Below are 63,694 nucleotides of genomic sequence, written 5' to 3' on the forward strand. Positions count from 1 at the left end.
GAAACCTATCAGCATACAAAAGTGGTTACCTAAGGAAACCCGCGGACCCATCGACTTTAATGGGGTCCATGTGGTTTCCGCACAAAAGATGAGGAGAGAAAAGTGTTGCTTGCAGGAGTTTTCTCTCCGCATATTTCATGTGGATAGGTGAACGGAATGATCTGAACGCAGATGTGACCGGGCCTAAGGCTTGGTTCACATATGCTGATGTGTTCTGTCCGTAAGAGTCCGCATGAGGACCCCTACGGACGGAACACAAGCACAACTGCAAGCGCTGTACAGTTCAAGCGCACGGGCCCCATAGACTATAATGCTTGCCGTGCACTGTGGGCAGAACGCGGCAAGCACCCAGACCCTATTATAGTCTATGGGGCCCGTGCGCTTGAACTGTACAGCGCTTGCAGTTGTGCTTGTGTTCCGTCTATAGGGGTCCTCATGCGGACTCTTACAGACGGAACACATCAGCATATGTGAACCAAGCCTAAGTGTCTGCACCTGAGACAGATTGATGGCTTCAGCTGTGAGGCAGTTTCCAAGCAGCAAAGTAATAAGTAGATGTTGAAAACCCCACGCTACAGGGGAACAAATGGGTGTATCTTTAGGGGGAGCAGTGGCAGCATTTGTTGCTACCAGGCCCCAGACCCTGAGAGGGGGGGGGGTCATAACTCCCTATAAAATATAGCACTATTCTAACTAGCACACGGTAAGTAGGCGCCCCATTACTTATTCTCCATTGGGGTTCAGAAGCTTTGAGCTACAATTCTGGGAACAACAATGATATTGATGATATTCTTGATATAAAAAAAGGAGATGTAAAAAAAATATAATCAAGTAGATTCTTATGGACTTCTGAAGTAAACAGATTTCTTTTATTGTAAGTCACTGTGATCAAATTGAAAAAATAGTCTCTTATGTGAACAAACTCTGACATTTATAAACTGCGGACATCACTGGAAATTGTATTTAGATATGATCTGCTATGGAAAAGGATTTACATGCTATTAAAGCTAAGGTTGTTGCAGACATTGCTAAAACCCTTTTGGCATTCTCTAATATAAAAGGTGATATATAAATATACACGTCGTTTACATTCTTAATAAAATTAGACATGAATTAAAGTATGTAATGATAAGAGAGGAAGTGAGTCTTCAACCTGAAGTGTCCCTCAGCATGAAAGGTCACGTCTATGAGCCAGCAGTGCGTCCTATTTTAGTAACCGCCTTGACTGTTGATCCCAATACTATTCTTGCAATGCACATTTGATACACGTTAGAGGGTGCACCCGGAGCCATGGCCTTAGGATGCAGTGAGATCTTTACTAATTCCTAATAACCACGACCAGGGATATATACTCTACAACCAGGGATATACACTCTATAGCCAGATCTGTGTCTCTAGCACTTGTTCAGCAACTGAGTTGACTATTAGAGTTTTCTTACAAATGAACAGATGAAGGGTTTGGAGCTGCTGTGCTTGTTTAGCTTGCAAAAGGTTATCAGAGCATTGACATTTAGCACAGAAAACCTTCCCAGGCTCAGTGCACAGTCAGCAGATTAGGTTCCTTCTCCCTGCATGTGGGGGTGGGAGGTCTGGTCCTTGAAAAGGTCAGAGACTACAGAGACGGGGCAAGCCCCACAGCTGCTGGGTCGCAGGCGATACTCGATATGTACCATGTTCAGCACACCTAGCCAGCAAACAGCTGTAAAACGTGCTCTGAGATACCATAACACAGTGTACCAGTAATAAAGAAATTACAGTAGGTAGGTTATAGAGAAGGTAGAAGAGTATAATACGAAGACGGCCATAGAGAAAGTAGAAGGTGTAATAATAGACATTTCATAGAGAACATACAAGATGTAATAATATACATGTCATAGAAAACAGATAAGATGTAATAATAGACCTGTGGTAGAGAAGGTAGAAGATGTAATAATAGGTGTGTGATAGACAAGTGCGGGCCTCCAGGTGTGATTCAACAGCACACCGGGCTTTCCTAGCCCTATTCATTCAATGTATGAGGCCGCGGAAGCATGGCCGCAAACCGGACAGGACTAAGACCTGTCTTCAGTTTTGCGGCCCAAACTGTCAGCCTGCAGATGACTGTGTAATACATGGTCATGTGCATGGGCCCTTAGTCTAAATTAAACTGACAGGAGAAAGACAAAGAAAACTAATAGTTTCCTGGTAGTCAATGCCATCAGCAAGATGTATAAGGTTAAAATAGGACATTTTATAATGTAGGAGGTTTGTGACTTGCTCTCATGTATGAATTAAACCATTCTAAACTTCATTGGAGTCACTTCACATTAGATCTCTCACAAACAGATCCCAGGTAAGTCAATATGTTTTAGTGGGTTTCTGGGCACCACCAGAGTGTATATATGTAGAGTCTACATGAGAGAAAACTTCAGTATGTTCCATTGCATGCTAAGGATGAGTTATCTCAGTTAATTCCACATTGCACATATAGATTATAGATTAGAATACCCATATATACTCGAGTATAAACTGACCCGAATATAAGCCGAGGCCCCTAATTTTGACACAAAAAACTGGGGAAACTTATTGCTGACCCGAGTATAAGCCGAGGGGGGCTTTTTCAGCACAAAAACTGTGCTGAAAAATTTGGCTTATACTCGAGTATATATGTAGTTTAACCAACAACAGAAGCTGTTGCTGTGGCCTCTTCACCACTTACCAAGCACAGCACCATTCATAGTATAGTGGCTGTTCTTGGTATTGCAGCTCATCCCCATTCATTTGAAAAGAACTGAGTTGCAACAAGGTCAGGCGACTAATGGACCTGATGTGTGTTTTATAATAGAAAGTGATATCTGAGGGTGGAAGATAAGATAATATTTAATGGTCCTATCCCTAGGATAAATCATCAATATGGTGGGGATCCAACACAAGGCACCCCCACCGATCAGCTTATTGAGGAGACCACAGAGCTCAGACAAATCGCTCACATCATCTTCCTTCTGCAGTACAGTCCTATTCATTTTATTCACTTGAGATACTACACTGTTTACAGCACTATGCCTGGTATACAGTACAGAGGCTGCAGTACTCAGTCCTCTATCCCCATCATTCAGCTGATTAGTGGGGGTGCCATTGATCCAATATAGATGACTTACCCCTATAACAATAAGTCATCAATCTAAAAATCTTGGAATACCCCTTTAAAACAACTTGGGGACAGTCAGTCTGTCAGTGGGTCTCTTGGAAATTGGAGGTACTTGTTTACAATTATCTATTGTCTATGTGTCTGTGTGCACACGTCATGTCTAGCTTTTTTTTTTTTTTTACATTAGCCACAGCAGTAATGTTTCTCAGCAGAGATTTACCATTTTAGTTACCAGGATTTTAAAGAAAAAAAATGATGCACCTGAAAATAAAAATGCAACCAGTATAAAAGATGAAGCTTGTTCTATGTTACCCATGTGGAACATGTCCTATTAGATTCTGCCTCTTTTTCATGCAAGTCATAAAAACCTTGATAAATGTGGTGCGCTGCAGGTTTCTCTATAGATAGAATTGAAGTAGAAAGTCCATAGAGGAAACCTCTGCGAACTTTTTGTGAAAAGCGCTGCAGGAAAAACCACGATGCAGTGCCACCACGTTTTTTTTTCTCGCAGTGCTTTATTGCTGCAAGACGCTACATGGGCCCTTAGCCCTTTAGTGTTTTTGGCTGTTGTGGAAACACAGCAGGAGAAAAATAATGGGGGTAATTTATCATTCCATCTATGCCAGAAAAACCATTGTAAAGGGAAGATATTGAGGTGTACATTTGGCACAAGGCGCTTTCTTGTACCAAACATATTCCTCCTGCACCGATCCACGTCTTCTGTGGGACAAGGATCAGGATGGACCAAGGTGGGGACACCTTGGTCTGGCTAATTTACTAATACATATGCCAGTTTCCTTGCATGAGTTATATTAGAAATTTACGTGGTGTAAATTTACATTCTGGTACTGGAACCTCGGACAGATTTATGAAAAAGCCACAATGATCTTTATCTGTATTTTATTATGTTTGACCTTACTTAGGGAGCGTTCACACTACCGTCGGTGTCCGACATGTAGTGTCCGCTCCTAGTGTCTGCTCAAAATCTGTCACGGACACTAGGAGCGGACACTAGATGTGTCCGTGACACCTGTCATTCACTTGAATGGGCATCGGGTGCGTTCTTTTGCACTCCGTGCCCGTCCTTCCCTGTCCGCAAGAGAAGATGTCCGACTTCTCAAGCGGACAGAGGAACCCTGCATGCAGGGTTCCAGAAGGTAACAGGCCCTGTTTACTTACTGATACTCGCTCTTGCTCACGGCTGCCTGGGAAACAGAGGGCTGTGAGCAGGAGCAGGGATCGATAAGTGAGGCCATGTGCCCGCGAACCCCAAAAATATTGCTAACATTATACTCTTGGGTCTTTTTATATCCCAGAATATAATGATCAGAAGGCCAGGGGAGATGAGTAACATAAAAAAACACTGCTACTTACCTCTCTTGGGCTTCGGCAATCTTCTGGCCTATTTAGTGAAGTCCCTGATGTCAGGTGGGCCAGGCCAGCATCATTATGCATAAAGCATCAGGGAGTGTCCTGGAGCCAGGGAAAGGAAAGTAACAGTGTTTTTTTTTTATCTTTGTATCCTCCCCTGGGTCTCTGAAAAGACCCCAGAGTATAATTGTTCTTGGTTGGTTCACTATGCAGCATAATAGGGTGTGCAGGAGCCACGATGGGGCATAATAGTGTGTGAAGGGGCTACTATGGGGCATAATACTGTGTGGACAAGGGCCACGGTGGGACATTATACTGTTTGGAGGGACAGCTATGGGACATTATACTGTCTGGAGGCCACTTTGGGACATTATAGTGTGTATAAATGGGGTATTGTACTGTGTGGGGGCCAGGAAAGGGGACGCTATACCATGAAGGGGGGACCCATGTCAAAAGTTTGCTAGGGAGCCCAGTTTTTACTGTTTACATCACTGTGACACTTATTTATATCTCATAGCAGAAGTTGTATAGGGGTGCAGAGGTAGCAGTTGTATCCAGGCTCTGGTGACTTTGGGGGGGCTCAATGTCCCTCTGTCACATAAGAAGACACCAATATTACAAGTAGCATATGGTTTTGAGAAACTTTTTGTACTCCCAGGAGTTTTAAGTGACACATCTGGGTAGCATGAAATTTGGGATAGCAGAGAACCAGCCTAAATGAATAGGAAAAATACTGCAAACTAACATAAGTGATGCGGATATATATGGCAGAACCCTGACCTAAGTGCTATTGAGTAGGGAGGAGAACTTGGTAAACTGCTTAAGCCATAAAACTATAATAATCAGTGATGTAAAAATGATTAGTAATTATAATAAGAGCCAAGGTCATGTCTATTGCAGCAATGTGGAAGGATGAGGTCACGCTCTGAAATGTCTGTACACAGGTCAAAATCTGACTTCTATTGAAATGCTTATCGTAAGTGATCTCAAAGCTTTGTGTAAGGAGTCTTGAGCTTTACACCACACTCTGATGTAGCCGCCTGCTCTCAGTTGGGGTTACAATGTAATTTCTTTTTTTAGTAATGCCTCAGCAGGGATACAATAACCTGTACACAGAATACAAGACTGCATAGTAACCTGGATAGAGACAAAGCAATTTATATCTTTACTATAGACTTATCACCATTGATCTGATGACATTGGACTTGTAACGTAATTCAGCATCTATGGAAGGATAGTCTGAGGACCTTTTGCCATCCATTGTCTTATTCTTAAATGTTATTGCCAGATAGACATGTATTGGGTCTGTCAGGCTGGAAAAACAGACAAAAATAAGACATGTCCTATTTTTTCTATTAACTCACCTTTTTGACTATAATGGACTTTAAAAAAAGAAAAAAACGTCCATGGAGCATAAATGTAAGAGTATGTTCACGAAGCAGAAAATGAAGAGGAATTTGAGGCGTATATATCCGACTCAAATTCCTCTTCACTTTCCTCCCCCTGGATCCCAATGGCAGAATGCCGATGTTGAGCTTCAGCATTCCATTGCGGATTTCCATCTCCAGCGATAGACTCTGTGGTCCACTTAATAGTCTCAAGCCATGGACTCCACATTTGAAACAGCAAAATGCTTATTTTTTTCAGCATCCTGCTGCCTCTGATGGAAGAAAAAGTCATGACTGAAGAAACTTCCATCATGTTTTTTTGTTTTTTTTTTTACATTAGAGTCAATGTGAATGGACGTCACTTGGAGGGGGCTACATCTGCATCCGTCACTCTATTGCCATTATTGTCGATTGCTTTCACCCTATGACGGACATTTATAATGGTAGTGTGAATTTTAGTTTTCTGGGGCTGGAAAGCCCCTTTAACAGGATTTAACAAAATTGGTGGCTTAATAAAGTAGTTGACAGGGATAACTTTTTTTTATATTAGGATGGAGAAGGTGAAAAAAAAACAAAATTAAAAGAAACAACCATACTCACCTGTCCGTAGTGCTCTGATATCTCCCACGGTGGTCTGGTCTTGCTGCTCTAGTGTTTACTTGCAGCAGAAGTCCTCGACGCACTGTGACGTCCAGTGTATCAGCGGCCTAAAGAAAGGACACAGGATGGCGCTACCAATCAGCGGTCACATTCAGTGGGGACATTGATTAGAAAAAAAACACCGGAGCAGTGGGGACAGGTGAGTATGTTTGAGTATGGTTTTTTTCCCCACCTCCTCCGGCCTAATATAAAAAAAAATAACCCCTTTAAGCTTTCCAAAGGTATGATGACCTCATGATAACATTGTCTATGTCAAAAAAACTGAAGAAACAAAATATTGTATTGCTGACAAGGTTAAAAAGAGTCAGGACTATTACGTCCAACCTATCATCCTAAAGTGTGTTAGAGTTTACATCCATGTTTCTATGCCATGTACTTTCATTAGACAGAACAATGAACAGACCCAGCTGACAATTTACATGGCCGTGTAGGAATTTACCTCAATAGGATTCCACATGACATAAAGTGGTAGTGACAGTTGTCTAACAATGCCATATTGTCACACGGCTCATTCTAGTCATGCTGGCAAATTCACTTGTTGACCACAATGCAATGGCTGTGACCACATATAGGGCACTGGAGTCAAATAAGTTAACTCATTGTGTCACTGGAACAATCCCAGACTGCTCATAAATTCTGGTGAAAATTATGGAATCATGACACACTTATGTCGGCATTTTTGCTCTTTTATCGGCTTTATATGATGTGATGCAGTTTATACACTTTTAGCTGATTGGAATGTCACAGAATCTGCAGTGACAGTATCTTCATGCAGATAAAACAGGAAGAATGAATGGGCAAGACTAATGTGACAGGACTATTTTAGGCTGCATCATATGGCCTCGGCCAGCTCCCTTGCCTGCTACGCCCAGCGTACACTTTACTTATTCCCCACAATGCATTATATAATTTACAAGCTGGTAATTCCCAGGTACATTGCTGACATTTTTAGCTTTTTCGATGATCTCTCTGAAGGGCAGTATTTGATAGGAGTCACCCCCCCACCGAGCTTTATTGAAGCACGGGTCTGCACATTTTATAAAATTCCTAGAATCACACCAGGTTCTCTACAATGATATAAGCTGCACAATGGCAGGCTTTACAGCAGACGCCTACACACTAAAATGTGCGCGGCTGGATTGATAAGGGTCCACGGCCACTTATTACCAACCCTACAAATAAAATAGTCAAAGCTACAATTTCTCTCAGCACCTTCTAGTGGTAAAAATATAAGATTTCTCCCATTCTGATACGAATATGATGATGGGTTTATGGCTTCAAATGGTCAAAGAGGAATTTCCACCTTAACATACCAATTCATGATAAGTACCCTACCCGTAGCACTGCGATGGAACAAACCAGACACTTTTGTTCTCCATTCAACCAGAATTTTATATTTTTCTACCCCTAGAACAAGAGGGACTGCTGGGTGGCATTAATAAATGCAGATGACCATACACTGTATGTGCTTATCATCCTGTACTTGGTCTTGGTACATGTTTAGGACATGGCAATGAATCCTGGCACACCCTTAGACTACAATCACACAATAGGGAATAACGGCAGCATTAATTTCAGTCTCAGTGAATGGGGACTATTCACATAACCATTATTTTGACTGCCCGTTGTAATGGACCACCAAAGTATAGGTCATGTTCTATTTTTTCCCATTTTCATGTATTCCTCCATACTCTGAAATGTATGGGGGATCCGTGAAAACTGTTGCACTTCAGGTGCAAGATGGCTGTGAAAAATGGCCGTTTTTCATGGCCCTTTTGCACCTCTTTTGAGTCTCTAGCCTTAGACAAGGGAAGTGATAACACCCCCACACACACACTACCACCCCACCCCCCCCAATAGGTACTGGAGGTCCAATGTCTAGGGTCACTACCCTCGCTAACTCCAAACTTACCATTAAAACTAGTCTCAGAAAGGCAGGAAGAAGAAAGATGTACCCAAGGTGTACGCACACAAAATTCATTAGGCTTAGCATTGATGAATAAATAGTGCACAGTGGGACTAGTGGTCAAATACATCACACAGGGCTCTTTGGGCAACTTTTTATTTGATGTAGCTGTCCAGTGGTTCTGCTCTACACTGATATTCATGTGCCACCTCGGCCACACATGACTGTACCGAACTCCCTTTGGTTTCCCTTTCACTACTGTCCCCACATCACTTAGGGCCCCTTCACACAGAGTAAACGCGCGTGTATTTTGGCAAAATACACGTGTAAAAATCAGACTCCCATTGACATCAATGGCATTTTTTTTTACACATGTAAAAAAACACATCAAAATACACATAAAAATACATGTCAAAATACACGTGTAAAATGTCATTGAAGTCAATGGGAGTCTTATTTTAATTTTACACGTGTATTTTGCCAAAATACACACGCGTTTACTCCATGTGAAGGGGCCCTTAAAGGGGTTTTCTCAAACTCTCAGATTTTTAGTAAAATGTAATGTGTGCCTAATTGTTGGTTCTTGTATCCCATAGCTTTTACCTTTCTTTACCCCCACAGCCCCTATGATTTTTTTTTGAAACTGAGATAATAAAATTAGCAGGCTATAACCCTAAAACCACATTACCCATGATACCTCGTAAATGAAGACACATCCTCTTTTTTTAGTATTATGGGATCGGTAAATGTGAAAGTTCTTCTGCGCATCCTCGTCCTGTAAACCACGAACTACAGAACTTATGCACTGGCAGCCAGATCAAAACAAAGGGTAGGCGGTGAAGGAACTTGGGGCAATTTTTTCAATAGGAATACATTATAGATAAAGTCAATTACACTTTTTTGTGGAATGTTTTACATAAAATTAATGATGGGGAACCCTCTCATCAACGTGTAACTTATTTTCGCTATTGCACAGGGAAGGGTTTGTTATCTATTTCTCTTAGGGCCCCTTCACACGGAGGATACGCTGGCTGATTCTGAACGTGTAAACGTTCCGAATCAGTGCCGTTTAAAACAGATCCCATTGCTTTCTATGGGAGCTGGCATACGGGCGCTCCCCATAGAAATGAATGGGCTGCTTTTTTCCCTATTGCTTTCAATGTGATACGTTCAGAACCAGCCAGCGTATACTCCGTGTGAAGGGGCCCGAACGCTAACATATTCCACCCATATTGGGCTCACAATCTAAACTCCCTAATTCTATGTTATTTAGGGAAATGTTCTACTTTATTCTGGGTTGACATCTGTGTTGGTGCCTCCGCAGGTTATCAGTTTTTGTGATTAGTTAAAAGATCATAAATACTAATTAGTAGAGATGAGCGAACACTAAAATGTTCGAGGTTCGAAATTCGATTCGAACAGCCGCTCACTGTTCGAGTGTTCGAATGGGTTTCGAACCCCATTATAGTCTATGGGGAACATAAACTCGTTAAGGGGGAAACCCAAATTCGTGTCTGGAGGGTCACCAAGTCCACTATGACACCCCAGGAAATGATACCAACACCCTGGAATGACACTGGGACAGCAGGGGAAGCATGTCTGGGGGCATAAAAGTCACTTTATTTCATGGAAATCCCTGTCAGTTTGCGATTTTCGCAAGCTAACTTTTCCCCATAGAAATGCATTGGCCAGTGCTGATTGGCCAGAGTACGGAACTCGACCAATCAGCGCTGGCTCTGCTGGAGGAGGCAGAGTCTAAGATAGCTCCACACCAGTCTCCATTCAGGTCCGACCTTAGACTCCGCCTCCTCCGGCAGAGCCAGCGCTGATTGGCCGAAGGCTGGCCAATGCATTCCTATGCGAATGCAGACTTAGCAGTGCTGAGTCAGTTTTGCTCAACTACACATCTGATGCACACTCGGCACTGCTACATCAGATGTAGCAATCTGATGTAGCAGAGCCGAGGGTGCACTAGAACCCCTGTGCAAACTCAGTTCACGCTAATAGAATGCATTGGCCAGCGCTGATTGGCCAATGCATTCTATTAGCCCGATGAAGTAGAGCTGAATGTGTGTGCTAAGCACACACATTCAGCACTGCTTCATCAAGCCAATACAATGCATTAGCCAGTGCTGATTGGCCAGAGTACGGAATTCGGCCAATCAGCGCTGGCCAATGCATTCTATTAGCCCGATGAAGTAGAGCTGAATGTGTGTGCTAAGCACACACATTCAGCACTGCTTCATCAAGCCAATACAATGCATTAGCCAGTGCTGATTGGCCAGAGTACGGAATTCGGCCAATCAGCGCTGGCTCTGCTGGAGGAGGCGGAGTCTAAGGTCGGACCTGAATGGAGACTGGTGTGGAGCGATCTTAGACTCCGCCTCCTCCAGCAGAGCCAGCGCTGATTGGCCGAATTCCGTACTCTGGCCAATCAGCACTGGCTAATGCATTGTATTGGCGTGATGAAGCAGTGCTGAATGTGTGTGCTTAGCACACACATTCAGCTCTACTTCATCGGGCTAATAGAATGCATTGGCCAGCGCTGATTGGCCGAATTCCGTACTCTGGCCAATCAGTGCTGGCCAATGCATTCTATTAGCTTGATGAAGCAGAGTGTGCACAAGGGTTCAAGCGCACCCTCGGCTCTGATGTAGCAGAGCCGAGGCTGCACAAGGGTTCAAGCGCACCCTCGGCTCTGATGTAGGAGAGCCGAGGGTGCACTTGAACCCTTGTGCAGCCTCGGCTCTGCTACATCAGAGCCGAGGGTGCGCTTGAACCCTTGTGCACACTCTGCTTCATCAAGCTAATAGAATGCATTGGCCAGCGCTGATTGGCCAATGTATTCTATTAGCCTGATGAAGTAGAGCTGAATGTGTGTGCTAAGCACACACATTCAGCTCTACTTCATCGGGCTAATAGAATGCATTGGCCAGCGCTGATTGGCCAGAGTACGGAACTCGACCAATCAGCGCTGGCTCTGCTGGAGGAGGCGGAGTCTAAGATCGCTCCACACCAGTCTCCATTCAGGTCCGACCTTAGACTCCGCCTCCTCCAGCAGAGCCAGCGCTGATTGGCCGAATTCCGTACTCTGGCCAATCAGCACTGGCTAATGCATTGTATTGGCGTGATGAAGCAGTGCTGAATGTGTGTGCTTAGCACACACATTCAGCTCTACTTCATCGGGCTAATAGAATGCATTGGCCAATCAGCGCTGGCCAATGCATTCTATTAGCGTGAACTGAGTTTGCACAGGGGTTCTAGTGCACCCTCGGCTCTGCTACATCAGATTGCTACATCTGATGTAGCAGTGCCGAGTGTGCATCAGATGTGTAGTTGAGCAAAACTGACTCAGCACTGCTAAGTCTCTGCATTCGCATAGGAATGCATTGGCCAGCCTTCGGCCAATCAGCGCTGGCTCTGCCGGAGGAGGCGGAGTCTAAGGTCGGACCTGAATGGAGACTGGTGTGGAGCGATCTTAGACTCCGCCTCCTCCAGCAGAGCCAGCGCTGATTGGTCGAGTTCCGTACTCTGGCCAATCAGCGCTGGCCAATGCATTCTATTAGCCCGATGAAGTAGAGCTGAATGTGTGTGCTTAGCACACACATTCAGCTCTACTTCATCAGGCTAATAGAATACATTGGCCAATCAGCGCTGGCCAATGCATTCTATTAGCTTGATGAAGCAGAGTGTGCACAAGGGTTCAAGCGCACCCTCGGCTCTGATGTAGCAGAGCTGAGGGTGCACAAGGGTTCAAGTGCACCCTCGGCTCTCCTACATCAGAGCCGAGGGTGCGCTTGAACCCTTGTGCAGCCTCGACTCTGCTACATCAGAGCCGAGGGTGCGCTTGAACCCTTGTGCACACTCTGCTTCATCAAGCTAATAGAATGCATTGGCCAGCACTGATTGGCCAGAGTACGGAATTCGGCCAATCAGCGCTGGCCAATGCATCCCTATGGGAAAAAGTTTATCTCACAAAAATCACAATTACACACCCGATAGAGCCCCAAAAAGTTATTTTTAATAACATTCCCCCCTAAATAAAGGTTATCCCTAGCTATCCCTGCCTGTACAGCTATCCCTGTCTCATAGTCACAAAGTTCACATTCTCATATGACCCGGATTTGAAATCCACTATTCGTCTAAAATGGAGGTCACCTGATTTCGGCAGCCAATGACTTTTTCCAATTTTTTTCAATGCCCCCAGTGTCGTAGTTCCTGTCCCACCTCCCCTGCGCTGTTATTGGTGCAAAAAAGGCGCCAGGGAAGGTGGGAGGGGAATCAAATTTTGGCGCACTTTACCACGTGGTGTTCGATTCGATTCGAACATGGCGAACACCCTGATATCCGATCGAACATGTGTTCGATAGAACACTGTTCGCTCATCTCTACTAATTAGACCTGGTAGTTTAATAAAAAAAAATACATTGATTTAATTGCATTTGGATCATTTCCACCAAATATCCGCTGTTTTGGGCAGAGACAAAAGTCAGACTTCTAGCACTTCTGCGGAGCACAGCTGGCCTATACTACATATTACTAGACATTGCCTGCTAAAATTTGGTGATGGAATAAGCAAGTGATATATTAATTCACTAGTTCACTGGAGCAAAGCGGTCTCAGTTTACATATGTATGATGTATGGAGTCGGGGATAGAAGACAATTTATTCAGGATCTTGGCCTAGGAGATGACTATAGTTCCAGTGTTATGGACTGACAAGAATTTCAGTGATGTCTACTGTGACATTACATGTGCAGGTGTTGTAAGTAAAGAATCAGTTCAGATATGACAAAATGCAATTATTAGCAAAGCTACAAAACACGGTGACATTTGACATTTTATGAAGTGGAACAGATCTTAGCAAAATGCAGAGATCTGAGACCGGAAAATAATTTTTTTACATTTAAATTAAGTTCAACATTCTGTGCCAATTCATTAATACTTATAGCAGTCACAGCACCATTTTACTGATATAGAGCTCAATATTCTCTGTATACATAGGGTTAAATGATACAATTCTGCCTGCCTGAAACTGCCAATACAGGGACTCTATCAGTGTATTGCACACAGCTTCATTAGGGTGCCTTCACATGGAGTTATGCTCTGTGCTTTTTGTCCATTTTACATGTGTAAAAATACACGTGTAAAATGTAGTTAGCCATGGAGTTCAATGGCTTTTTTTTTTTTTTAACAAAAAGACGCGCGTTATATGAAAAAAAAACATTGAACTCAATGGCTTACTACATTTTACACGTCTATTTTTACATGTGTAAAATGTAGCAAAATGCGTGGAGCGTTACTCCATGTGAAGGCACCCTAATGGAGTTCAAGGCATCAATGGTATGCAGTAGGCTCCTGAGCACCCTCTAGTGGTGGTGGTTTTTGAACAGATTTTTATTTGGTAAAACAGCCCTGGTTATTTTAAAGACATAGTGAGAAATTCAGCACAGAGTCCTGAATGTATCTAGATTAATAAATGGGATGGTGTTCATAAGTAGACTTTAAGGTTAAGGCCCCACATAGCGTCTTGCAGCAAAAAAAGGAAAAACAGCTGTGACAAAGCATCACGGTTTTTCCCACAGCACTTTTCACAGAAAGTCTGCAGAGATTTCATCTATGGACTTTCTGCTTCAATTATACTTCTAGGGAAACCGCTGGCATTTCCGTAGGTATAATTGACACACTGCATGTATTTTTCCACAAAGTGGGGATGGGGATTCTAGTGAATCCATCCACTTTGCTGTGCCTGTTAAAAAGCCACTTTTTTCAGCTTTTTCACCACATGGGGCCCCGGCCTAAAGCAGACTTACTTCTGGCTGTCTCTATTCATAAGCAGAGCCTTAACCATGGTATACGATAAGATAAGATAAAATAATCCTTTAATAGGCCCACATTGGGGAAATTTCAGCATGTTACAGCAGCATAGTAATACAGGTACAGGATAATACACAGTAATATAATACAGACGTAGGCAGTGGGGCACGCATATGCTGAGAAGAGAAGATATACTAGGAGTCCATGGCAGCTAAGGAAAAACGGAAGAGAAAGAGGAAAACCTCATGGTCATCGTCATAATCATTAGTTCTCTGTGCGGCGTGATCTTCGCTTGGTCTGATGTAGATTATACAGCCTGGTCGCGGTTGGAAGGAAGGACCTGTGATAGCGCTCCTTCTCACACTTTTGGTGAAGCAGACGGTCACTTACAGTGCTGCCAAGTCCCATCAGGGTCCCATACATGGGGTGGGATTTGTTCTCCCACATGGCGGTCACTACAGACAGTATCCTTCTGTCACCCACCACCTGTACTGGGTCCAAGGGGCTCCCCAAGACAGAGGTGGCCCTCCTGATCAGCCTGTCAAGTCTATTTCTGTCCCTGGTTGATATACTGCTCCCCCAGCAGGCCACACCGAAAAAGATGGCTGAAGCAACCACAGAGTTGAAGAAGGCCCTAAGAAGTGTCCCCTGGACTCCGAAGGCCCTCAGCCTCCTGAGCAGATAGAGTCTGCTGTGGCCCTTTCTGTGCAGCACCTCCAGGTGATCAGCCCAGTCTAGTTTATTGTTGAGTATCACGCCCAGATACTTATAGGTCCTGACTATCTCAATACATATTCCTTGGATCTCTACTGGGGTTGGAGCACCTCTCCATTTACAAAAGTCCACCACCATCTCCTTGGTCTTCCCAGCATTAATCCTGAGCTGGTTCTGCTGGCACCATTCAACAAACTCCCGGTTTAAGTCTCTGTATTCCCTATCGTCGCCATCAGTGATAAGGCCTACTATAGCAGAGTCATCGGAGTACTTCTGTAAGTAACAGCTGGATGAGTTGTGCCTAAAGTCAGCAGTGTACAGTGTGAAGAGAAATGGGGCAAGAACTGTACCTTGTGGTGCCCCCGTACTACAGATCACAGTGTCAGACACACAGTCCCGGGCTCTCACATACTGAGGGCGGTTTGTGAGGTAGTCTAGTATCTAGTTGGACAGGTGATGGTCCACTCCACCAAGGTTCAGCTTCTCCCTCAGCAGCCCTGGCTGAATGGTGTTGAACGCACTGGAGAAATCAAAGAACATTATTCTCACAGTGTTCCCGTGTTTCTCTAGGTGAGAAAGCGCTCTATGAAGAAGGTGGATGATGGCGTCATCTACCCCAATGCCCGACTGGTAGGCAAACTGAAGGGGGTCCAGAGCGGAGCTCACTAGGGGGCGTAGGTGTGTCAGGACCAGTCTCTCTAGGACCTTCATCAGGTGGAATGTCAGTGCTACAGGTCGGTAATCATTGTAGCCCATCGGGTTGGGTTTCTTTGGGACTGGTACCACGCAAGATGTTTTCCACATTCGAGGTACCACTCCCAGCTTTAGACTCACATTGTACATGTGCGTAATAATGCCACCTAGCTGGTCACTGCACATTTTAAGAATTCTTGCGCTTATACCATCAGGTCCTCCAGCTCTGTCTGCTTTAATCTTCTTCATTTCCTTACACACCAGAGACTCCTGCAGGATCAGATAATGTGATTTGCTAGCACTCCAATGGAAGATCTGCAATTGGGCCCATACCTACCTTGTGCCACTTCTAGTTTCATATTTTATATGGCAGAGGTCCAGTGGAGACTACTACCTCTGCTCCCTCAATAGCTACACACATGACCCTGTCTCTTGGGAAAGAGACTGGCAGGCTTCAGCTTATTAAAGAGAGTTCTCCCCATCTTGGAAAAGTATAGCATATCCACAGGATGTGCCATAAACATTGTACAGATGTGTCTTCCATCTCTGGGACCTGCACTTATCTTGAGAACAGGATAAGGAATTGCTGGAGATGTTGCAGATTTTTCACAGTTTTTTTTTTTTTTTCTTTTTGAGCCAAACACAGGAGTGGTTACAAAAGATAAGTATAATCCACTCCTGGTTTTGAGTAAAAAAAACCAAAAAACATGGGATTAAGATCCCATATTTTGTTTTTGTTTGTGTTCTTACTTAAAACCAGGAGTGGATTATATTTTGCTTTTGTAGCCAGTACGCTAGGTTCACACCTGTGTTTAGGGTTTCCATTATTCACGTCCGCTTGGAGAGCTGAAAAACAGAAACCCAATCTGCTTAAAAAGAGGGTAATTGCGGACCCCATAGACTATGACGTTTGCGGTGTTTCCATCCAAAAAATGCAGAGAAGAGGCCTGCTTGCAGGATTTCTCTCTCCATTTTTCCAGTGGAATAGGGGACAGAATCCACAGATGGGCAAAAAGTACAAAATCTAGCCTTAGATAGGAAAAACTTTATAAATGTTAAATAAATAAAAAATCATAGGTTCTACTACGCTGCACTCATACAAGACAAGGAAGCGGAGTTCTATGGTTATTTTTCTTATGTACCTCATGTTGTGGAGCTGCTCCAGTGTGACTAGAAAGTATACCTCTGCTGAATTTTCATAATTTGAGGAAGTGTGCTGCTTATTGAAGTCCTGGTACCTTAAGGGGGCATTAACATGGAGGTAGTTGGCGCGGATTCCTCCACAATAACTCTCGGCAGAATCAGCGCTGATAAAAAAAAAAGACTCCCATTGACTTCAATGGGTTCCGTTTTCCACGCGGTACACATTAAAATCAATGGGAGGCTTTTTAACTCATTGATTTCAATGTGTTCCGCGTGGAAACCGGTACCCATTGAAGTCAATGGGAATCTTTTTATCAGCACTGATTCTTCCGCGAGTTATCGTGGCAGAATCAGCGCCAACTTCCTCCGTGTGAATGCCCCCTTAGGCTGAGGTCCCACGTTGCAGAAATACAGCTTTTTTTGTTGTTGTAGATTTTGCTGCATTTTTTGAGCTGAAGCCAAGAATGGCTAGAAATGGAATGGGAAATCTTTAGGAAGTTCTTATACTGCAACATGGGGCCTCAGCCTTACTCACTGTGTAGTATTAGCCTAAACCTAACGTATGACCAAAGATCTCCCTTGGTCTAATACAGAAATGGATATACACTTCTATTCATATAGCCTGCCTGGTCAACTGCAGGGTAATGGCTCCTCTGTAATAATACCAAGTACTAATAAGACCGGACAGGCGGGTTTCCTGAAATGTTAATATATAAAGAAAAGTTCACCGACAACCATTAGTGTTATTTATCAGTGTATATTTCAGTCAGATACATTTTTATGCACAGATTACAGCCTGGGGAAACGTATGCTGACATTTACAACAATGGATAGCAGGTAAAGTATTCAGTGTAATATCCGGTTATATCCTCGGTTACAAAATGAGGATTTGTTAACTTAGAATTCTAAACCGAAGGAATAAAACTTGTTTTAATTCAGACGGAAGGACAATTAGAGTAGAACTGGCCATAAATATTGCATGTAGTGTAAGATGGATGATCCTTATGTCATCTAAGGTGTATGGGGTCTTGGTGATTCTCCCCCAGTGGAAATAAGGATCAGGATGGTGTATTGTATTTGCCTTATTCTTTTGCTTGCAGGTTGATAAGACATAGGCCAGGTATGACAATCCCCATGTTTCAGAAAGCGAGATAGCTGATGGCTTTACAAGTGTTCAGCCAACAACTATCTCATATATGGCCAGCTTAACTTAGTACACTTAGTTGCAGAAATTTATCCAACCAAAATCTATTCCCTACATCTGAATGGAGTTGTTGAAAAAGGGATCTACAGATTATATATTAATGTTTATTCTTAAAAACAAATAAAAATTCCCTTTGGGAACATACCTTGAAATTCTCTAAGCAAACATGTCTAAGGGTGAATAAATCCAACCTGGCAATGTTTGCATCAACAAAGGAGTTTAGGCTTTTGGGCACGAGCACCAAATATTTCTAAACTCTGAAATTCCAGGTAATGGGTTTAATACAATTAAGAAGTAAGTTATTGATATGTCCATGCACAGAGGGCATTCATAGTCACATCACACATACATGGAAAATGGATTTTGTCTTTTGTTTAAAAGGGAAGACCCCTGCAGTGAAGGCTTGAAGGTCAGAGTTCACAGGTTACATGTGCTCTGGGTGGTTCTGGAGACAGGTTATGAATTCAGTCACTGGTTTTTTCTCATAGCAGATCTGATATACAGCAGTGAAAAGTGGAAACCTAGAAGACAAACATAATGAGGTCAGAGATCCGGATAATAAATCCTGTTTTTCCAGGCGTGACTGAATAAGATAATGGAATTACACACATTAATAAAGTGATAAAACATTTTGTATATTATATTATTATTAATATATATATATATATATATATATATATATATATATATATATATATATATATATATATATATACACACACACACACACACACACACACACATACAAAACACACACATACATACACATATAAACACATGCACGCACTACACTACACTACACTACACTTTTTGGTAACAAAAGAAAAGGGGGGGCAACCTCTACACTGGCTGCACTGGTGTAAATTGTTATAAAGAAACCGAAAAAAAAAAAAAGGAATACTCATCTGTCCCTGGCGATATGCTCTGGTCAACTCATGTGACAGAGTTCACAGCACCGCAAGCTGTGAGGCTCACATGACCACTCCAATATGTCATCAGTGCCTACCTGGTGACTACTGATGCCACTGTTTGATCTGAATGGTCACGGCTTCCAGCAGCACGAAACCAGCATGCAACGGAAAGAGGACTGGGAGCAGACAATGGTGCACTGGAAGCAGGCTTTTTTTTTCTTTTACACCCACCCTGGGCACCACAGAGGTTGTTTCAAATCCTTGACAACCCCTTTAACAGGTACATTTAAGAATAAAAAGGTTTGTATATTGCATTAGCCTTCTTACTGACTTTTTCCAAGGAGCAAAAAAAAAACAAAAAAAAAAAACAAACCCTCTAAAACTAAGAAAAAAAATATAGCAAAAAAGATACCGGGGTAATTGCAATGTATTACAAAAATTCTACATTTTACATGTGTATACCATTTAGCCAATGTTAATGACAAAGCAGGCAATTTATTACAGAAAAGACAAAAAAATGCACTAAAAAGACTAATAAAGTGATTTCATAAAGGAAAGACACATTCAGTTCTTCATTACATTTACATTTTTTTTGCAGGAATCACAGTCTCAGCATGAAGAACACGGGGACTCTCAGCTTGGGAGACCTGATCTTGTGTCACACAGGCCTTAGATGTCACACAATGAGGAATGTTTCTGTCGGCGTTGAGCCTGATACACTAGATGACTCATTTACAGAGTTTTGTTAATAAGCTCAGGGTAGGAGAGATTCAATGGCAGGAACACTCGAGTGCACACGGCTAGCACAAACATATAGGCAGCTGCACTGATACATTCACAGCAGCAAATTAACACCCACCATAGCTCAAACAATAGACCATAGAAGATATAAATTTCGATCCCTGCTGTTACCAAATTTAAAATCAGTCAGCAGACGTCTCCATACCCCTGAGAAGAAACCGGGAGCGTGCTGTGCCCACTATTGATGTGGTAACTTGTGAGTGACAGCGGCTGATTTACTTTTCATTGTGTCTATTATGTCTGGTAATGTGCGGCATTGCTATAAAACCATTCAGACGGCACATATACAACAATTATTGTTATTACAGCCAGGAAATTCTATGCAGATGTGTGCGGGGAGGTATGCGTTAGGGACTGACGGATTACCACAACCGATAGGATTAGATAATAACTATGAACGAAGGGTTGTACATGCAACAACCGATAGGATTATATAATAACTATGGACGAAGGGTTGTACATGCAACAACTGATAGGATTATATAATAACTATGGACGAAGGGTTGTACATGCAACTGTGCAACTATGTGGCCATCCAGATATCAGATTTGCTTACTTTTACATAATACAAATGGTTTGGAAAAATGTATTTGATGCTTCTCTGCACACTGGTTCAGAATATTTGGCTATAGGCTATGTACTGGCTATTCTTACGTCTACAAAAAATGGCCAGGCACAGAAAAAAACTATACTAAGTTTGTTCACACTACAATTTTTTAGTCCACCGCTCCCATCTGTCATGGGATGAGAGCAACAGCCATTATAAGAGCTCCGTCCTCAGTTGTCTGACTTCATTCACCCCAATGTAAAAAACATGGCTGACGTTTCTTTCATCATGTTTTTCTACTTTTCTGATGGAAGAAAAAATAAATCTGCATGCAGGACTTTCTTCCCTTACAAAAATGAACAAACATGACGTAAGAAAGTGTCAGTCATGTGGTTTCCATTATAGGCAATGGGAAAGGACAGACCGATGACGAATGACAGCAACAGACTCATAACGGCAGCCCAATGGATGTTAGTGGACACGGCTTCTTTACAAAAATGCAAAATGGAAAGCAATTTTCCCCACTATATTTTCAATATATTTTTTTTCTTCCATGTTCGATTGTTGGGCATCGGAGCACAGGGACCTCAGAAGTTACAAAACCTGGGGCACCCTGCTCACTTCATAAACACAATCTCAGCATTGAAACCTTTTGCATTCAACTTTTGGGGAATATGTCTGCAAATAGGATACAGCCGTAAACACACCAAAAAAAACACTGCAAAACAAAACACATACCCCTCAAGATTGTTCCACTTTACAGATAGAAATTAGGTAATGTGCCAAGCGCACTTCTGTCACAACATCATGTAGACAAAACACCACATTGGGTAAGACCGTCTGTCTTGTACTTACTTCTCTACCATGTTTTTGCTCTTGAGGATGTGGTTGAGCTCGGCGGAGGTCTGTGGTCCTTGGAGTTTTTGTCCATTAAGCATTTCGTTCTCCAGCTGCTCTATAGACTGGAATAGAAAAAGTAAGGCCTTAGGACTTTACTGCTTGAAGGCAAGGATTTCCATACTACGGCCACATAGGCTATACACAGTGTTACGTTATAGATATTCCAGTTGTCAAATAGTGCCAGAACGGTTAACATCCACATAGGTTTGCCAATATCATGGTGTCTGATAAAGATATACTCAAAGCCACAAACACAAACCAAGGAATAATGACAGGGGAGAATCTTCGGATACTAGTACTGCCACACATCCAGCCACTAATATACAATACACTTGTCCAAGCCTGAATTTACCTATAAGCCCATAAGGCGGCTTTGTGGAAGGCAAAAATTATACAGTCCTATGAAAAAGTTTGGGCACCCCTATTAATCTTAATCATTTTTAGTTCTAAATATTTTGGTGTTTGCAACAGCCATTTCAGTTTGATATATCTAATAACTGATGGACACAGTAATATTTCAGGATTGAAATGAGGTTTATTGTACTAACAGAAAATGCGCAATATGCATTAAACCAAAATTTGACCGGTGCAAAAATATGGGCACCTCAACAGAAAAGTGACATTAATATTTAGTACATCCTCCTTTTGCAAAGATAACAGCCTCTAGTCGCTTCCTGTAGCTTTTAATCAGTTCCTGGATCCTGGATAAAGGTATTTTGGACCATTTCTTTCTACAAAACAATTCAAGTTCAGTTAAGTTTGATGGTCGCCGAACATGGACAGCCCGCTCTCAAATGATCTGAAAACAAAGATTGTTCAACATAGTTGTTCAGGGGAAGGATACAAAACGTTGTCTCAGAGATTTAACCTGTCAGTTTCCACTGTGAGGAACATAGTAAGGAAATGGAAGACCACAGGGACAGTTCTTGTTAAGCCCAGAAGTGGCAGGCCAAGAAAAATATCAGAAAGGCAGAGAAGAATGGTGAGAACAGTCAAGGACAATCCACAGACCACCTCCAAAGAGCTGCAGCATCATCTTGCTGCAGATGGTGTCACTGTGCATCGGTCAACTATACAGCGCACTTTGCACAAATATAAGCTGTATGGGAGAGTGATGAGAAAGAAGCCGTTTCTGCACGTACGCCACAAATAGAGTTGCCTGAGGTATGAAAAAGCACATTTGGAGAAGCCAACTTCATTTTGGAAACAAAGATTGAGTTGTTTGGTTATAAAAAAAGGCGTTATGCATGGTGTCCAAAAAGAAACAGCATTCCAAGAAAAACACTTGCTACCCACTGTAAAATTTGGTGGAGTTTCCATCATGCTTTGGGGCTGTGTGGCCAATGCCGGCACCGGGAATCTTGTTAAAGTTGAGGGTCGCATGGATTCCACTCAGTATCAGCAGATTATTGAGAATAATGTTCAAGAATCAGTGACGAAGTTGAAGTTACGCCGGGGATGGATATTTCAGCAAGACAATGATCCAAAACACCGCTCCAAATCCTCAGGCATTCATGCAGAGGAACAATTACAATGTTCTGGAATGGCCATCCCAGTCCCCAGACCTGAATATCATTGAACATCTGTGGGATGATTTGAAGCGGGCTGTCCATGCTCGGCGACCATCTAACTTAACTGAACTTGAATTGTTTGTCCAAAATACCTTTATCCAGGATCCAGGAACTGATTAAAAGCTACAGGAAGCGACTAGAGGCTGTTATCTTTGCAAAAGGAGGAATATTAAATATTAATGTCACTTTTCTGTTGAGGTGCCCATACTTTTGCACCGGTCAAATTTTGGTTTAATGCATATTGCACATTTTCTGTTAGTACAATAAACCTCATTTCAATCCTGAAATATTACTGTGTCCATCAGTTATTAGATATATCAAACTGAAATGGCTGTTGCAAATACCAAAATATTTAGAACTAAAAATGATTAAGATTAATAGGGGTGCCCAAACTTTTTCATAGGACTGTACATATGTAAAGGAGTCACAGTGCTGTGGGAATGACAGGAGGACACCCAATGAAGGACAAGGGGTTGACTACTAAGGGCACTAGATGATGTATTTATGATGTATGATGCTTTAATGTGCAAGTACAACCAAAACAGTAGATAATTGTAGATAAATATGAAAAGACATGTATAATTAAAGAGTCATAAACTTGTAGGTACAAGCCAGTCCACATCTGCCGCGGTCTGAGATAGAAATCCTGTATGGCACGCGTTTCTTACATAATCTACTCCTGCACTAATCTCAGTTACTCTCATTAAATTCTATATAGGAGTCAGGAGACGCACAAACATATATCTCCCACCATGTCCTCCTGTAGCCAGCTGGATTGTATAGAAGGACTAAACCTGTACCAAAATGTGTGTTAACAATACAAGGATTTAAAGGGGTTTTTTCAGCCCCAGATGGAGTTTTCACACTGATGTGATCCTTGGGGGTCCTACACCTGAACCCTGCACAGATCAGCTCTTCAGCTGTAACTTACATTACCTTATACCTATCAGCATGGTTTACCTGTATAGCTGCCATAAAGGACAACTAATAAGGACCGATTATTACCTACATATTACAGGTAACCATAGTGTTCGGATGGAAGTACATATTGACGCCCCTGACTTTGAGATCATTTGTAAACTGTATTAATTTTAATATGTAATCATATTGTATAAAAATGGTAAAATCATTATGTAAAGTAGTAAAGATGGAGCAATGTAACATGCAAGATTGTACTACATTAAATAATCCATAGGTGGAGCCATGTGCTTTATAACATATAGCCCATGTAATAGATAGGCATTTCTTTTGATCAATATGCTGACATAGAAGTCCCGGCAGCTCCATACATCTCTGTACAATACTCAGTGTTAGGGATGTTTTCCCCAGAAGCATTGGTAACTCACAGCCGTTGATATTGCTAATGCAGATATGCCACATGTGAATACAGCTTAGCAATTGGAGACACAGGCTATAAGTAAAAATATACTGGATACAAGACTCCTAGAAGCTGTCTAGAATGATTTAAAGAATGAAGGAAGAAGTAGAGATTTTATGATTTATTTGAACTTTAGTCTTATTTCCTGGCAAGAAACACAATTGCACAACATTGTACAAAGTGTAGAAATGAAGTGAAACATACTTAGGATACAATTTTAGATACAGAATCAAATAGCAAAGTTCATGGCTATCACCAGAATATGGGTTACGCTTAGTCCACTTACGGTAGGGACTGACTTCATGTGTCTGCTTCACTTCAGATGGAATGTATACTAAGAAAATGTTTGCTTTTTTGTGATTTTCATTTTTATAAATTGACTTTTATAGAGGTTTCATGAAACTATAATAAAAATTACTACTGAAATTGTCAAATTGTTCTGTTTTCGCTCTAGTTTCTGAGCCTCATTGCAGGCGATCCTAACACTTTCTATTCTGTAGAGATTACTTTAGTATGCATCACATTATCAACATAGGCAGGATTACAAAAGGAGGTTAAAGGGATTTCCCGGGTCTAACACCTGACACATGGGCACAGCAGCTGACACACAGAGAACGGAGCAGGAAGCAGACAGCTCTGTTCTCTGTGTAGTGGCCAGAACTGGTACTGCATTTATTTGAATGGGAGTTAAAGCTGCAGCGATACAGTTCCACATTATACCCCATTAACATGAATAACGTAGAATCCAGTTCTGACAATAGATAATGGAAACAGCTCTACTCCTCCCTGAACAGTAACCTATAGAAGGATGTTCACGGCTGCATTAAAATCAATCAATGTAAGTAGGGCCATTCACATGGGCAATTTTTTAGTCGTTTTCACAGATACCTCAATAAACTCAAATTATGAGGGATCTGTTAAAATGGATTCCCCACAGATGCAAAATGACCATGAAAAAAAAAAAAGTTCCTTTTTGTTCCATTTTGCAGAGTTATTGTCTGAATAGAGGCCTAGATTAAATTTCAGTATGACAGGGTCAAATTCAGAACTATACATGAAGAGGCATCTATAGGAGGAATATATATGCATTTACCTTGCCAGTACGGGCAAATGCTTCACCAACTTTTCTGTTCCTGCCTCCGTAACATGTGGTGATGAGATCGGCCACGCCGCAGCTCTCCAGGAAGGTGGCAGATGTAACCGGTCCAGCACAAAACAATTTGGAGAAGGCGATCATCTCCATCAACCCGAGGCGGATGACGGCAGCTTTCGTGTTATCTCCAAAGCCAAGTCCATCACAGAAGCCAGCTCCAACAGCAACAATGTTCTGCCAAGAGAGTCATACAATTGTCAGTCATGTATCCAATATCTGTGGACACCTCAACTATAGTTTACATAGAACGATATGTACGAGGATGTGGGATGTTCGTTTCCATAAGCAACTCTCTAAGAGACATGTAGATTGAGCCATCTATGGGCACAGTGATATGCACTGAGGTCTATGCTAAGACAACCCCTTAAAGGGAACCTGTAAGCTTGTTATAAACTCAATAATCCCAGTACCTTGTAGAGGAGATTGTACAGTTTCCAAATAAGTCTCTTTTACTCAGTTTGAGCCCAATTTTCATGTAAACTGTGGTTTTATCCATATGCAAATGAGGGTTAAACAAATTTAAGCTTTGGTCTCCGCTATAGATTTCAAGGCAGAGAATCTTTACCTTCTTTTGCATAGGAATAAAATAGTGAGTTACATGAAAATGGGTCTCCAAAGCCGGATAACAGCGGCATATCTGGAAACTGTAGAACCACCTTCCAGGATAGGATACATAGCAGCTACTATGCGGCCCAAGAAGTAAAGGGGCTGATTTCCACAGGGATCTAGGGTATAACTAGTGAGAACTATGGATTATAGAAGGGGATGTGGAAAACTGAATGGGTCTCCATTATTTTTCTGGAAAAGAAAGAGGAAAATTACATATCTATAAATGAGGCACTCAACAACTTTCCTCTTTTTTGGTATAGTACATAGCATACATGAGATGAACCCCATATTTTTATATGTGCTGTCCGCTATGAGTTTTGTTTAGAGTCCATTACTTTACTGTGACATCATAATGCCTGTATTATTATTACTTTTTTCATGTGTCATATCATAATGTACAGTTTCTGTATATGTGCATTATCCTTGTGCTATTATGTCATTTTATGTATTATTCCTGTACTGTGACATCACTGTGTATATTATCTCTGTACTGTGACATCACTGTGTGTATTATATCTGTACTGTGACATCACTGTGTATATTATCCCTGTACTGTGACATCACTCTATACATTATCCTGTACTGTGACATCACTGTGTGTATTATCTCTGTACTGTGACATCACTGTGTATATTATCCTGTACTGTGACATCACTGTGTGTATTATCCCTGTACTGTGACATCACTGTGTATATTATCCCTTTACTATGACATCACTGTGTATATTATCCCTGTACTGTGACATCACTGTGTATATTATCCCTGTACTGTGACATCACTGTGTATATTGCAATCATGGACCAAGCTCTTCAGAAGAGAAGTACACAGGCAGCGCTTATCCAAATGAAACTTTTAATAAACACCAGCACAACGCGTTTCGGGCTCCTCAGGCCCTTTCTCAAGTGCAAAAATTTTCCTTCCTCTATGAACGAGAGGACTCTCGTTCATAGAGGAAGGAAAAAAAATTTTTGCACTTGAGAAAGGGCCTGAGGAGCCCGAAACGCGTTGTGCTGGTGTTTATTAAAAGTTTCATTTGGATAAGCGCTGCCTGTGTACTTCTCTTCTGAAGAGCTTGGTCCATGATTGCTGTATTCCCCACGTCTTTTTGACGTCACTTCAGCTGCTATCCTTCCTAAAGTGGTTTATGTGCATATAGGTTGTTGTGAATACACAACCTAATAAGGTGAGAGGCCATCTTTTCACCTATGCAACATCTTTATTCCTTCATTTGAAATACTACACTAGGGTCGGCTCGGCGCCCTGTTCTTTTTTCTTTTCTTTCATCACTGTGTATATTATCCCTGTACTGTGACATCACTGTGTATATTATCCCTGTACTGTGACATCACTCTATACATTATCCTGTACTGTAAAATCACTATATGTGTTGGCCCTGTGTGTAGAGGAGTCCAAAATATTCCTACACTTTAAGTTCTAAACTTTCTGCTTACGGTGGCCATGGTAGAGTGGGGCCCATACAAGTTGTGCTATAGGGCCACATAGTTACTGGTGACACCAGTTCAGAATGATAAACATCAGTTACACATGGTACAATATAAAAGACACAACATGGATAAAAGCAGAATACAATGTACAATTATCAATGGCAAGACATTGCAGTAACAGGAGTGTGAAAAACAATAAAAACTGTTCTACAATATCGGCAGCTTGAAATTGGTTATCTTGGCTTAGTTTACTGAATGCAGCCTATTAATTCATGTCTGTCCTGATCCATATACAGCTGTTCACTGTCCCAACCAATCCATTGCTCAGCGGAGCAGAATGTTCTTACATTATTGTAATAAGCCTGATCGCAGCAGATGGAAGGCAGGACACTAAAGCTATAGACGCAGGAATCCCCTCTAATGAAATCACATTAAATAAAACACAAATTAAACTATAATTAAATTCTTCACACTTATTGAGCATTTACAAAACTTCTAATCTGGCCTTTTATTTCACATTGAATGAAGTCTGCACCGCTTGACTGCAGCTGTATATAGAGACAACCTGGATGCTGTCAGTCTGGTCTAGCTGTCCACCCTCCTAAAAAGATCAACATTTTATATATAAAGGAGATACACGTCTAAGATCTACAAGGCCTTTATTATGCCATACACATTGCTAGATGGGTCAGCAGCTATATACTGTATATAAACATATATATTGTGTAGTTATACGCATATCTGAGCTTGCAACACCCTCTGCAGATTAGGTATATGGGAGAACATGATTGTTAGAGACTTTCGACAAGGAACAACGGCTTTTGTCATTATCTCCCCGTTTCTGATTCCTTAAGAGGACAATTTAAAGAGATTGTACATCACATGTATAGCCTTCATATACACCTAGTAAAAATGTTGCTATTCAGATCAGTGGAGGTAGATAAGACAAGTAAGATTTTGCTCTCTGTTCAGTCCTTTGAGGTGGCATGAGAGCTATATTCCTCTGTACTGAACGAAACGGCCCCATTAGGAGGAGATTAGCAAGTAATAAGGCTGGTTCTGTAACACCCATAGGGGAGAGTATGGGAATTAAGGAGGACAACATGAATGCCCAGTCTGCCCTTTCCTATTTGTGTCTTGACTGGTTTGCTTGCACTTCTACATATTAGATGTTAGAAGAATCCAAAAAAGTTGACATCAAAAATGTAAAATGTAAGTTTTAAAAAAAAATTAGTAATCCCTTAACTCACCATGAGCTCCAGCCTCGATACTCCCGTGTTCCCTGAATCACTATTTTGACCGACTAGACTGAAGTCAGTTGTTTGTACAAAAGGACATACCAGAACAATGCATGATGGGGAGAAGTTTAACAAACCTAATAGATATTCAATGTGTATAGAATATTGCATGACGGTGGTATCCTTGTAAGTATGCTAAGACGTTTGCTGAATTTCTTTTAGAATTTTTTTATCACTTATTTTATTTGGCCACTTTGATCTGTGCAATTTACAGCTGTGTACTGGAAAAAGTAATAATGGTTTAATATTAAAGGGGTGTTCTGGGCTAAAAGATAGACCTCTACAAATTTGATATTTGTGACCTGACACCCATCCAACGCTTCCACCTGACAGCTGTTCTCAGCAGCTGATCCACAGAGAATGGAGCAGGAAGCAAACAGCGCTGTTCTCTGTATAGTGCTGGAACTGAGTCACTGCAACTTAGATCTCCCATTTAAATGAATGAGAGCTGGCCTACAGTACTTGAACTGGCCACTACACAGAGTTGGAGAACAGAGCCATCAGCTTATTTGCCCATTCTATGTGTATCAGCTACTATGAACAACTGGGTGTATTGATATGATTTATCTGAAAATATCCTCAATATTTCTAGCCTGGCAAACCCCTTTATGCTCTGTGCATTCTCAGGTTAGGAATACAGTACATGGTCCTACTCAGTGATTCCTGGATTTCTGTATATGGGTGGGTATATTGAGGTAGCCGGCCATCACTCAGTAGTACCATCCACTGGTTCCTAAGCCATACACAAACCTATATATCAATCTGCTCAGCTCCTCCTGCTCTATAACATACTACCTACAGACTGGATAGCATTTTCAATTTGTCAGGTTCCCTTTAAGCCTGTGTTAATTTTTTCATCATGTGACAACTGGATATATGTGTAGAGTGCCTATGTATATGTGTAGAGTGCCTATGTATATGTGTAGAGTGCCTATAGGCCTCTGAGACAGAAGGGTAGTACACTGTGTAGTAGTAGTATATATATATATATATATATATATATATATATATACACACACACAGATTATATATATTTTGGAGCACACGGTAACCTTGAATCTATATAAGTTATTTCTACATTCTTTACACCATTCTAATCCTCTTATATTTGAGGCTTTGTGTTGCTCACTGCCATGTTACCAGCAACGAAACACAGCATTGTAAATTCAATAGCAGATTCTAACAAATGCCTATTCCGGCTGGGAATAAAGATCTCAGGTGAGAATAAAGTTACATTAACCGCTTGTTTAAACATTAACTAAATAAAGCACCATTGAAACTCAAAGCCTGGCAGTAACAGGGCAAGCAGCAAGCACAAAGCCAAAGTCAATAGTTCTCGTTTGCATAATAGTAAGTAAACAGCCTTGTTTGTGACCAGAATCATTATCATTAAATGGCCACCAAGCTTGCCAACCGTCTGGCGTTAGCTCGGGCACTGACGCTTCAAGAAGCTTTTTCCAGATTCAGATCTGTTACAGTCTTGGAAATATATGCTAGGTAATGGCGAAAAATACCGCTTTGTGGTATATACACGAGTATACAGAAGAGGTTTCTTTGCTAACATTCTATGCCATACCGGTAGATCTGCAGTTATAGATTGTGAAATGGGAGAAGCGCCATGTTTATGCAAAGAAAGCATGAAGGAATTGTCATTACGCTCAATGGGAATTCACAACACCCCTTTTTTCTCAATGAGTTTCTGTAATTGATCTGTGCCAAAAGCTGGGCACCTGTTTTACATAGTTATAGGGGGAGAGTCCCAAGCAGGAGCCCCACTCTTTGCTAACTACACTGCTTCTTAGGATAGGTCATCAATATCAGATCAGTGGGGGCTGATACCCAGCAATCCCACTCATCAGCTGTTCCCGGCAGCTGATACACAGAGAATGGAGCAGGAAGCAGACAGGTCTACTTGTAACTGATCCAAGTCACTGCAACTTACATTAGGTCCTGTTCATGTAAAGCTGCAACACCCTGATCTGGACACTACACACAGAACAGAGCGGTCTGCTTCTTGACGGCAATTGATCAGTGAGGGTATTTGTCCCTTCACTCCCATAAGTCATCTTTTGATTTTGGGATCTTGTACACCCTCCACCCATTAAATATACTTTGTGACCCCCGAACAGAAACCTAATCTGCATAAAAAAGTGGGTACTTTAAGAAACCCATGGACCCCCTAGACTATAATGGAGTCCATGTGGTTTCCGCACGAAAAATGCAGAGAGGAAAGTGTTGCTTGCAGCACTTTTCTTTCCGCATTTTTCATGCATAGAGGGCAACGGAATGAACCGAATGCAGATGTGAACAGGGCCTGATACAACAGTCTATTATAAATTATCTTCGTACAATCATTTGCTTACCTTTAGGGCTCCACATATTTCTACTGTATCTGCTTCTTCCACTACGGTGATACGGAAATTTGGAGTCTGAAACAACTCTTTTAGGGTTTTGCCTTGCTCCTTATTTTTACAACCTGCAGGAAAACAGGACATAGCAAAATGGTTAGAGAGTCTTAAAATATTCTTACATCAAGAATGGTGTAGTGGTGGCTATACACTACAGTTTAGGAGGTGGAGGACCTAGCACTGAACTGCTTCTTGTCACATAGTCAGAGAATTTACTGACATCTGCCACAAGGCGAAGATCAAGGCTTACAGATCTTTAAGCTTCCATTGTTGTTACCCAGCTACTTTGGCCACAAGTCTCATCACTGAATCATAGATCACTGTGTCACCCTAAGACTCCTTCATGGAAGTGAATGGAGTTGCACTGTGACCCCGAGGGTGCTGTGACTTCCAGCAGTGCTCAATCTTTATGCAATTCAGTCACAGCACCTTTCAGGTCACAGTGTGACACCATTTACTTACACTGGTGAAGGATTCACAGGACGACAGGGCAATCTTTGGTTACATGAAGGTAGTTGCAGCCAAAGTTGCTGTGTAGCCCTGGCCTAATAGTTGTATACTTCCACAATGAGCGCCCACTAGTGGTGGCAGAATTTTATCTTTCTATGCCAAGTTGTATGTGTGAAAAACATAGCGCCCACCCTTATCATATTAGAACAATTACAATGGACATTAAAGGCATTTTAGGGAACTTTTACTGTATATTGATGTTCCTCATCGATCAGCTGATTAAATGGGGCTGTGCCACTCAGGTACCAGGTACAGTAACTTACGCTTAGTTCCATTCAGTTGAATGGCTGCTGTAGCTAGTCACCATCACCATACAATACATGGATCTTTGTCAGCTTCTAGATCGCACCCCCTCCCAATTAAATATTAGTTACTTGTCCTAAAGTTAGGTCATAAGTATTAAAGTGCCAGAAAACACCTTTAAATAATAATAATAATAATAATAATGATGATGATTAGTATATTTAGTGGAATGGTCTTTCTGAATTCATTCGGCATTTTCCTATGGGACCCCATTATTGTATAGGCCACAGGGATCATGAAATATCTTACCAATTGTAGTCTCACAAAATTTTCCATCAGCGACTTCATTGGCAATGTTGGCGCCCATTAGCACGCTCATCTGAATGCCGAGCCTCTCGCGAATGATGTCTGATATCAAGCGAAGTCCTTCAGGTCCTTCATCTACACCCTGGAATGAGGAGATGTCATTTTAAAGTCAGTCATGTAGATATATCTATCATATATGAATATTTATATACTTACACTTAGGCCTGGTTCACATCTGCATTCGGTATTTCATTTGGGGGGACTCTGCTTGGGGACCCCCTGAATGGAATACTGAACACACCAAAAAACTATTAGATAAGAAACCACACGGACCCCATAGACTATAATGGGGTGCATGTGTTTTTCGTACGAATCATGTACAGAGAAAAGTAGTTCAAGGAGCACTGTTAGGGAGCGTTCACACTACCGTCGGTGTCCGACATGTAGTGTCCGCTCCTAGTTTCCGCTCAAAATCTGTCACGGACACTAGGAGCGGACACTAGATGTGTCCGTGACACCTGTCATTCACTTGAATGGGCATCGGGTGCGTTCTTTTGCACTCCGTGCCCGTCCTTCCCTGTCCGCAAGAGAAGATGTCCGACTTCTCAAGCGGACAGAAAAACCCTGCATGCAGGGTTCTTCTGTCCGCTTGAGAAGTCGGACAGCTTCTCTTGCGGACAGGAAAGGACGGGCACGGAGTGCAAAAGAACGCACCCGATGCCCATTCAAGTGAATGACAGGTGTCACGGACACATCTAGTGTCCGCTCCTAGTGTCCGTGACAGATTTTGAGCGGACACTAGGAGCGGACACTACATGTCGGACACCGACGGTAGTGTGAACGCCCCCTTACTCTACATGATTCATGCGGACACCGCACAGAAAACACACGGACCCCATTATAGTCTATGGGGTTCGTGTGGTTTCCTTGCTAACTGCTTTTTAATTCGTTCGGTATTCCATTCAGGGAGGGGTCGCTTAAGCGGACTCCCCTAACGGTATACCAAATGCAGGTGTGAACGAAGCCTTACTCTACTATGCAAAATACTATAAATTCTTATTGTGCAGTTTATCAATATATTGCATTATATTAGCCCAGTTATCACAATGTACAAGTAGCCCCGGAGATTTACAGTAAATGATAAATTCAGTTATTATATTTGGCTATCTCTAGTTTATTATACTGGAGGTGACCCTGATATGTACTATCTTGTTGCCTTTGTATCCTGCTGATGTACTTGGTGTTTTGTACTTTTACTACTGTACATTGCCCTGTATTATTCCTTTTACTGACTGCTGTACATACCCAGTAATGGTGGTTTCTGTCTTTTTACCTGACACTACTGAATATGACAAAGACTAGTCTTCTCCATCGTACTTCACCTATACTAATACACAAGCCCATTATCTGAGGTTATAAATTAGGAAGGAAATGGAACAGAGATTTGTGGTAAAATACAGGTGGGAACAGAAGGCTAGATAAAAAAAAAAAGCCATAAAAACAATGATAATCACTCACACCTTTATGAGCGACACTCCAAATGCTTCTTTCTTTACTTGAGTTTTCAGTTGTTCACATAGTTTACCAATAAATTGATGGGGGACAACAAAAATGAGTATATCTGCCCCCTTTGCTGCCTCCAGCAAGTCCGGCACGGCCACCTAGTGAATGAAACACATAGATGAGAAATTATAGGTAGCATGTAAAAAAAATAAATTATAATATATATAATTTTTATTAATATATAATAAACAAAAAAATATATAATCACAGAAAGGGTTTATAAAAGGTTCACACAATTAATTTACAAGAACAATCTACATTCCATGCATATAAATGAGGCTTTTGCAACCCTTGTTTTGACATTTTTTTTTTAAAGTTTTTTTTATTGCCATGGAAAGAACTTTCTGTTACAAAATGTGAGGGTTAAGCTAATACTTGTAGAAGTGTCTGCACCGTAGCAGATCAGCACAACAAATCAGAGCAGAAATCCTACAATACAAAGCAAATTGTTTATCTGCCATAAAGTATTTATCACCTAAGCAAGTGATGGCACCTCCCGGTGATCATAGCAATCTGACCACAGTGACCCCTACAAATCATGAGATCAGCTTCATTGCAAACTGCGGATCCTGCTGGTGCTGTGCAGGTATTATAGTGTTCTGCGGAGCACCCAGACCCCTTTATTTTACTAGCTGCTGGAGGTTTCTGCTCAGTGAAAGGCCACTATTTGCTTAGATGGGAAACCATTTTAATTGTTAAAATTGCTGGAAGTTGCATAAAAGCCTAGGTAATACATGTTCATGGGTCCCAAGCCAATTCGTTCTCCACACTCACACATCCAGTGTGAGCACAACTAAGAGTGAAGAACTCATGTATGAAAAGTGTGAAGTCTCCTTATTCACACTTGCATATTTAGGTCATTATTTTGCATTTGTATGTGTAAGCCATGAATAGAAGTAGAACAAGAATTAGAATAGAGTCAATAGTAATGAAAAGTTCTGCAGCACTTCCATGCTGATGCAAATGCTGATGCAAAATGTGAATGAGACCTCAAGATGGAACCAGCAAGGCTTCCCTCAACTGGTACCCAGCAAATGGCAGAAAAAGTTAAGGATTAAAATGCTTGGCGTAAGAACATTGTAGAACTTTTCATTATTTTTGTAGTCAGAATGGTATATATAAATTATACATAAATAATAATAATAACAATAACAATAATAATAATAATATTATGCTCCTAGGGGTCTGCTGGTGTTTACTTCCTGGAGTCTATTGACAAACAGGAAATGAGCTGTCAGCCAATCACCGCAGGAGGCGGATCACCACTGCGTCTAGTGATAGGTCGGTTGTTTTCTGTGTCAAGAGGAACCAGAAAGCAGAGACTGGCCGGGGACCTGGGCAACATCAGAATGCGGTTGGCAATGAATCAGAAAGGGGAGCGTAACTTCTGTAGGTTCTTATGCTTTCTTTAAAAAAAAACAAAAAAACATTCACAGACGGTACAACCACTTTATATGGTCACTAATTTTTCAACAACCTTTGCAAAACTCAATGGAAGAGACAATAAGAAATTTTTAAATAATAATAATAATGTATATGAAGTCAACAATTCTGCAGCATTTCACACTTCTCAAAGAAAAGTGCTTCTTTCTGCCCTTATCAAGCAGTTTCCCTGCTCCTCCTACTCTCTGCTACAATGACTTAAATTCTGAAAATCTCTGCTGTATCCATCGTGACATCTTGCCAACTGCAGGTCCCATGACTCATAATACATGTCCATAGAAGTCTAGGGAGAATGGAAGGTGGAAAAGTTAGCAGAGGAAGTGAGATATAACACTAGAAATCGATATAATATGATGCTAGAGCTAAATAGGTGCTATCACAACCAAAGTACTTTATTCACATTTCAGTGCAATATATGTACTGCATGGCCATTGAGCGGATTCACAGTAGGAGAGAGACAGTTGGGAATACTCTCCTCTATTCACCGTGTGTAGTATATGGAAGCTACTTTACACCCAAAGTCTTCTAAAGGTTAGGTACACTTGATGATTACTCTTAGGGCCGGTTCACACATGCTGATGTGTTCCGTCCGGAATGATTCCGCATGAGGACCCTCCTGGACGGAATACAAGCGCAACAGCAAGCGCTTTGCAGTTCAAGCGCACGGGCCCCATAGACTATAATGGGGTCCGTGGGCTTGCCGCGCACGAACGATTCGTGTGGGCAGTGTGCGGCAAGCCCACGGACCCCATTATAGTCTATGGGGTCCGTGCGCTTGAACTGCAAAGCGCTTGCAGTTGCGCTTGTATTCCGTCCGTAGGGGTCCTCATGCGGACCCTTACGTACAGAACACATCAGCATATGTGAACCGGGCATTAAGTGTATACAATGACTAAAGAAAGTCTGCCAAATTAAGCCAGACCCCAATCACTTGCTCCAGATTTGCATACCTATATAAAGTTGATGATTATCTCTGCATTGCTTAATTTTTTTTTTTTTCTTAATAGGTTTTATTAATAAATGAATCATAACCTTATTTGCATTTTATTCCATATTTAAATTCAAAGACCAAAAGGTTCACGGAAACTGATGTAAGGCAAATGAACTCTGCTACGTCTTCAAGAACGTTTTTATATGCCCTTCGGATATGCAAAACTCAGAACAGGACTAGAATTAAGCAACGGCCCATGGTTCCAGATCTGCGAGATCAGAGACCATTAATTTCAGCTCCTGGCACTTTATAGGGCTCAGTGTTAACATTATATAACTGTGTGTTGGCAATGGATTTCAAGGCAGAATAACAGAGGAACTGTACAACACAGATCTAAGAGGGTCCCAGAATTTTAGTTGCAGGATCGTGAGCGTTTTACCTATAGATTTAATAGGGGGGAGAGAAAAATGTAAAAAGTAAAATGCATCAAAAACCCATTTATTAGCTGTGTTTTGCTACATGGGATACATGACCTTTAACATGGTTATAGACTTAAGATGAAAGATGTTCAATGTTTCCATGACAGCAGCGATTCTGAGAATTCCTACAAAGTTTGACATCGTATAGTTACACATCAGATACAGTGTTGATGGGTTTCTGATTATTACTTAAAGGGGTTGTCACACAAAAGCAAGTTATCCCCTCTCCATATCTGGCTATCTCTGTTGCTTCCATTGAAATGAATGGTTCCTGTTGCTCCATTCATAATGTGAGATGACAGTCCTCTCTTCTTGGCCACTGATCTGAAAGTTATCCTCTATCCTATGGATGTCCAACATACCAACATTTGGCAGGTTAGCAACTAGGGCAGATGGAATGGAGTATGAGCGTATGATCTGACTACACAGGGTTTGTTTGTAGTCTCTAACCATGGAGACATATACTTTTGCACAGAACAAAAATGATAGATCGAGCACTTGAGCAGGATTGCATATAGATCAGTACTTTTCCTTTCTGTGACTGCAACCAATTTAGGAAAGGGCGAAGAGTCAATCTGTTTATCATGGGGCATATGCAATTCCATCATGGAGTCTGGGCAGCTTCCTTTCTGACAGAGCCTGGTCGTGTACTTCATGGAGCATGGTCACTCTTGACATATGGTAAGACATTAAATTACACTGTGCAAGGTGACCTTGCCAATGACAGGATGTAGATAAATCATTTCAATGATGACAAGGGTTAAACAAGTTGAGCGTTCCATTATATGCCATTTAGTTAAGAACTAGAAGTCCGGAATTGAACAAATAAGTGGCCAGTTTGACCTTTTTTATGCAAAATCTTTTCTGCTTGCCCAGTTTCCTGGACACAGGGTAAAAAAAAAATAAAGTCCTAGGAATATTATTTTTGCAACAGTTTTTTATTTTTGAAGGCTACGGCTACCCGGCGACTTTGCCCGAGACTGAATCTTTTTGCTATTAGAACTTACAGTCACAGCAGCCTCCGGGTTGCAAAGTAACTCCATTAATATTAGTGAAGGATTGCAGGGTGATCCAGACGGCCAAAGTCACTGCACCACCCTATCCTAAGTAATCATGCACACGATCATGTGCACTCTGCAGGTCAATGAAAGCAGAACAGATAACACACAGATTGGTATGTGGAAGTCATCTGTGGTTTTCACTGACTCATCCATTCTGTTGGATGGGCTGAGCTTCAAATGTGGACAGGTATAGGACCTGCTCTTAAATGCGACCTGGACACAAAACCGCAAAAACTACAGCTGTGTATATGGACCCATTGAAATGTATGGGCCCGTACTTTTATCCACAATTGCCTTACGAGGCCTTAAAGGGATTCAATCATTAAAATGACCTTGTTTCTCACTAAGATGTAGGAACAGCTTTAAGAAAGGCTATTCGTCTCCTACCTTTAGATGTCTTCTCCATGCCGCTGTTCAGTAGAAATCCCAGTTTTCTTCTATATGTAAATGAGTTCTCTCGCAGCACTGGGGGTGGTCCCCAGCACTCAAACAGTACTGGGGGCGTCCCCAATGCTGTGAGAGAACTCTCCAGTGCCGCCTCTATCTTCGCCTGGAACGCCCTCTCCCTGAATCTTCTTCTGGCGCTGGCTTCAAACTTCTAGGCTTGCACAGTCGGCTCTGCCGTCGGGCCTCGGGCAGGGCTGACTGCGCATGCATTTACCCTGATTATTGTGTAAGCAGCCACAAGAAAATGGCCGCAGGCACGCGCAGTCAGCTCTGCCTGAGGCCCAACTGCAGAGCTGACTGTGCAAGCCTAGAAGTTTGAAGCCAGCGCTGGAAGAAGATGCAGGGAGAAGGCGTTCCAGGCGAAGAGAGGCGGCACTGGAGAGTTCTCTCACAGCATTGGGGACGCCCCCAGTGCTGCGAGAGAACTCATTTGCATACAGAAGAAAACTGGGATTTCTACTAAACAGTGGCGCGGAGAAGACATCTAAAGGTAAGAGAAGAATAGCCTTTCTTAAGCCTATTCCTATGTCTTAAGGAGAAAAAAAAAATGTGATTTTAATGATTGAATCCCTTTATTCACTTAGATCTACTATCCCCCCCCCCCCCCCTTCCCGATTTATTTATGCCTTTTGTGATTTCTATATATTAGCGCTGGTATCTATTGCGATACACAAAGGGTTGGCTACTGCGTTTTCTGTTCTATAGTATACGCTGTATTTTAATTTTATGTGCTTTTTAATACATACAGCATAGCACACTCTGCAAGTTTTCTGCAGATTACAGGCTACTAGCTATGGCGGCCCATAGTCTGTAAATGGACTATTGTCATAAAAGTGCTATTAGTATTAGAGACATGGCGGCAAATGTGTAAATGTCATGAATTCTGCATGTTTTATTACCAATAGGGAGCGACATATCAAGTAAAGTAAAAGTACAATGTACATGATAAATATGTGGTCTGTCCACCTGCTCAGCTCATGTTTATAGACAAAGAAAGTTCTTAGTCTTTCTGCATACAGTCAACACAACAGACAAAGCCAAATCTAATATTTCCTGTTAGCCTGGGAACGCTTATGATGCCAGCCAGGTTTTGGGTAACGTTTCTGTTATTTTCCATTCTGCTTTACCAACACAAATGTATCACTGGGGCCGCTCCTGTGTCTCAATGATTCGGGCTGTCAGCAAATCACACTGAACAGGCTATAATTCTGGCTGAGTCAAGGCAGAGCTGCGCGTGTAAAAATAGCACGAAACCCTGACAAGTCCATACACAGGGCTCAAAATGTGCAGTGTAATTACATTAAAGGAGAATGCATATACAGCAAAATTCCTTTAATCCAGTATCAATGGGATCTGAGCAGCGCCAGATTATCAAATATTCTGAATTATAGAGAAATATATAAAACCCGCTGGTCAAGAAGAAAATACAAAATCTGCAATTAAAAGGGAGCCTTCACACGGAGTAAACGCGTGTGTATTTTTGCAAAATACACGTTTAAAAATAAGACTCCCATTGACTTCAATGACATTTTACAGGCGTATTTTTACACGTGTAAAAAATATCATTGAAGTCAATGGGAGTCTTATTTTTACACGTGTATTTTGCATAAATACATGCGGGTTTACTCCGTGTGAAGGCTCCCTTAACCTTTGTTTAATCAGTGGAATTTACAAATCGATGATATCTCAGCTCAGTTTTCTAGTCTTGTGCATAAAAGTTAATGAATATCGTTGTATATCAAGTGGTTGTCCAGGATTAACAATTTTATGGCCTCTCCGTAGGAGAAGTCATAAACATCTGATCATGGGTGGACAACACGTGGTCTGATGAGATATATGGGACCCATTTTCGGTGCCCATACTATGCACGAAACAGGCCAGAAGCAGTTGGGTCTATGGCCATTGTTTTGCTACTACATATATATTGTACTGATGGGTAGGTTTAATACCAGCCACAGTCCATGGATAAGCGTTCTACTGTTTCTGTAAAGGCATAGACCCTTTTTTCCTAATAACATTGAACCCCTTTAAAAGGAACTGTCCCACAAGCAACACACAGGATGGGTGATTCACGTATGAACGCTGGGGACCACATTACTGGGACTGACCCCCATCGCTGACCAAAACAGTGTCCCAAGCCCCCATTCTTCTTCACTGCAATAAAAAGGAGCCTGAATGGAGAATTGGACGAGCATGTGTGCCCCATTGAAATTCTATGGGACTGAAGGAGAGAGCAGAGCACTAGCCTATATTTCATTTTATATTCCCTACCTCAGTTACCATTTAGAAAATCAGGATAGACACACAATAGTCACACACATCACAAACAACTGCATTGACAGCACCACATTCTCCCTTACAATACAAAATAGAGAGAAAAGGAGAGCTGTACATGCAGAAGTGATAAAATCAGTGGCAGCTCACTGAGAACATTGTAACCCATGGTGTGACTCAACAAAACCCCATCACAAATTCATCTTAAAAAGCTCATTGTGCTTATTTGAATGGGGTCAGGCTGGAAAATGTACATTACAGAATGCATGTTTTCTCCTGACTGCCACACACTAGTTTAATTCAGATTTCGTGTGAAAAGCAATGTATGAAATCTGAGAGTCAGGAGGCCTGAGAATGACAAGTATAACCATGCATCCCCTACACCAACCAATGATCATGGGAGTTCATTCAGACCTGCTAGATCTCTGTAGATATGTCTGCATTTAATTGGAGATCACAATCCCCCCCCCCCAAACAAACAGATACCAATATGAGATACTCCCATTGCAATGTTAAAAATAAAGGAAAGGATCCGGCCATTCTGTATGGATTCCATTACTTTTAGTAGATAAAAAAATTTTTAAATAAAATCCTGCAGACTCTGCATTTTTTCTGTAAAGAAATCCAGAAGCCTGACAGAATGGATGGAAAATAATTCTGATGGGATAGAAAAAAAACCCAGAAAGTATAAGGCAGTTGTGAATGAAGAAAAATGGTTCCAAATAGCGAGGGGAAAGCAATTAGAAAAGCATCTTACCATCCTGTTTTGCTCTTCTCCATCTTAAGGATAGAGATAAAAACAGGACAGACCAAAATGGAAGGGGTTGATGCGTATCTAATTCCGTTCCCCTCACTGCTCAGAGTCTATACCTCTTTTATACTGTTAATAAATGCTGCTGCACATGAAATATAATGAAAAGCCTATGTGTAGCCTAAATGATATCCCGGCTTCTTTCACTGGGAACACAGCAGAAGCTATACTGTATTCTCCTGAATATCTCATTCTCATGACTATCAGATTCTCCCTATATTGACACGCACAGACCTATTCTCAACAACAGAGTGGTGCCATTATAAGTAGATAATTGCGGGGGCCACATGGTGGCTCAGTGGTTAGCACTGCAGCCTTGCAGCGCTGGAGTCCTGGTGCTCAAATCCTGCCCAGGGCAGAAAACCATCTGCAAGGAGTTTGTATGTTCTCCCCGTGTTTGCATGGATTTCCATCCCATATTCCAAAGACATACTGATAGGGAAAAATGTACATTGTGAGCTCTATGTGGGGCTCACAATCTACATTTATAATAAATAAATAAATAAATAAATAAATAATTGCAATAATTCTGCTAGGAAACATTTTTTTTTTTTTAAAGGCACCTCTCCCAAGCATATACAAGGATCACCACCATCTAACAGAGCACATTATAGTGATACACATCATATCGTTATTCTATATAGAGTTTTTATTTGGAAAAAAACAACTTAGAAATATTATGCAAATAAGGCTACGGACACATTGGTGTTGTGTGACTGTTCGTGGACTCAAGCAAGACTTTTCTCTCTGCCAATTTCAGGATGAAACCCGGCGGACCCCACATCAATACCCACTTTTTAAGTGGACAGGGTTTCCATTTTTTCATGTCCCCAAGCAGACCTGAAGAATGGAACCTCGAACGCTAGTGTGAACCTAGGGTATGGCACTGGTTGGTGCACTGGGGGCAGGCCTGTTCTAAGGTTAGGCCATAAATGTTCTAGTCCACGAGAACTCCTTTATAAGGCAGAGTTCACATGGGGTATTTTGGTCGGGATTTTGAGGCTGAATCCGCCTCAAAAATCGTGAGCAAAAATACGGCTCCCATTGAAATCAGTGGGAGCCGGTCAGTCATAAAAAAAGAAGCGATATGATCATTCTTAAGACGGATTCGCGAAGACCTGAAGACACTCCCTCCTCCCGACTAGGCCCACTCACATGGGCCTAATCCAGAGCAGAGTGCGTGACTAAATGCCGATGCATAGCACCAGCATCCAGTTGCAGCTACCCGTATTTTGTACCGGAACCTGAGGCGGCCTCCGGATCAAATTCCAGTCCAAAGTACCCCGTATGAACCCTGGCCTAATATGTAGTCAGATCACTACAATTTTTCCAGTACAGTAAAGTATATTTCCAATAGCCACTCCACCAAATATACAATTTCAGCTGCGATAAACAGCAATTTGGCTTACCAATGACTCGTGAGAGGTCAACAGCGACAAATGACTGAGGTCATGTGGATCTATCAGTCATTCATGCATTCATACACTCAGTCTGTAGTACATCAGAGCAAACCAAGCAAAACATTGCATTCTGATTGATAAGTGGGTTTTATGTGTCCAGGGCAAAGGCCATGTTGCATTAGTGAGCAATAAAATGGTCTTGTTGGTTTTGATAATCTCCTAGACTGCCTTGAAATGTAAAGATTGATCAGAACATGCCTTCTTGCGTGAGAATAAAGAGAATGTTATGTAAACTGGTTATATAGTCCAAGGCATCAATTTACATTATTCTGCTCCACAGAGGTAAAGCAAATATAGTCGTAAACAATTTTATTACATCCGCGGAGTTGTCATCCATCATATTACTTTATTCATTGACAAGCCTGAATCATCACGGTGGCACCTTCTATATATCACCAGCACATTTCAACCAACCATTAAAGAGACCCGTCACCTCTCCTGAAAGGTCTGTTTTAGTAAATGCTTGTTTTCCTTATAAAATAACAATTCCGTAACAGATTTTCTTAAAACTTTGCATATATTTCTTAATGGATTATCTGCTTTGATTTATGCAATGCTTTTATTGTAACATTATAATATGCAATAGGTGATTGTGATGAGTCTTACAGTATTGACCACACTCCGTTCCAAGATAAGATAAGATAAAATAATCCTTTAATAGTCCCACCATGGGGAAATTCAGTGTGTTACAGCAGCATGGATAATACAGTAATATATTACAAGAAAGACACATACAAGCTCAGAACAACAGATAGAAAAGATAGTAGGAGTCATAACAACTAAGAAGAAAAAGAACGACTCAGGATCATTTAGTTCTCTGTGCGGAGTGATCTTTATTTGGCCTGATGTAGATTATACAGCCTGACCGCGGTTGGGAGAAAAGATCTCCTATAGCTCCTTCTCACACTAGGGGTGAAGCAGTCGGTCACTTACAGTACTGCCCAGTGCTGTCACGGTCTCATACGTGGGATGGGAGTTGTTCTCCAGCATGGAGCTCACCACGGACAGTATCCTTCTGTCACCCACCACATGTACTGGGTCCAGGGGGCTCACAGGCCAGAGCTGGCCCTTCTAACCAGCTTGTCAAGTCTATTTCTATCCCTGGCTGGTATGCTACTCCCCCAGCAGGCCACTCCGAAGAAGATGGCTTATGCTACCACAGAGTTGAAAAAGGCCCTAAGAAGTGGCCCCTGGACTCCAAAGACCTTCAGCCTCCTGAGCAGGTAGAGCCTGCTGTGGCCCTTTCTGTGCAGCATATCCAGGTGATCAGCCCAGTCCATCTTATTATTGAGGATCACACCCAGGTATAAGTCTTGACTATCTCAATACTCGTCCCCTGGATACGTTCCATGAGGATGATATGACCTGTAGTTATGTGTCTCCTTAGTCCCCACTAGGCTTAAACAAGGGGTTGCTAAACTCTGAAAAACTGCAAGGTATGGCTATATAACAAGAAGAATAGGTATGACGTGCAATATAGAAAGTATATATATATATATATATATATATACACACACACACACACTGAAGGCCTTCGTGAAATAGATCATTTGTTAACCTGAGTACTGCAACTGAAGAACACCAGACATTAGGTGCAGTAGCACTTTTCACGGAAACACACATTTCCAAGACACACATTTGAATAATTTATGGTGCCCATACATCTTTAAGATTGGGATAACACTTCATTTTTGCTGAAGAACAGTGTGTGGTTTGTAATGACAGTAATGGGTAGCCCAGGTAGCACATACATCTCACCTGTATGGTTGCAGCCAGTAGGCCAAAGGTTTTCAGTTTAATGGTCATTAGCATATAGGTGACATACATACTAATATCTGCTACTAATAACTGCAGTTAAAAAACATGCACAGTTTTTGAGCAAAAAAGCACAGTGTAAACTAAGCCTAATAGTTGCTGGTCAAATAAGTAGCTTTTCTTCCCAACTCCCCCATATACATAAGTGCTCAGGGGGTGGATCACGTAAGGGTTTCGATGGAAGGAGTAGAGCAAGTTGCTGCCAGATATAGCTGAACAGGATAAAGATGGTGAAATTATGGTGATCCAATCTTTCCTTCCTCTCACATCATCTACTGGGGAAGAGCCAAAGGGCCCTCACACGTTAAAGTGGGCTGTACTCTACAAAATCGGCAGGTTCATCAGACTTTTCTCTTAGGTGTAGACCAGCGCATGTGTAATGTTAGTTAGAACCTACCAGCTCCAGGTCTTTCCATCCTTCAATATTAGCCCCTCCACTGTTTACAGAACCACTGACATTTTCTCTGTAGCCCCCACCAGTGGCAGGCAAGGGAACATGACTCCATGAGCTCCAATCAAAAGCAAACAGTGTTCGAGCTCTGAGTTAACACCCTCTTGACAACTCCTGCCGACACCACCCACTTGTCATTACAGTTAAGTTAAGCACCAAAACTAACTGCATTAATTGTTTGGGAATGGTGAGGGCTAGAGAAAAGTCCAACTGTGCCCAGTGGCGGATCCAGGCTTTATGGGGCCCTGGGCAATTGACTTTGGCGGGGCCCTACTTACCCGTGCGTCTGGGGGTTAAAAATAAAACAGAATAAAACTTACCAAACATGCACGGGGGGCGGGCACCATCTAACTAGCGAACTGAGATTGATAAATGTCAGTTTGCGAGTTAGACGGGACCTGAGGACATCGCTGGAAGAGGAGGCGTGGTTGAAGATGACGTCGGACCCTGAATGCCCGCTCCCGGCGCAAGTTTGGTAAGTTGAGCATATTCTGTTTTGGGGGTTTATTTTAAACCGGGGGGGGGGGGGGGGAGGTAGTGTAGTGTTTTTAAAGGCTGTTCACGCATATGTGGGGCTCTATCAGCATGATTTTGCTTATAGAGCCCCTTTAAGGGCCTCGCGCTTCTAACCGACCGACCCGACCTGCATTTTGTTAGGTCCGGGTCGCGTCACGGGGCCCAAGGCAGTTGCCTGGCTTGCCCGGCCCTGGGTCCGCCCCTGACTGTGCCAGAATCCGATGAAAAAGATGAAAAGAGGTGTTGAAAGATCCTCTTTAAGGGGGTTGTCTCGGTTAAGGCATTGATGATATATCAATTTCCAACCCTCCACAGTCCTTTTGCTACTATCCCACCTTAACTTAGAACAAAGCAAGAAATCAGCCTGACACTTTATTGCCATATAACTCAGCAAAACTTATTTTGAAGGAAAATGTAGGTTGTCAGAAAGGATAAGTGCAGTAGATAAGACATATAAGTAGCGATAATTCCTCTACCCAACACAATTCCCCATCCGTAGGCATTGGTGGATGAATCGCTCAACACAGTTGTCACAGATGCCAATATGTTGCCAGTGTAAATGCCTTGATTTGGTGGTATTTTACAGCACTTGCAAAGTGCATAGGATTCTAGCTAATCCCATCCACCCATTGCAAAAAATATCCACAGCGGAAAAACTGTTGTGTTTTTGTAAATCACAGCATGTCGATTATACCTAATGAAATGCTGGCGGTTTCCATATAGGTATAACAGGGACAAAGTTTGCACAGGAAAACTCTGCAGACGAAAGTCTGCAAATCGTCCCATGGGGCCTTAGCCTAATTCTATCACAGAGCAGGTAGCTGAACAGTCCATGTTCTGTCATAGGAGACCGCCGGTATCGCACAGGATGTCGTGGTAATGTCATTACATCGCGCTACCTGCGCCACTACTACAGGGAGAGTCTGCGGCTGCTCCGCTCATCGTGGGAGCGCGATAAGGAGAGTACAAGATTTTTTAATTTTTTTTTTATGGTAAGGGATAGGGATTACCTGATAAGGGGCAAATATTTATAGTGGGGCAACTATTAAATATAAGGGGGCTAGTATTTATAATGGAGGAATTATATATAAGGGGCACTATTTTAAGAGAGGAATTATTATATACAAAAGAAGCTGTTATAAGGGGGAGACTGCTATATATAAGGGGGGCTGTTAAGTATAAGCAGGCTACTATAAGGGGGACCGTTATATATAAGGGGACTACTATAGGAGAGCGCTATTATACCAGGGCTAGAAGTAAAAAAAAAATTAAAAAAAAAAGAATTAAGAAGACCAAAACCTCGCAGTCTGTTATTTCCAGTTATTAAAAAGAAGACGCTGGAGTCAGAGGAGTCATTCCAGGATACAAATAAAGAACAATGAAATGCGCACTTACCACGTTGGCTGGAAGTTTGTGCCCTGGGAGATATTTCACGTTCTCGTGTTGAGTGTTGATGATCTCAGTCAGTTTCTTTCCTGATATTAGCTCCTCAAATACCCACATATTCACCACATTATCAAACTGAGGGAGCTTCGCCGCATTGTCCCCGACAATCTTCGCAATGGCAGATCCCCTGCACAGACATAAATATGTTAATCGAGGCAAAAGTCCATGAATGAACAGAAATATTATTACTGCTCAAGGCCCAGGGAACAATTCTTCTATCAGGCTGACGCTGCGATGAAAGGAAATCTTCGAAACTGATCTGAACTCATTGCGCTCATGATGTCTAGTTTATTTGCAAGCACAGAATATTACATACGGTATATTTTGTTATGGGGTGATTGTAGGCTGTGGTTATTCTATCACTTAGAGGATGATAACAGGAAGGTCACAACCAATGTATGTGTTACTGTTATAGCGCACCCAAGAGGAAAAATAAAGCAACTTTGTAATTAATCCTCACTTAAAATCTATTGTTTTGTTTCCGCAGCTCCATTGCAGACTTGTATGTCTCCATGGTAATAGACTACATAAAACCCTATGTAGTCTGATCTTGCATGCTCTCATCCTTTTTACTAATGCAGAACTGGTCAGCAAGAAGTAGACAACAGATGGATGCCTGTACCCCTGCAGATTCCAGTACCAGAGAGCGTATAGCTAAGACACTTCATTTTAGCAGCATTAAAATAGTGATAACAAAAACTTTGTGTTGAATATGGCTCTAACCTGGCAGGTAAAACATCAATAACTATATGGTGAATATTATTTTAACACAGTGCAACATGATTTTGGCATTAGGCTTCATGCACAATGTGGGATCATATAGGACCGGGTATGAAGGTAGCATGTTCTATTACAGGGGTAGGCAACCTTCAGCACTCCAGCTGTTGTAAAACTACAACTCCCAGCATGCATACTTGCTCTGCTATTCTAAGAACTCCCATGGGAGTGAATGGAGCATGCTGGGAGTTGTAGTTTCACAGCAGCTGAAGTGCTGAAGGTTGCCTACCCCTGGACACTAGCTCCCATCACAGTCTCCACTCTGATGCCACTAATACTAAGACATTTCTGGTCTCCATATTATTTTTTCATAGGTAAAGTGCACAATGGTCAACCAATCACATTATGAAAAATTCATACTCAAGCCAGCAGCTGCATATTACATTCAATGCCCTGTGTCCAACAGAGAATACACAGTAGGATCAGTGGGCCATCTTCATTATAGTTTATGGGAGATACAGGAATGGTTGAGTGCATCAACCCAACCACTACTAAATTAGATAGATAGATAGATAGATAGATAGATAGATAGATAGATAGATAGATAGATAGATAGAGTAGAGTAGAATCACCATCAGGAACAGATTTAGCAATTTTGGCACCCCAAACAAAGTTATGTGTGGGGCTCTCTTATACGTCCCTCTAGTACCCACACCCACAGTTTACTGCCCCCTTAGTGCCCTCACACACAGTATGCTCCCTGCCATCGTGGAGTGACTTCAGGAACTGTTGTGTGTCATGTCCAGATGCAATTCATGCTGGGCTGAAGAGGAGGAGCGGTGAGTATTACTAAACATAGACCAATACCATCTGCAATGGCCAATATCAAAGGGAAAAAACTACCAGTCAGTATATAGTCAGAGTATATAATCTCTGGGGCCCTGTGCAATTCCTTGGGTTGCTTAGTGGGCAAAGCATGGTCAGTAGTACTGTTTCTGCCATATCAATGCATACAATTGTGCCCGCTAAACTCCCCTCCCTAAATTGCCAATCAAGATGCCACACACGCTAATGGGCACATACCATAGCTCTTCTCCTATGTTCCCAAAGAGAATTTACGAGTCAAGTTCACTGTCCTCTGTTACCCTCTCACAAGAATCATGAGGGAGGGGGAAGTATGCCACATGAAGGCTGGCTTATCTACAATAGGACATTAGTTAGCATTCCCTCAGCTAAAGGCAACCTGTACTCTGATGGGTTCCTGTATGTGCGAATTCTGTCGTCAAGGTGAATAATTTACACAATGACAATATTCCATGTGATCCTTTGATATAAATGCCATAAATGGGAAGTAAAAGTGCACTCCATCAGTTTATCTAAAACCACCGCAGAGGTGACTGGACACAAAGGTGGCCATTAGTCCGCGTTCCTATTATTACCGCTCAATTAGGCTCAGGCTGCAAGAAACACAGGCTGAGATAGATAGCAGGGACTTCATGGGTCCTAGCAAGAATATCAGACACATAATATGTGATATAATATCTTCCTATACCACCTCATGGATTCTATAACAGCTCAAGAAATGGATGGTGTTCTACAGGATATTGTGAAGATGCAACATCATGTTCTGAAAACATGGACTGCTCTAACTAGAGATGGTGAGACCATAGGAGCATCAGAAAATGGGTGAAATACCTACACACAGTGTGGGACAGAAGCTCCTGTGGTTCCCCCTCCATTAACTGGTAGGAAATAGACCCTAATAGCCTTCAAATTGCATTGTCTTCTGCTGGGCCTATTATTGCGTTAGAATCCTCTGGTGGGCCTAAGCCCTATAAGAGTAAGTTCTCCGCCTCAGGTTCCGGTCCAAAATACGGGTAGCTGCGACTGGATGCCGATGCACTGCACCGCTATCCAGTTGCGCACTCCACTCCGGATTAGGCCCAAATGAATGGGCCTAGTCGGGAGGGAGTGTCTTCAGGCGGATGTTGCGAGGCCAAGCCACCTAAAAGAATGAGCATCTCGCTTCTTTTTCCTGGAGCTGGAACAAACGGCTCCTGGAAAAAAAGAACTGACCGGCTCCCATTGATTTAAATGGGAGCCATCTTTTTGGTCAGGATTTTGAGGTGGATACGGCCTCAAAAGCCTGACGAAAAAACCCGTGTGAACTTACCCTAATACTCTAATGGGTAGTCCAGCCCTACTGCCCCAAATTACATAAAGGTAAGAGATTTAATGTGTAGGCAGAAAAATAATAAAAACAGCAGAAGAATATTTAGACATGAAGGCAGATTGTTCAATATTGTTGCAGAAACATCTTTGCTACCATGTAAATTTAAGGGATCCGGCCACCACTTTTGGTAGGTCTGTTTTTGTAATTGTTTCAATTCCCCATGAAATTATATAACAACATTTTTTTTCTTTTTCATGCAAGTTTTTCTATTTTGATATTCTTATGGCCGCCGATAGGCCTCAGCAGTCCCATGACGGGACGTCAGAGCCAGCGAGGACTTCTGGCTAAAGAAGATAGCCAAGCAGAAGGATCGGCCCACTCTGGGAGGACACACAAGGTACCTCTCCAGCCCCCTTCCACTGCATGATACCAGAGTGCTCGCTGCGGCAGCTTTTGTTGTTTTTCCACTTTTTTCCCCCCCATTTCGCTTCAGGCTAAATGCCAAGCATGTCAAAGGTGACAACTAGCTGGATGAAGCAGGTACTTTCTGCAGAGTAAAGTAATATAATATTATATTATATTATAATATAATATAATATATAGTACCCGAATCAAGTAGGGTAAGCGGAACAAAAAAAAAAAAGAGTAAATCTGGTACACAGTGGAAAAGTGAATTCATGTTTAAATGATAAAATTCTGACTCCAAGCAAGAACCACTTGGAAGGCCTCAGGAGCCTACTGAACAGAAATGTAGTACTGAGTATAATGGAGGCTGAATAAGGCTGAAGCCCCACGTTGCGGAAATGCAGCTTATTTTGTTGTAGATTTTGTTGCGTTTTTTTTTTAGCCAAAACTAGGAGTGGACTGAGCAGAACGGAGAAGTATAAGAACTTCCTATATTTCCCATTCCCTCTGTAGCCATGTTTGGCTTTGGCTAAAAAAAAACCGCAGTAAAATAAGTTGCGTTTCCGCACTGTGGGGCCTTAGCCTAAGGACCCACGAGCTGGAAACGCTGTGGGAACAACTGCAGCGTGAACGTATTGCGGTTCTTCCCGCAGCGCTTTGAACAGAAAGTTCATGGAGTTTTCCCCAGCCTAAAGATTTTTTGAGCTAAAGTCAGGAGTGGATTGAGCAGAAGGTAGAAGTATAAGAAGTTCCTATATATTTCTCATTTCTTTTGTAGCCATTCTTGACTTTGGCTCAAAAAACCACAACAAAAAAAGCTGCATTTATGCAATGTGGGGCCTCAGCCTAAATTGGTCTTTAAGGCTAAGGACCCACATGACGTCATGCAGCAAAAAAGCTCTGCGGGAAATATTGCGTTTTTTCCTGCAGCGCTTTTGACAGAGAGTTCAGAGAGTTTTCCTCTGCAGACTTTCTGCTTCAATTATGCCTGTAGGTATAATAGACATGCTGCAATTTCCAACACTGCAACAGTTTTGGAAATCACCACATATCCGATCGTGTATTTTAACACAAATTAGGGATGGGATTAGCTAGAATCCCATCCACCTTTCTGTGACTGTAAAATGCCGCATTTTTTGTCCACAGCGTTTCTGCCGCGGCACTTACGCTATGTGCAGCCCCAGCCTAAAGCAGTTTTCAAAGCTTAAAGTAATATCTAGAGATGAGCGAGTACTGTTCGGATCAGCCGATCCGAACAGCACGCTCACATAGAAATGAATGGACGTAGCCGGCACGCGGGGGGTTAAGCGGCCGGCCGCCGTCAAAGCGGAAGTACCAGGTGCATCCATTCATTTCTATGGAGCTTGCTGTTCGGATCGGCTGATCCGAACAGTACTCGCTCATCTCTAGTAATATCTTAAAGGTCACTAATATCAGATCTGTAGGGATCTGACACTCGGTCCCCCAATGTTTAGCGGTTCTCGACAGCTGATACACAGAGAATGTACCAGGTAGCAGACAGCTCTATCTTCTGAGTAGCAGCAAAACCAAGTCCCTGTAGCTTAGGTCCCATTCAAATGAATGGGAGCTGATCTGTAATACCTGAACTAGCCACCAGACAGAGAACAGCGCTGTCTTCTTCCTGTTCCATTCTCTGTGCATTAGCTGCTGAGAACAACTAATTTATGGGGTTCCTGAGTGTTGGTCTCCCACCGTTGTGATAGATTAGCAATATTTATAGCCCAGAAAACCCAAGAATGGCTACAAAAGGAATGGGAAATACTGTATATAGGGAATATTTATATTTCTACCTTCTGCTCAATCCATTCGTGGCTTTGACTCAAAAAACCATAGCAAAATCTGCAACAAAAGAAGCTGCAGTTCCACAACATGGGGCCTTAGCGTTAAGGTTGCGTTAAGATGGCGAGTTACAGTTTGTTTAGCATTTTGCCTGATAATTGCATCCCATTGTCCTGCATTCAGAGTTACTCTTTAATCATAGTGTTCCATCTTTACAATCTCTCTATTCTGTAATCCTTTACCATAAATTGTATTCCCTGTACTGCAGCACTAACAATATCACGCCACTCCTCGAACAGATGGCTTCTCATGCATTCTCCTTAGAACCATTTCCCAAAAACAAAAACATCTTGTCTGTTCCAGGCTGTCTACGGATTATCAGCTAATCTGTTATGACCCACTTGCATGGTAGGGCCACTTTAACCATAGGGACAAAATGGCCCAATGGTTACGGAGCCCCCTAAGCCACACTGGATCTAGTGGGACAAATGCACATACAGCTCAAAACTGTCAGTGTGAGTCGCAAGTCCGCGGCTTACATTGAAAGCAGAGTGTGACCTCTTCCCGACGAAGGCGCGATGACGTCATCAGCACCTGCAATCAGAAGGAGGAGGACACCCGGCTGCTCTTCGTGGGACTGCGGGTAAGTATAACACTGTGTGTGGGGACCACTGTGGAGTGCATTGTACTGCATGGGGTTTCTCTGTGGGGCAGACTGCATTGTGTTGGGGGGCCATTCACTATTTATATCACACAGTATCTGTTTTATAGTAGACATGATATTAGTACAGGCTGTAATAACATTGCATGGTCACAATAAAACAGATCCTGTGCGATGTAAATAGTGAACATTATTATTCAAAAGTAAACTATTACTTTTCAGTACAAAGTTGTTTGTATTATTGAAAGCTCAGTAAAGCCCCATTCATATGACTGTATTTTGCGGGTCTGTAACTGTCCGCAATTGTGGATCTGCATAGTATTAAGGTTAAATTTCCGCGTTTGCACTTTGCAATAATTTAGTGGGTTGGAGTTGCAGTTTGGGCACTCGGTCTCTAAAAGTTTTGCCATCACTGCCCTATATATTTCCTAATCATATTTGAGCTATTCCTGGCTTTGGGTCAAAAAACTGCAAGAAAATCTGCAACAAAAATTTTAAAAAAGCTGTGTTTTTGTAACGTGGGGTCTCTGCCTCAGACACTTTTTTCACTTCATCCAATAATGGATGTTGCTAAAGATGTCCTAATTGGAACATGTAAATGGACATTATAGATGTTAATGGTCACCTCATGACAATCAACAATAACATAATGGTACGGCTGGCTTTACACTGTCTACTTCAAGGGTTTATTCACACATCACAAAAAAAGAGACCAATAAAATTACTATTTATAGTGTTAAAAACAAATGCAAAACAAATCACACTGACCATCAAAAATGGACATGAAACACCTATCCTGTTATTTTCCATCTTGTCATTGGTCCCTTCATCCCCTACAAACTACTACACCCTTTATAAATGCCAAAACTAGGGCTGTGGAGTCAGAGTTGGAAAAAGTTACTGACTCTGGCTCCAAAATAAATTCATTAATTATATTATACAATTATTATTAGGAATGTATAATTAATTAGAGGTATAGTTTATCACATATTGACTTTCATAGGAATCAATCACTGGCTTTTTAATGATTTACAGGATCTATCTGACCATGGCTGTCAGCCATAAATGAAGGAATCAGAGGAGGAGTCGGTGTCAGACTGTGGCAGTACAGAGGAGTCGGAGTTGAAGACTTGGCCTACTAGCTCCACAGCTCTGTCCAAAAGCGCTAACTACAAGTATACATGGCCACTAAACTTTCCATTAACGTACAGTATGCCAATTTACCATCCCTTGTAGAAGACAACTCAGGGTGTGTTATCTGTACTCCAAATACTGTACATGAGACTGATGGGACAACAAGTAACATTGCTCAGCACAATTCACTCCTACAGTATTCACAACTCCACATATACACTAAAGGGTAAAACACAAGTTTTGTGTATGTACCTATTATTTATATTACATATGATTCCTAACAATGAAACTCTATATTGGCTTAGCACGGCCATGTGTCTATATAGACTATGCGGATGTATGCAAGTAAATAAACAGTCCCAGTGCCAAGAACTCCGGGGTCATGCCAAAGCAGAGAATACAGGATTTACAAAGTGCCCTAACCTGTTCACAACAAAAAAAGTTATGTCTGTCCTATCCCAAAATAATATGAGCCTTATGATTTGGGGTTTGTCCTCCAGCAGCTCCCTGTAACATGTAGGAGGGCACCTCAGTGTGGTGTAAGAGGAGACTGTGTTACCAGGTGGAATTTGCTCTCTTCAGCACTTAGACCATAGAGCAGAGGTTATGTCATGAGCACACAAGATATCCCGCAGATAACAATGTGGAATAGACTGGATCACAGTGAACACTTACAGTATACAAGGTCTTGAAGAACTTTGAGCAGAGCAGTTTTACAGGTTACTATATTGTCTTTGAACACCTGACTAGAGGTATGGGGTACGGTAGTTTTTCCAGTAGTCTATAGTGCCTGGAATAACAAGCGTGAAACCTGATGGGTGTATACAAGGCAGGCAAAATATACTATAAACCCCACAGTAGTGAAGTGTGCTATATAATATATGCCAATCAGATATGATGTCTGCCTATAAATACATATATAGGAAATACATGATGCATAAACAACAATAGTAAGTGAAAGGAAGAACCATCAGATGAGCTCTCCTAGTCTTGTGACTGTACACAGAAGGATCTGTGGGAGCAGAGCTCAGCATGTATATTGTTGTGGGTGGATTATGACCTCCTGCTGCTGCTCAATGAACAAGAAACAAAGGCATTTCTATCAGATCCCCAGGATCACATGATACTGTATGGGGTGACAGTGCACAGCTCCAGCAGCTGATCCCCCCCAGCCCTGGGAATAACATACAGGATCACACAGGTGCACATACTAACCAGTTGCCAGAGCCAATGATGCAGACTTTGAGTGCCATGCCGCAGTGCCCAGGTGCAGTGCAGGTCTCCCGGCTGTAGACAGGTCTGTGCTGCCCGATCACACCAGATCCGGACACTTCACCCAGCGCTAAACTCTTGGCATTTAAACCTGAGCTGTCAGTCATGTGTAACTCCGGCCCCGCCCCCGGCCGCTGATTGGCTGAGAGAGCAGCCCGGGCCCTCCCACTGTCTGGCTGAGGCCATGTAGTACAGGAGCAGGATGTGCACCTGACTGGGGGCCCGGAGACCCCTCACTGGGCCCTGCACATCATTACCTGTCATGTACTGGGGCTGAGGCCATGTAGTACAGGAGAAGGATGTGCACCTGACTGGGGGCCCGGAGACCCCTCACTGGGCCCTGCACATCATTACCTGTCATGTACTGGGGCCAGGCCGTGTACTACAGGAGCAGGATGTGCACCTGACTGGGGGCCCGAGACCCCTCACTGGGCCCTGCACTGCACATCATTACCTGTCATGTACTGGGGCCAGGCCGTGTAGTACAGGAGAAGGATGTGCACCTGACTGGGGGCCCGAGACCCCTCACTGGGCCCTGCACATCATTACCTGTCATGTACTGGGGCTGAGGCCATGTAGTACAGGAGAAGGATGTGCACCTGACTGGGGGCCCGGAGACCCCTCACTGGGCCCTGCACATCATTACCTGTCATGTACTGGGGCCAGGCCGTGTACTACAGGAGCAGGATGTGCACCTGACTGGGGGCCCGAGACCCCTCACTGGGCCCTGCACTGCACATCATTACCTGTCATGTACTGGGGCCAGGCCGTGTAGTACAGGAGAAGGATGTGCACCTGACTGGGGGCCCGAGACCCCTCACTGGGCCCTGCACATCATTACCTGTCATGTACTGGGGCTGAGGCCATGTAGTACAGGAGAAGGATGTGCACCTGACTGGGGGCCCGGAGACCCCTCACTGGGCCCTGCACATCATTACCTGTCATGTACTGGGGCCAGGCCGTGTAGTACAGGAGCGGGATGTGCACCTGGCTGGGGGGCCGAGACCCCTCACTGGGCCCTGCACATCATTACCTGTCATGTACTGGGGCCAAGCCGTGTAGTACAGAAGCAGGATGTGCACCTGACTGGGGGCCCGAGACCCCTCACTGGGCCCTGCACATCATTACCTGTCATGTACTGGGGCCAGGCCGTGTAGTACAGGAGCAGGATGTGCACCTGACTGGGGGCCCGGAGACCCCTCACTGGGCCCTGCACATCATTACCTGTCATGTACTGGGGCCAGGCCGTGTAGTACAGGAGAAGGATGTGCACCTGACTGGGGGCCCGGAGACCCCTCACTGGGCCCTGCACTGCACATCATTACCTGTCATGTACTGGGGCTGAGGCCATGTAGTACAGGAGAAGGATGTGCACATGGCTGGGGGCCCGAGACCCCTCACTGGGCCCTGCACATCATTACCTGTCATGTACTGGGGCCAGGCCATGTAGTACAGGAGAAGGATGTGCACCTGACTGGGGGCCCGGAGACCCCTCACTGGGCCCTGCACATCATTACCTGTCATGTACTGGGGCCAGGCCATGTAGTACAGGAGAAGGATGTGCACCTGACTGGGGGCCCGGAGACCCCTCACTGGGCCCTGCACATCATTACCTGTCATGTACTGGGGCCAGGCCGTGTAGTACAGGAGCAGGATGTGCACCTGACTGGGGGCCCGAGACCCCTCACTGGGCCCTGCACATCATTACCTGTCATGTACTGGGGCCAGGCCATGTAGTACAGGAGAAGGATGTGCACCTGACTGGGGGCCCGGAGACCCCTCACTGGGCCCTGCACATCATTACCTGTCATGTACTGGGGCCAGGCCGTGTAGTACAGGAGCAGGATGTGCACCTGACTGGGGGTCCGAGACCCCTCACTGGGCCCTGCACATCATTACCTGTCATGTACTGGGGCTGAGGCCATGTAGTACAGGAGAAGGATGTGCACCTGACTGGGGGCCCGGAGACCCCTCACTGGGCCCTGCACATCATTACCTGTCATGTACTGGGGCCAGGCCGTGTAGTACAGGAGCAGGATGTGCACCTGACTGGGGGCCCGGAGACCCCTCACTGGGCCCTGCACATCATTACCTGTCATGTACTGGGGCCAGGCCGTGTAGTACAGGAGAAGGATGTGCACCTGACTGGGGGCCCGGAGACCCCTCACTGGGCCCTGCACTGCACATCATTACCTGTCATGTACTGGGGCTGAGGCCATGTAGTACAGGAGAAGGATGTGCACCTGGCTGGGGGCCCGAGACCCCTCACTGGGCCCTGCACATCATTACCTGTCATGTACTGGGGCCAGGCCATGTAGTACAGGAGAAGGATGTGCACCTGACTGGGGGCCCGGAGACCCCTCACTGGGCCCTGCACATCATTACCTGTCATGTACTGGGGCCAGGCCATGTAGTACAGGAGAAGGATGTGCACCTGACTGGGGGCCCGGAGACCCCTCACTGGGCCCTGCACATCATTACCTGTCATGTACTGGGGCTGAGGCCGTGTGGTACAGGAGCAGGATGTGCACCTGACTGGGGGCCCGGAGACCCCTCACTGGGCCCTGCACATCATTACCTGTCATGTACTGGGGCTGAGGCCGTGTACTACAGGAGAAGGATGTGCACCTGACTGGGGGCCCGGAGACCCCTCACTGGGCCCTGCACATCATTACCTGTCATGTACTGGGGCTGAGGCCGTGTACTACAGGAGCAGGATGTGCACCTGACTGGGGGCCCGGAGACCCCTCACTGGGCCCTGCACATCATTACCTGTCATGTACTGGGGCTGAGGCCGTGTGGTACAGGAGCAGGATGTGCACCTGGCTGGGGGCCCGAGACCCCTCACTGGGCTCTGCACATCATTACCTGTCATGTACTGGGGCCAGGCCGTGTAGTACAGGAGCGGGATGTGCACCTGGCTGGGGGCCCGAGACCCCTCACTGGGCCCTGCACATCATTACCTGTCATGTACTGGGGCTGAGGCCGTGTAGTACAGGTGCGGGATGTGCACCTGGCTGGGGGCCCGGAGACCCCTCACTGGGCCCTGCACATCATTACCTGTCATGTACTGGGGCCAGGCCGTGTGGTACAGGAGCGGGATGTGCACCTGGCTGGGGGCCCGGAGACCCCTCACTGGGCCCTGCACATCATTACCTGTCATGTACTGGGGCTGAGGCCATGTAGTACAGGAGAAGGATGTGCACCTGACTGGGGGCCCGGAGACCCCTCACTGGGCCCTGCACATCATTACCTGTCATGTACTGGGGCTGAGGCCGTGTAGTACAGGTGCGGGATGTGCACCTGGCTGGGGGCCCGGAGACCCCTCACTGGGCCCTGCACATCATTACCTGTCATGTACTGGGGCCAGGCCGTGTGGTACAGGAGCGGGATGTGCACCTGGCTGGGGGGCCCGGAGACCGCTCACTGGGCCCTGCACATCATTATAGGAAATGGTTTTATGATGCTTTTTTTTTTTTTTTTAACATGAGGTCTCTTTTGGAGCATTTTTTGAGACGTTCTTAGGTTTTGTTTTTTTTTTTTTTTTTTTGCTCCAGCACATTGTATGGACCTCTTAGAAAAACTCTAGCAGTTTTTGCAAAAAACACGTTGCGGTTTTCTTGCCTTCCATTGACTTCAATGGGTTTTTTTCAGGCAGAATCCGGGTCATGTCGCTTTTTTTCCCTGCTAGCTGAAAAAACACGCTAGTGGGAAAAAAAAAAAAAAAAAAGCTAGCAGCTCCCATTGAAATGAATGGGAGGCGTTTTTGCAGGAGGATTCCACAGGCAAAAAACTCAGTGTGAACTAGCCCTAATAATGGCTTGCTGTGGTTTCCAAAACCGCAACAGTTTTGGAAATTAGAGCGTGCCCACTGCATGTATTTTTCTGCAATGTGTGGACTGTAAAACACCACCTTTTTTTTTCGCTGCGCTGTTTATACCATGTGGGGCCCTGGCCCTAATAATGTAGAGTCTATCACACTTCATCTGTTCCTCTCCCCTCTCCATAGACCTCACTGTAAATTGACCCTGCCTGTGTACAGAGAAATCACTCATATCAGCCTATATTAACACGACAGTGAATAAGAACTGTTTTAAGAGCCGCCACATGGCCGCATTTATTTCACTGTTGGTGTTACAGAATGTTAAAATATAGGTCATGCTCTATTTTTGTCTGTTTTCACGGATCCATATATACATCGCAATGTATGAGGGAGACACAAAAAGTGTTTGCCCTCAGGTGCAAAACGGCCATGAAAAAACGGACACTTCACTTTCATTGTGTGAATTTAGGAATAAGGGTTGGTTCACATCTGCTTTTGTATTCCGTCTGGGGAGAGTCCACATGGGGACCCCCAAATGGAATACAAACGCAATTGCAAGCGCTGTGCAGTAAAAGCACACAGACCCCATAGACCAGGGGTGCTCACACTTTTTCAGCATGTGAGCTACTTTATAAACTGACCAAGGCAAAAGATCTACTACCCACTTCTTGTGGGCAGGACTGGGGCGGGCCTGTGGGTGGGGTCGGGCGGAGCGTGAGAGCAGGAGACAGCGGCGTTCTGTGGCCGCCCAGGGATCCCCGGTGTCTGCTTGTTCACAGCGCAGGATGAGAGTTATCTCTGGACACTGGCAGGCTGGGGCTGCGGCAGCCCCGCCTGCCAGTGTCCGGAAATGACTCTCAGCCTGCGCGGTGAACAAGCAGACACGGGGGATCCCTCCATCCCTAAGAGCGGGGAGCGCATCATCCCCTGGAGCTGCTGCTGCTGCTGCCCGGCCTGCAAGTGTCCAGAGTGCTTGTTCACAGCGCAGGCTGAGAGTCGACTCTCAGCCTGCACTATGAACAAGCAGACACCGGGGAACCCTGGTTGCATCCCGCGATCGACCCATACATCCAGGGTCGGACTGGCCCGCCGGGGTACCGGGGAATCCCCTGGTAGGCCCCAGCCTGGACTGACAGTGCTCACTTCCTCAATGCAGAAGCACTGGTCAGGGGCCCGATCGGGATGTCAGGGGCTGGTTCGGGCCCCTGTCCAATGCATTTGCATTGATAAACTGAGCACTGCTAGTGGCAGGGGCCCGATCGGTAAGCTCGGGGCCCCAGGCTGCTGGCAGCGCTGTAATTACTAAAGATGCCCGGCTGCCAGTTTCCCAGGGCCCCGACACACAGAGGGGCCTCCTGCCGATGCTATACTTTCCCTATTAATATAAGGAAAGTATACATCGGACACCGGAGCACACCAGGGGCATCTGCTGCATCTCTCCCTGCAATCTTTAGAAGCGATCTCTCTGCAGCCCGGACTTCCTTCCCCTCCCCCTCCCAGCAGTGAGTCATCGCTTACATCGGCCCGTGTGGGGACAGAGGAGTCTGCTGCTGCAATGATCCACAAATGTGAGTATATTTTTTCCTTTTTTTTAGTAAAATGTAATGTTTAATATGTATATGTGTACATTTGTTTAACCCTTAAGTCCTATCATGGTGTCTATCATACACCACTACCATACACATATCACTATGATAGACACCATGATAGTACTTAAAGGTTAAAGTATGTGTCTTGTATACTGTGTGAGGACTGTATGTTTGTATACAGGTATGTGTGTGTATATACAGTATGCTATAATAATGTGTGAGTGTATGTATATATGTGAGTATATATAGTATATATGGTATATGAATGTACATAAATGTGTATATGCTAAATATATATATATATATATATATATATATATATATATATATATATGTGTGTGTGTGTGAGAGTATATATGAATGTATATGTATGAGTGTGTAGTGTTGCAGTATAGGTATAATGGAAACAGAAAGTCCTCAGAGCAAACCTCTGTGGAGTTTCTGAAAAAAGCGCTGCAGGAAAAACTGATGTGTTGCCGCCGGGGGTTTTCCCGCAGCGCTTTTTTGCTGTCGGACGCTGTGTTAGGTCTTATCCTTATAGTGTGATGTACAGTATATTGAGATGTTACAGAGGACCTTTCACCTCCTGGGGCACATGCGGTTTTATATACCGCTAGAAAGCCGACAGTGTGCTGAATTCAGTGCAGCTTTCCCGTTCTGTGCCCCCAGTAAAGAGCTATCGGTCCCGGTACCGTAGCTCTTCACTGTCAGAAGGGCATTTCTGACAGTCAGTCAGGAACGTTCTTCTTCCCAGCAGCGCCTATTGCACTGACTGTGAGATCGGAAGCGTTCCTCACCGCTCAGCGTCATCACTAGGCGGTAAGCAAAGCCCCCTCACACAGTACAGCGCAATAGACGCTACTGTGAGGAAGGGCGTTGCTGATTAACTGACATAAACGCCTTTCTAACAGTGTATTAATCCACATGTGCCCCAAATGGTGAAAGGTCCTCTTTAAAGATTAGGCGCAGACGTGAGACGCAGTGTTTTTCATTGAGCTTTTGTCCCAGCCCCCTGTTATCCTCCTGCCTGTGTCTGTTCGGTCTCATGGCCTCATTTCTGGAAATCCTGTATCTGATTGGTTTCAGTGGTCCCATGAGGTGCAGGACTCCCAGCAAGGAGGCACCGGCACGAGACTAAATGGACACTGGCGGCGGACAATGGAGCAATGGGGACAGGTGAAGGCGCTTTTTATTTATTTTTTTTAGAGATGAGCGAACACTAAAATGTTCGAGGTTCGAAATTCGATTCGAACAGCCGCTCACTGTTCGAGTGTTCGAATGGGTTTCGAACCCCATTATAGTCTATGGGGAACATAAACTCGTTAAGGGGGAAACCCAAATTCGTGTCTGGAGGGTCACCAAGTCCACTATGACACCCCAGGAAATGATACCAACACCCTGGAATGACACTGGGACAGCAGGGGAAGCATGTCTGGGGGCATAAAAGTCACTTTATTTCATGGAAATCCCTGTCAGTTTGCGATTTTCGCAAGCTAACTTTTCCCCATAGAAATGCATTGGCCAGTGCTGATTGGCCAGAGTACGGAACTCGACCAATCAGCGCTGGCTCTGCTGGAGGAGGCGGAGTCTAAGATCGCTCCACACCAGTCTCCATTCAGGTCCGACCTTAGACTCCGCCTCCTCCGGCAGAGCCAGCGCTGATTGGCCGAAGGCTGGCCAATGCATTCCTATGCGAATGCAGACTTAGCAGTGCTGAGTCAGTTTTGCTCAACTACACATCTGATGCACACTCGGCACTGCTACATCAGATGTAGCAATCTGATGTAGCAGAGCCGAGGGTGCACTAGAACCCCTGTGCAAACTCAGTTCACGCTAATAGAATGCATTGGCCAGCGCTGATTGGCCAATGCATTCTATTAGCCCGATGAAGTAGAGCTGAATGTGTGTGCTAAGCACACACATTCAGCACTGCTTCATCAAGCCAATACAATGCATTAGCCAGTGCTGATTGGCCAGAGTACGGAATTCGGCCAATCAGCGCTGGCCAATGCATTCTATTAGCCCGATGAAGTAGAGCTGAATGTGTGTGCTAAGCACACACATTCAGCACTGCTTCATCACGCCAATACAATGCATTAGCCAGTGCTGATTGGCCAGAGTACGGAATTCGGCCAATCAGCGCTGGCTCTGCTGGAGGAGGCGGAGTCTAAGGTCGGACCTGAATGGAGACTGGTGTGGAGCGATCTTAGACTCCGCCTCCTCCAGCAGAGCCAGCGCTGATTGGCCGAATTCCGTACTCTGGCCAATCAGCGCTGGCCAATGCATTCTATTAGCCCGATGAAGTAGAGCTGAATGTGTGTGCTAAGCACACACATTCAGCACTGCTTCATCACGCCAATACAATGCATTAGCCAGTGCTGATTGGCCAGAGTACGGAATTCGGCCAATCAGCGCTGGCTCTGCTGGAGGAGGCGGAGTCTAAGATCGCTCCACACCAGTCTCCATTCAGGTCCGACCTTAGACTCCGCCTCCTCCGGCAGAGCCAGCGCTGATTGGCCGAAGGCTGGCCAATGCATTCCTATGCGAATGCAGACTTAGCAGTGCTGAGTCAGTTTTGCTCAACTACACATCTGATGCACACTCGGCACTGCTACATCAGATGTAGCAATCTGATGTAGCAGAGCCGAGGGTGCACTAGAACCCCTGTGCAAACTCAGTTCACGCTAATAGAATGCATTGGCCAGCGCTGATTGGCCAATGCATTCTATTAGCCCGATGAAGTAGAGCTGAATGTGTGTGCTAAGCACACACATTCAGCACTGCTTCATCACGCCAATACAATGCATTAGCCAGTGCTGATTGGCCAGAGTACGGAATTCGGCCAATCAGCGCTGGCCAATGCATTCTATTAGCCCGATGAAGTAGAGCTGAATGTGTGTGCTAAGCACACACATTCAGCACTGCTTCATCAAGCCAATACAATGCATTAGCCAGTGCTGATTGGCCAGAGTACGGAATTCGGCCAATCAGCGCTGGCTCTGCTGGAGGAGGCGGAGTCTAAGGTCGGACCTGAATGGAGACTGGTGTGGAGCGATCTTAGACTCCGCCTCCTCCAGCAGAGCCAGCGCTGATTGGCCGAATTCCGTACTCTGGCCAATCAGCACTGGCTAATGCATTGTATTGGCGTGATGAAGCAGTGCTGAATGTGTGTGCTTAGCACACACATTCAGCTCTACTTCATCGGGCTAATAGAATGCATTGGCCAGCGCTGATTGGCCGAATTCCGTACTCTGGCCAATCAGTGCTGGCCAATGCATTCTATTAGCTTGATGAAGCAGAGTGTGCACAAGGGTTCAAGCG

At 43.6% G+C, this 63,694-nt stretch overlaps 1 protein-coding gene across 1 annotated transcript; it reads right to left on the reverse strand.

The window, feature by feature from the left end:
• Positions 1-17,555: 17,555 nt before the first annotated feature.
• GPD1 (glycerol-3-phosphate dehydrogenase 1) lies at positions 17,556-55,043 on the reverse strand. The gene is made up of 8 exons (XM_075265726.1): positions 54,905-55,043; positions 46,749-46,926; positions 33,623-33,763; positions 32,106-32,244; positions 30,999-31,111; positions 25,224-25,457; positions 21,137-21,243; positions 17,556-18,543 (listed from the first exon to the last, which is right to left on the reverse strand). Exons 1-8 carry the CDS (start codon positions 54,940-54,942, stop codon positions 18,447-18,449), a joined length of 1,047 nt encoding a protein of 348 aa, XP_075121827.1. The 5' UTR covers positions 54,943-55,043; the 3' UTR covers positions 17,556-18,446.
• Between the last annotated feature and the right edge of the window lie 8,651 nt (positions 55,044-63,694).

Source organism: Leptodactylus fuscus, chromosome 2 (assembly GCF_031893055.1).
Source record: "Leptodactylus fuscus isolate aLepFus1 chromosome 2, aLepFus1.hap2, whole genome shotgun sequence".
In the NCBI taxonomy this organism is placed as follows: Eukaryota; Metazoa; Chordata; class Amphibia; order Anura; family Leptodactylidae; genus Leptodactylus; species Leptodactylus fuscus.

What these genes read in the sequence shown, in the direction of transcription:
- GPD1 (XM_075265726.1), bottom strand. Translation starts at nt 54,942, where the DNA reads ATGGCACTCAAAGTCTGCATCATTGGCTCTGGCAACTG. An exon ending in TTGGAGTGTCGCTCATAAAG is followed by an intron (nt 32,245 to 33,622) that starts GTGTGAGTGATT and finishes TCCTCATTCCAG; the next exon opens with GGTGTAGATGAAGGACCTGA. An exon ending in ATTTTGTGAGACTACAATTG is followed by an intron (nt 31,112 to 32,105) that starts GTAAGATATTTC and finishes GTTTTCCTGCAG; the next exon opens with GTTGTAAAAATAAGGAGCAA.